Here is a 72089-nt window from a genome sequence, read left to right on the forward strand (position 1 = left end):
TAATCTACAACATCCAGCTGGAGAACAGGCTCTGCTACAGCTGATTTGCCAGTGGAAGGTGCCTGAGTCATCTTCTATTCACTCCATTCATATACCTATTTTTAATACTTGGTCATCTCCTGCAGACAATCTTTGGGTTAGAAGGGTTGTTCTGACTGTTCGTTGTTGAGTTATTCATGCACAAATATTTTCAGAAAAGCTTGGGTTCAATAGAATCAATTATTATAATTAACTGAAAAAGAAAAGAATCACAAGTGTTCTAGCACTGCAATAAGGCATATTTTAGTTGGCTATTAGGAAAGTTTTTATCTCAGGATAGAGTTTACTGTCAATAACAATAAGGAAATCAGTCTAAATATCAATATTGATTCAGACTTTAATGGATGCATTTTAATGATAAAATTTGATGCATAAAATAACCTATTAGCAGATCCTAGTCATTATTAGACAACTATTGGAATTCCCTCTATCCTGGGACAAAATTTGTCTCCCAGGGTGGATTGTTTTTTCTTTTTATTGCTGTTTGCCACATCTCTTGCATGACCTTGGATGCATCAGATATCCATTCATAAAATTGCTACTTTATGAATGCTTAATATCATTTTGGGAAAAGATTGTGAAGTACACAGATATTATGATGATGGAAGCCATATACATTCTAAAGTGGTTGTTTTTCTGTTTGACTTTCACTACTTTTTTTCTCCTGAATAATCTTGGGTTCATTTCTAAGGCATTACATTTTTGAAGTCACTGGGAGTTTTGCTCACACGGGGTCTAGATGACTGAGTAGGATCTGTGAGTGATGAGGGACTGTTTGGCAATTACTTTTGAGCCGTGTCATTATGCTGAATATCATCCAGACTCAAGGCTATGTCTGACTCATTAGATTTGTGGAACACTTTTTTGCCATGGTATAACGCAGCATTTACATTCAAGCCACAGCTCTTGCTGTCACTCTACTTTAACCACATTGCATCACGCTATGGTATTTTGAGGAAATATAGTATGATTGTTGAGATATTCAAGGTCTTGATAAGCAACGGGTTCAGTACAAACCATTAAAATGTGTACTGTATAATGGAGGGACATGACATTGGTGAATTGTTTCCTTTTAAATCATGAACTGTCCATTGGTGAGACAGTTTAATTAAAGCTTTAAAAGGCTAAGGTATTGCTAAGAACTGGTAAAGAACAACAGTTATATGAAGAGGACCTAGCAAAATATTTTCAAGGTGTATGAGGTCCAGAGAATATGCTCATCTGCTCCTTGAGTTTATCATTTTCCTCCAAAAAAAAAAAAAAAAAAAAAAAAAAAAAAAAAAAAAAAAAAAAAAAAAAAAAACAAAACCAAAAAAAAAACACACATAAAAAACCTGCTACTTGCCTGTTGTCACTGGGTGAAGAAGTATTTAGAACACAGGGGATGCTCATCTGTCCAGCTGAAACAAGTACAAGAAAGTAAATTATTTTATCAGCCTTTACTGAGCCCTAGGGACACCCATCTGGAGCTCTGGGTCAAGATCTGGGTGCCGCAGTGCGAGAGGCATGGATGTGCTGGAACAAGTCCAGAAAATCTCCACAACCTACTTAAGGGCTTGGAGCATCTGACGTAAAAGGGGAGGCTGAAAGAGTTGGGTCTTCTTAGCCTGAAGAAGAGAATGTTCAGGTAATGGCTTTCAATGTGTATAAATACCAGAAGGGAGAGTAAAGAAACTGGAGACAGGCCCAGTGGTACCCAGTGGAAGGACATGAAGTAATAAACATGAGTCAAAGCACAGGGACTTCTGTTTAAACAGAAGAAAAACAGGGGGTTTTACCATAAGAGCAGTCAAACACTGGCACAGGTTGCCCAGAGAGATTGTAGACTCTCCATCATTTAAGATACTCAAATATGACTGGACATTGTCCTGACCAACCTGCTTTAGCTATTCCTGCTCAGGAAGAGGTGTTAAACTATGTGATCTCTCAAGGTGCTCTCCAACACCAGTGGTTCTGTGATTCTTTGATTATTAATGCAAAAGAGTTTCCCAATATCTGTGCTGCAGATTCCCAGCTGCATTGCAAAAGTGTCTTCCCCATCCTCTCCTGTGTATATCTATTTAATCACTACTTATAACATTAATAAAACCTAGTGAGAACCTTGTTGATTTGCCAGAAGGTCTATGAGCTATGAATTCAGTTCCTACTCTTTAAAAGAAGTTCTGGGCAGATATCAAAAACATTTAGCACTCTGTTATCAGCAGCATAATGTGGATGTTCCCAGTGCCTGAAATGGAATATCCATTTCTGGTAAGGAGAAAGTAATGCTTCAATCCTCACTCTCCCTGCCACAGAGGAACATCAATTCACGTCAATTGTGCTGGTGTTTTTTTTTGTTACAGACACCTGTCTACTCTGTGCCAGAGAGACATCAAATCATTTTAATTAAATTTTCTCTAGGGGGAAGTTAAGCAGAGCAGGATGTAATTATCCAGATAGGAATTCTGTAAGAACGTTGAATTTAACATCCTCTGCTTTGGTTAAAATTGTCATTGGATGTTTAATGAAACAAAATGGTCAGGGACCTCTGTTTTACTTTTCATCTGAAACACAATACTTCATTCTGAGTCATAAGTATAGATTTAGTAAAGAAACTGCTAACTAATGGACCACCACCGCCGCTTCATTTAGCTTTTAGTCCCAGTGTAGCTTCTTCATGTCTCATCTGTGAGACGTGGTTCAAAGGACCAGGTCAAGCTTCATACTTTAAGGTAGCTGAACAGGAACACAGTCATGAAACTGTAAGATTTCAGGGTATTCTTGTGAGAAAACTATGTTTGTTTTTAAATAATTTTTGCTGCTCGCAGGAAATTCTTTCTCACAGGAGGATGGTTGTCTCTATTGTTAGAACTTATGAATGAAAAGTAAATCTACTTCTCCACTGAAATAGAAAATTGAGGATTTTTTCAGAATTCATTTATATGCCTATCTATAGTTAATCTGGGCTTCAGCTTGGGTTGCAAATCAACTTACTAAGAATATAATTTTGTTTATGCATCTGCAGTTGTCAAGTGGTATAAGAATTAGGCAAGTACAGGCAGAGCAATTGTGCCTCTCAATGCCGATACAAGGTGTCCTTAGAAATCAGAGAAACCATGTTCAGCAAGGATTTTAGTCTAAAACAGATCCTGCAAAATACTAGGAAATGTGCAACTGCTCATGTCTTTCTTTGCATTTTGGGAGGCTTTTTTCACTCTGAGACAGTAAATTCAATGTAAGTTTCAAAGGGCACACTCAGATTTAGCAGGCCAAAACCATATTATCAGACCTGAGATTTTTTGATAAATTTGTAAACATCACTTTTTGTTTTGTAGTACTGTCTTGCCATGGTAGATTAGTGGCACTACCCTTAAAAAGTCAGATCAGAGAAGATAGTGTCACGGCTTTGGCAGGTTGGAACCACAGAACTGAAGAAAAAAATATCTTTCTGTTAGGTTGGAACTCAGAGCAGATTGTCAGCTAAAAGCAATGCATTCAGCCCATGATCTTTGGAGAAAGGAAGAAATATATGATAATCAAGTGTTCCAGCCTGTCAAGTTTGGGCCATTAAGTTGCATACAGTCCTGAATTGGCTCCATTTAGTCCTCAAACCAGTGCAATTATTAGGGTTTGGGGCTCCCTCTCACATTCTGAAATAATGCTTCTTTGTCAAGGCTAAAAAATAAAGAAGGAAAAAACAATAATAAATTTTACCAGACTTGGAAAGAGAGGGGAATTTGGCATCTTTTTTCTTTTCATCTGTTTTTTGATAGACCTGGAAGTGAACAGATTTGAGGTTAAGGTCAGGTCAAGTGTTTCACTTGGAGTGGAGCCCCTTGTCAGCACTGCAATATAACAGAAGGAAGAGCAGAATCACCCCAGTTCTTCGACACCATTAATTTTTTTCTTTTTTTTTTCAGAAAGTAAGGTGTTTCCTTGAGAAAGTTGTTCCAGACCATTGATGAATCCCAGATATAAGACAGGAAGACCTCACCTTATTTTCTTTCTTCCAATACAATTTTCACATCCATAGAAGTGTATCTTGACCCCTGTTAATTTGATGTTAACTGATGCACAAAAAGACATAAGGGACAGGGGTATTTTTTTTGTTTCTGATCTCTCACAAGAGAACCAGAGATCCTTTATCCTTAGCATGTTCCTTAAGTGCTCGAGTTAGATGCATTACCAGAGTTAAAATTTTTCAATGTAATTTAGGCTCAGATCATAATCAATTACTATTAATTCCTATATCAACATTAGAAAGGACAAAAAAAAAACCCACATTTTTTTCTAATAATTCTTCTAACCTTAATTAGTTCTACCTGTACATGCAAATATTGAAGATTTAATGAAATTTCTGGCAGATCCCTCCGAGCTGCTAAGCAATTTAGAAGAAGAGGGGAAGAGAAAGAGAGATGTGGAAAATAAGACACCTTTCTGAGCAATAGACTTACAAAATATGTCTGGCAAAGAGATTATCAATAAACATAAGGTATTTTAATACTAACAAAACATTCAAAATATGCAGCTTATATTGCTGATAAGTTGCAGTACTTCATCTCTTTCTTCCCTTCCCATCTAACTTCTGTGCATATAGGAAATAGCTGAACTCTTCAGTCCCTTATATTCAAATGAATGTTTCCCACCAAAATATTTATTCAAATGGGAATGGTAGTGATTTTCAGATTCTCACAGGCAGAGTGGAAACAGAAAGATAAATGACTTTCTCACATTACTTCAGTGTTATTGTTATCATATACTGTGTGATGTTCCCTCATTATCTGTCAGTACACAAATCCGAGCAATGCATAATTTCTGAACCAAAAGTAAAATAGCAAAACATTTTTCAAGATGTTTTCAGCATTTCTAGATTTAGATGAAGGGAAAAATGTGTCTAACCCTGGCTGATAACAGACATCAAAATTCTGAATATATACACAGTCTTGAGGAACCTGAGCAGACAAACAGCCAAATTCTTTCTTGAGTTCTGATCCTTTTGTTCCACTAAGGTTATGTAAAATTGAAAGATCCTATATTTAAACAGCCATGGATCAGAAAAGTTGAAAATGCTGATAAAAGGGTGTGCTGTGCACTAATGATTGCCTCCCACCATACTGAAAAAAACCATAATTCTGTGAGAGGAGGGACACTGCAGCAAATGGAAGTTTCACAAACCTCTTTCCAGCTCTCCCAGTCTAGGCCACCATGGCACAGACGTAGGTTATGTAACCAACTCTCCAAGAGAGAGAACTCACCTGTTGCAGAAAGAGATTTATCCCAATACAATTCCCAAACTGAAGTTTTCCTCTCATTTTAGCATAGAAAATGTAGATTCATTCATGTGAGAAGGGATGGGTGAAGGGAATCAAAATACTATAACGTTAGGAGATTTCTGAATTAGTTTATAATTTCAATGATACTTTTAATTTCTTATACAGTAAACAAATAAAATACAAAATAGATACAAAACAAAATATGTCTGCAAAACAGAGACAATTCTTATATCTCACTTTATGTGGTTACTGAAGCACATATATGTTCTTTATCTTCCAGAATTTCAGAAATATATGCATAGTTAGATCATTACTAGCTTATAAATTTCATTTAATTTAGATTTATACCTAAATTTTAGGCCTCTAGACAGTTCCTAAAACCTTTTAACTCTTTTACAGAGTTAAAAGAGAAAATAAATGAATTTGAGGATTCCAGAAGAGGAGCCTGTTTGCCTAAATTTGAATTTAAACAAAAAGTTTGTATGGCAAACCTACCAATATTCCTCCTGCAGACTTCCATCTCAAGGAGAAAACACAAACCTAACAAAACACCACACTGGGAAATGAAGCTGAAATTACACGTTTAGGGATTCAGACGTCACGGAAGAATATTGCTGGATCTTATATAGATCAGTAGCTCCTGAACTGACTTCACTATTAATTCTTGTATTTATCATCTCTCTCCATCCTGGTCTCTAATGTGTTTTGGGTTGACTGGGAAAGACATGTTCCCAATGAAATGCTTTCTGTTTGGCTTCAAAAAGAGCTGCATACATTAAACATTAAACATTAAACATTTTTCTGTACTCTTTGGGCTTCTTTTAGCACATTCTGCTATTTTCCCCACTAAAATATGGAAATATAATAATATAATCATGTTTATTTCATTATCTTCTTACCTGCCTTTGGAGAAAATGATGTAACACGATAGGAGTCTGATTCTGATGAAACTTAAGAGTGTAGCTGTTCTAAAGCAAAGCAATGGGGAAGATCAAACTAATTAGACAGGAAGATCAGCTCTGATGAATAACCTTAACTTCAGCTCAACCCTCAAATCTGGTGCACTTGGTGAGGCCTAAGTTAGGAACCCAGTTTTCTGACTTCCTTCAGTAGAATTTAACAGGTAAATATTTCTGAACAGCCTTTTCATACATCTAAGATGGGAAATGCCTTCGTAATTACCCCCTGTAAAGACAGCCTGAGGGACCAGCCTTCTCTGTCAACTAACAATGCATAATCAATAATGCAGCTTTGGCTGAAATCCTCAGATATCCAGCTGTGACCTGTTTTGGGTTTGTTTGGGAATTTTTTTTCCTTTTTTGCTTTAATTTAACTTACGGCTTCAGCAATTTCTAATTTGTAGAAGAATTTTAACTTTCATCTATAACTTTTAAGGCACCTAAATGCTATACCTTGATAGGGACATTGGAACTTCCCAAAAAGCCATATAAAGTACTTACAACCGCAAATGTATCTTAATCTGTAAAATAATTGTTTATCTGTTTTACTTTCTTTTTTTCTCTGAAAAGCTCCAAAAGTCATGGTAGATCAAGTCCAAAATTTTACAGGAAAAAGAGTAACCATAGAAAGACAGATATTTTTCTGTTTTTACTCTGTCATGGTTTGTAATTTTAAATTTTGATTTCAGCAAATGTTTCAGGACCTAAAATAATTTTGAATGACCTTTATTTTTCCCCCAATATCCCTTTTCAAAACTATTTGATCCCCCTAAGCTAAAAGTAGTTTGCAAAAAAACCTTCCACAGTACTTTAAGTGCTTTCTATTGACCACATTGCCAGAGAAAAAAAAATCAAAAACAGCCTCTCCAAGTGTTATTCTGTATAGTGTGACTAGACTGCATAAGTGCATAAAATTCAAAACTGGAACTAAAAAATCATTCATTTGAATTATAAAAAGTTAAAATTTAGAATAGTCGAGATTTTTTGTTTTGTCATGCTTCAGGATATTGGAAGTTCACAATTAAGAGTGATGAAAAGGAAAAGTCTTTGTGGGGAGGGTGTTATAAAATATAAATTTCCTGAGGTTTCTGGCCTACAACTCTGAATTCTGCCATGAGCCTGGCAGGATCCAGATCTAATGGGCTATTGGCCCGACTTTATATGACTTTTGTTACATTCTGAAATTTCCATTTCTCACTTAAGACATCTGAAAGGAAGCTATGCTACAAATCCCTCTAAGCTGTGTGTCCCTGAGCAGGATATCCACTGTATCAGCCAGCAAAGAATATCCAAATTTCTCTCTCCCAGTGTCTCTTTTTCACAAGTAATATTTCAAGAGATAGCAGTTAATTTCTTACATCTGACAGTCTTCATGGACTTTCACTTTCCTCACAATCTTATTACTTCAGACTTTATACTTCAGACTAATTCAATTTATCTTGTCCATTTACTCAAACAACTGAAACAGATCTATGGTAAATTAATGTGGCTATAGATAATTTGGAATGCAGTGTGAGAATTCAATGCACACCAGCAGTATTTATTACCTAAGGATATAAGATTTTAATTTAAAAAGTTAAAGGTCCATAAATCACACTCTATCTACACTTGTCAACATTTCTGACAACCTATTTTAACATCTAGAATTATTTCTTTCTTTATCACGTAAGAGATTTTAGTTTAACTCACTTTACCGTAGTAGAAAAGGAATAGGGGAGCCTAAAGTGATCAGAAAAAGGAGGAGAATGTTGAAGAACAGTAAAAAAAAGCCCCAGGTACTCACTGAACACATTCTTGAAATGTGGGGGTACTCTTAAAGTGGATGAGAAATGAGCAAATAACATTTTTGTGGTGTTTTTATTTCCTAGCTTATGCAGATAAGGCCAGGATGTGAGATATAAGACTGAGAACAGACGTGCTACATGGCAGAAGATAGATGGGTGACAGCACCCCTGACAACCTGAGTTCAAGAAATCCTGCTTAATATTCCCAGAGCTTGGGGGCAAAGTGATGACCTCATTCCAACTTGGGTCTGTAAACAGCAATTACAAGTGACTAGCAGCAGGAAAATATACGAAGAGACAAATTAACATCTATTCTGTCTCCAATCTGGAAGGTAGTCAAGGTTTATTATGTTGTCCTCCTTTCTATCTCAAGGGCACACCTTTAAAGCCTATAGCACACTTTGTGTTTGCCATGGATCTCTCTCCTAACAGCTGTAGAAAGCAGGTAGTTCAAAGCCACCTCACAGATGTCTCTCCAATGCATGAGAGTCAAACACAGCCTTAATGTAAACACAATCTAACACCCCTGCTACAAAGGGTCGAGCAAAATAATAGATAAGGTGTGGAAATTTCAGGTGGGGATTTTTTTTTTTTCTTAACTATTTAAGGCTAGATTCTCAGGAAATGAAAAGATGAAGGAAAAACCTTCTCAATTATGCTCCATGATACCAACAAGAGTTCCATACTTCAGTGTCTTTTACACTTTGATTCATTTGCTTACTAAAATAAGCTCAAATGTAGAACCAGAATTGTAAGAAACCTTTCATGACACCCAAGAGGTTTCACAACAATGCTCTCATCTCTTCTGGTTCTCATCCATACTGTCTCAGCATACCCTCCCTGAGATCCTATGCATTTTCCCAGCAGCCCAATGTCACGACTTCCTCCCACGAGCACGTGCCAGATGTAGTGGACTCAGTGAATTTCTTTTAGTACATGCCCCACTTGGGAGGAATGTGTTTATCCCAAGCAAGAGGTAAAAATGTCTTCCAGTTCATAACCAATCTGTTTCCCTTTTGTTTTAAACACTCCAGCTGTGAACTGTTTAGAGTCCTGTGTCTCCCAAAGGCAAGCATTCCTGTGCCGCTCACCTGGGTTTACTTCTTGATATTGTCCCCAGCTTTGGAAAACAAGCAAAGTATCTGCTTCTGTCATTTCACACTCCTGCTTTCCCCCATTTGGTATCGTCTCTCAGAGGATATTTTTTGTAGGCATGTGCCTCTTGTACAACTCTTTCTGGAATTTTGGAAACTAGAAAGTGGGAGGAGGGACAAAAATGTCAGAAAGGTAGAGGTACTACTCTATGGGAGGTCTCCCAAGTATTAATGTCTCCAGCTGAGAAACTGCAATAAAGTGGCCAATGACCAGAGATGCAAATTCAATGCAGATAATAGATCAACATTTAAACAACACATACATCAAAATGATCACCAAAGGAAATAACAATAAATTAACCATGTTTTTAATTTACCATTTATGTGAACCACTGCTCATTACAATTTGAAAAGTAAAGTATAATTACAGCAAGTGCATGATGGTAAGTGCTTTTTTCACAGAGCATACACTTTCTCATGGATTATTTTCCACTGAATTCTTTTATAATGGGATTTATCCCACTTTATTAGAGCATGTTGGAACTGGGCAGCTAATTTTAGCCAGCTGAAGAGGAGATACTTTCAGCAAGCAATTTTTTCCACCTATTTGGGTTGCCATGAATTGTGCCATTACACTGCTAAAATATCTTCAAAGGTGCTGAATGGAGGGAAAATAAAGTATATAATGTCAAATATAATGCATCAAAATCTTTAAAATTGCTACAACCTTTTTTTTTCATTCCTTTTGGGCAGAGGGTAGAAGTTGATATCAGCCTCACTGTGGCTGTAGATCTGATTCCATGTAATCTTGTTGAAGCAAGGGTTTTTCACTAAAGTAGAAAGAAATATTGTATTTTCTTCCTCAGCACTCAAGCTCATATCAAATGAACATTTTTCTTCATAAATTAAAACTTCTAATCAATACTGGTTTTTTTCCTTCCTGATCTTCATGGTTTAAATGTGTTTAAATTAAAAGCTGAAGTTACAGTTACAAACCATTGATTCCAACATTAAAACTCTTCAGTATCTGGTATTTCATTCTTAGAAGAACATACACAGTGTGATCAAACCAGCTCTCATCATTCTGTGGATTATTGTAATAGCCTGAGCATTTTAGCAGTTCTGTAACTTTGATTCTCCAGGCTCCTGAATCTTTTATAGAGTCCTTTTCAGAATTTTCTTCAATTTTAGTACTGTGTTCAAAACATAAACATCAATAATGACACAGTTCCTTACTTTTGCTGCAATAATGTCTTCTACATAAAGAGTTATGAAATTGTATATATTCTAGACCACAACCTTGGTCAATGAAAATCTAGCCTTACATAATTTTTTCTAATGCAGATGATTTTTTTCTGCTTGGGTTCTACCCCCTCCTTTAATTTCATGTTTACCAAGCATATTGTGTATTATTAGTCTGTGTATTCACTTTCTTTTCTGCTTTTACCTCTTCCCTTCCATGATCATCTCTCACTCTGAAGAGCAAAATTTCCATCAACAGTTAATTTTTTTTTTTTTTTCCATCAGTTTTGGTACTGTTACCAATAATAATTTACTCTCTTAGTCAGGCCAGGTACTTCACATGTCCAAAAATATGTGTACTTTGAATTTGGTGAAAATGGAAGTTTTGTGATGTTGAGGCTTTCACCCAATATCCTCCTGTGCAACAATACAGAAAATTCAGATGTGATAGTTTCTGTTCTAACAATATATATTTAGCATACTCTCTATCATGGGTCTGTTGCAGTCTGGCCTGTTTGCTGTGCTCCTAGATGTTGACTCCTTGACTCCTGGTAATCTGATCTCATTTTAGCTCTGTGTGTGTATGTGTGTGTGTGTGTATGTGTGCATGTGTGTGTGTTAACTACTAGATTTGGTATTTGATCCCTGGGTTGGTCACAGGATTACGTGGTTCTTTGGTTTGGATTATTTGGGGAGGTTTCTTGGGGGGTTTTCAGTTGATTGGTTTTTGGTTTGTTTTGGGTGGTTTTTTTGTTGTTGTTTGTTTGGGGGTTTTGGGGTGTTGGGTGTTTTTGTTTGTATGGTTTGGGGTTTTTTTTTTCACTTTTTTTTGTTGGTGTTGTTGTTGTGGGGTTGTTTTTGTTTTTGTTTTGTTTGTTTGTTTTTGGTTTTTTGTTTGTTTGTTTTTTTGCTTCTTACTATCTTACTTTCTGGCAGACAGGATGAAAAGAATACAAAGGATAATGGATATTATACCCAGGTCAGAATATTGTCAAAAGTGATGATGACCACCTGCTCAGAACACAGGAAGTCACTTAATCTTCATCCAACTTTGTGGAATAATGTGTCCTGCAATATGATGCAATAAATGGTACTATAATTCATGCATCCATGACCCATGTCAGAATGAAAGTCTCACTGAAGAGCAGTTGAGTGTTCCCCTGTAGCCATTTATGCTCTTGCTACAGTACTCGACGACAAAGAGAACAGCATAACAATTAATGTAATTCAGATCACCTTCCTTACATGCCTGCTTCAAAAGGGAACGTATAATGGTCCAAGACATCTGTCTTGTCTCTAAAAAAGCCCCATTGATCACCTTGCCCTGGGTATCCATCTTTTTAAATTGCTGACTCCAGCCCTGCTAACTAAGATTCAAAGTTGTAGACTTCAACTAAGATTTCTACTTAGCAAATGATCCACATATTTCCTTCCTGAAAATATTTTATCTCATTCTGAAGCAGACAGAAGTTTTTGGAAGATTTTTCCTGTTAAGCTAATTAATGCAATTACATTTCCCATCCTGACTACTGACATCAAGGCCCAGCGTCAAATACACTGCAGAGCAGTTCTCTGAGATGCAATAACCAGTCTTTTCTCATCTATTCAGCATCAGTGAGCACCTTTACTTTGGGCTGTGCCATCAGTGGTCAGAAATCATGTGGTTAAAAAAAGTGATCTTATTCATAATCCTAAAGAAAACTAAGATAAATAAGCAGTCTCTTCTCTGAATTGGTCTCAGGTTGTAGTCAGCCTAAAGAAATTACAATAAATTATGTGTATGCAAAAGAGTTGTTCATATTCCAAACTCAGTTAACTGTTAATCATCTCAGCAAACCTGTTGGCTTGCTTTGCATTCTGGTACAATTAGATGTGTTAGAATTCCCCTAGGCATGCTGTCTTCACAGGCTAATTTATTTTTATGAACATCCCAGGGACACTGAAGACATTTTGCTGAACTTTGTTAACACAACTTGCTGTCAACCTGGTGCATTAATGAAAATAGTTCCACCTTTCCGATATGCTACCGACATTTCATTTTAAAAGCACGATTAATATATGCAATGTTATTGTGTGTCTCCCTCTTTTGTAAGCCAGTAAACATTAACCTGGGATTTATTAACTGCTAAAAGCTGTAGACATTCAATCAATACAGTATACTTCTGGCATGTGAATGTGGCAAGAGCATAATCAATCTTTTGGGGGGAAAAGTAAAACTTAAATCCCAGCCATCTGAGAGGTTTAATATCTGAGTATTCTGTTTTGTTGTTTGAATTATCTTGGGATTTGTTATTTGTTTGTGGCTTTTTTGTTGTTGTTTGTTCTGTTTGTTTGTTTGTTTGTTTGTTGGGTTTTTATTTAGGCTTTCTTTTTGTTTGGGTTTGGGGTTGTTTTTGTTTGTTTGTGGATTGGTTGGATTTTTGGGAGTTATTTTTGGTTTGGGTAGATATTCATAAAAGAAAGAATCAGCTAAGGCAAATATATTGGTTAAATTTTAGATGGCAAACTACCATAATCAGATCACAAATGCCATGACCACTACAAAATACAGTGGCCATAACAAAATACCATGGCCATATTACCTAGGATCTACTTGAACCCACGGCCTCCTTTCATGTGGAAGAGATTAAAATCTTTCTTAGCTGCAGCATGTCAGAAATTTACCAGAAAACAATCATATATAGTGGATTGTTATCAGACAGCATTTGGGTGGCCTCAACACTCTATCCTCCACAAGTCAATAGAACATAAACACTAGCCAGTAGATTATATTGTGTCAAGCCCAATTTGGAAATCTATTTTCATCCTAAATTCATACTGTGTTTCCAGCATCAGTATCTCCATGATTTTCTCTTGGAAATCTAGCCTTGTCATTGGGCTTTAAATAACATAAAATTAATTTTTAATAAAATAAGTTAAATAAATATGACATTTTGTTATAAGCATAAAGCATTTCTTCCTGTGTTTTGATTATCATGTTGAAAATGATACTTCAAAAAACCCATAAATGATCTATATTAAATATGTTAGTGGTTCATTTTCTGGAAGAAAATATTTTATTGCATATGATTAATTCTAAAGTTTGGGTTGTTTGGTTTTTTTATCTGCACACTGAATGACGGCCATGAACACTGAATCCTTTGTCTATAAAGGCATGAGATTAGATTTCTTCTTTTTCTAAAAAAAAGCTCAACACACAGAAACAAACCCTAGGTCTTGAAAGTCATATCAGTCAGTCTAATGCAATTTCTGATGTTTTGGGGTGTTTTTTTTTAATTTAAACTTAAAATATAGAACAGGAGATAACATTCCAATAATATTCCTAAAATTCAGCTGATTAGAACTGAATATGAGAACATCTAACTTTCAAATGAAAAATATATCCTGTTGGGTTTCCTATGTCATGCTACTTAATATTTGGCAGCATCCAGGTAATAATGCTGGCCAATAAGAGACTCCTGCTCAAATGTCTCACTGGCTTGAAGTTTGTTGTTTATTATGAAAGTAAAGTAAACCTGGTTTTTTGTTGTTGTTGTTGTTTTTTATGCAAAACCAGGCTTTTGACCTAACAGCATGCTTAATCATTTGTGATAAGCATCTACTTCCCTGCTGCATTTAATTATTTCATTGGGAAGTTAAAAGCTTTGGTCTAGACTATCTGATCAGAATAAGTGTCCCACATGCACCACAGCTGCAGTATTTTATACATCCCACTCAGGGCCCTACAGAATCAACAAGAGTTTCACTCCAGTGAAGAGTTTAACAAGATGCAGGCATATCACTGTTTCAGCAGTACCTATGTTTTTCCTGAGTATGCTTTACTGATGAAGGTTGAAGGGTTTTTTTATCCTTTTTCTTAAATAATAATTGCCTTCTATTCTTTACATAAAATGAGCTTTGCAGGAAAAAGCACTGCTGGTCTGCTGGCACAAGCTGTTGAGAACCAGACATGTCTCCTCTTCATGAGCATAATGCCATCTGCTACAGGCAGGAAGAAGGAGATAAAAACTAAGGAAGAAGGAAGAAGTCTCTTCCAACAAGAAACATGTTCATTAAGTCTCTGGTGATATCCATTCAGTATTCTCTAGTTCTAGTCAGAAAAACAGTCAGACTGTTCAAAATAAAATGTATTCCAAGAAAAAGAAGTGCATTAATTTTCTTTCCCCTTTGTATTACAATTGATCCATGTGGACTTTTGAAGACTAAGAAGCTCTGAGGCTATTGCAGAAAAAACCCCGCACTAAATAACACTTTTGAGACAAGGAACGCTAAGATGTTTTTGTTTCAAATATTTGAAGGCATTAAGGAAATGTCATTCAGGGCAAGGAGAATACCAAGAAAAACTCAAAATAAACTATGTAAAAGTCCTCTTACATGTCTATTAAGAAAATTACAGACTGACTCTTTATTTCTGGATTACCTGCCTGAATCCAAAATAATAAACCAAGAAACACAAGATATGTTTGGTAATGAACATATAAGATAGTGAATACCACAAAAATATGAAAATTACTTTGATCTTTTTGCATTAAAGTTACACTTACAGGCTTTAACTGGAACAGTTCCTCATGGAGCCAAAGCATTGCAGAAACAGTCAGAATAGAACCAGTCCCTTAAAATTTACATCATGCAGAGAGAAATTAGATCATGAGTAAATAAAATGTCATAATTTTTTCTTTTCAGACTTTGTGGATTCATGCAGAGAAGCAGAATGAAGTAAAAGGACTTCCAGTCTTTCCTTACAATTGCTCATTTTTAAAACCAGAGTATAAATGAACATTCTCACTGATACTCTAATATATAAAAAAACCTCCCCTTGAGCTCTGAGAACAGGGTCACTACATCCAGAAGAACCGGGCTATAAACCCAAATGGAGTAACATCCATCTTTTCAAGAAGGGATTATCCATCTAGCAAATTAATGCTTACCCAAACCAGTATTTCTTTGGGAAGCAACTTGCTAAAGGATACCACTCTGGCATGTTCACTTCTCCATATACGCTGTACAGGGAGCCAAAAAACCTACCATGGGATGCTGGACTCCCTCTGGGAACCTAGAACATAACTGCTGATACAGCCATGGTGATGGCATGGCAGTACAAGTATGGTTCCAGGTAACACTTGCATGGCCACATAAGAGAACTGCAGCACATTTAGGCAAAATCATGCCCTGTGTCATCTCTGTGAATTAACCCTTCAGTGACCCTGACCATATAATTGATTATCTCTTTCTAAATACACGCCCTGTCGTTACTGAGGAAGCTGCTACCTCCTTGTGCCATATCTAAAGGAACATAAAAACACAAACTACAACATGAGCAAGGAGAAAAAGCTAAACTGAGGAGATATCATATCATCAATACTGAGAGTGGAAAGTCATATAGTAATATATCTTTCAATACTGGAATACTCCCAGGAGCATGATTCCTTGTGCTTTTTCCACACTATCCTAGGGCATGTTTGAGCAGATTCCACTCGCTGAAAGGTAGGCTTAATACTCAGCTTGAAGATACCTCTCCTTTTCTCCACACCATTGTACTTAATTTCTATTAAGATACTTTAAATGAGGCTCTGCTAACACTGAGCGGACGAGATTCTGCTCAGGCTGTGGACTGCACTTCAGTAAAGAGGCAGAAAAACACTGAGTGCAAAATACTGAATTATGTCAGACTTACTCTTTGTCCATATATTCCATACAGGTTCTTAGACCCACTCTGTAGACTTTGTCATTTTAGTTTTGTCTCCCAGAATTCATTTTTATTCATTTTCTTATTCTTTAAATACTAGCTATATGGTTTCTGTTTTTTCAGCCTGAAGACTCTCAAACCAATGAGAGAAAAAGAACAGAATTCTTTTTGTCTTCCTTCTCTTCTTTTCCTTTCTTTCTTTCTTTTCTTTCTTCTTTATTCTTTCATTCTTCTTTCTCTTTCTTTCTTTCTGTTCTTTTATTTCTTTCTTTCTATTTCTTTCTTTCTTTCGTTCTCTTTCTCTCTCTCTTTCTTCTTTCTCTTCTTTCTTTCTCTTTTCCACTGACAGAATTTACTTATTCTCTTCAAATATATTGGCCAACACATTTGCTACTCTATGACACTCAAGATGAAATAGAAAATCTCTCCATGTCCAGCTCCATGGAAGTTCTGATACTGACTTTTCTGTAGCCAGGATATCAGATGTACTCCAAGGCTTCCAGTTTTCTAACCAGCACTACGTATATGTGAGGTGAATATTTTTCATCTATGCATAATACAACAATATTCAGTGGACATTTAAGAGCAAGCCTGCAGATTAAACCCAGGTGCATACTTACATCAGGTTAGTTACTAATTTGTAAGGCCATAGGAAAAATTTTATCCCCTAGCCAAGGTGATATTATTCAGTATAGCTCATCTGGGGCTAATATATCTCAAAAATAATTTATTCCTATAGCTTGACTCTTTCTCGTACTCCTATGTCACATTTCCCTCCTAAATCATTAATGTCATTGACATTTCTTGTTTATTGCTGAAAAGTAAGAAAACACACATAATACATAACCTCTATCTTACCTTTAAATGTCTAAATGCCTTTAAAAATGTAGCCTTAACTGATTTATGTGCATTCAAAACTGAGAATGAGCACCTTAAAAGGTTGTTTAATATTCATAGCCATGTACTTGTCAATTGTTTTTAATGAAAAAATAGCAGAAAAATGCTGGGAAAGACTCTAGTGGTTATTGTGGGCAGATTTTTCTAAATGTATGTCTTCTGAGCTATGCGTCCAGGTTCTATCTAGCATCACTAAAGAAAAATTGACATTTGGGAACTGTGATTAACCATTCCTAAAACTGCCACCTAGTAAGATTGAGTGGATCATATCTTAAAACAACTGACTCTCCATTAATTTTAAGACAAACTTGCAGCAAGTTCTGAAGTCGAACTATCTGTGTTTTAAATATCAATATTATATGACCTGATTCACAAACAACGTCAGTGGGGCAGAGGAAGCACTTATGCATGTGTGGATTCGTGAGTGTTACCCTATACTTTCAGTGGAAAGTTATTGGTGACATAATGGGGTATGGATTCCATTTACTGTTCGACACTCTGAAATATATATGTATTTTTTTAAATAATTCCTTAGTCCCAATTTTCCTCATAGAATGTGGGGCAATAATTACCCTTCTAAATCAGATTGTTCTAAGGGACCTGGTAATAAAATCTTGCATGTGGCCAGAATGGAATAAGCTACATGAAGATTTATCAAGTCCGAGGGCTGGCCTGCAACTTCTCAGGGTGGCTTAATATTAGTGAGACAACTTCTCTGGACCTGCTTTGTAAAAGAAAAGATTTTAATAATGACAAAAATAATAAACGTCATAGACTTAAACTAGACAGTGGAGAGAATACTGACACCGGTTAAGGCAGTCCAAAAAAAAAAGCAATTGAGCTCTTTCTGCAGTCCCTTTGGTACTCAATGGTCCAGGTGGGCCACCTGGCACCCTGCCCAATGAAATTGGCAACAGGCTTTGAGGTACATTTCTAAAGCCCAACAGGTGCTCTCATGCTGGCACTGGGCCAATACTGATGGCAGAGAACTTTCTAGTTTGGCTTCCTTATAAGTTTAAAGGTAAGCTGAAACTCTTTTCCTTATATAGAATCACCTGCTTGGATGTGGAAAGGCATTACTACAAGCTGGTCCATAATCTGTGCAAAATACTTCCGGGATTTCACATGGATAATTTGGAAAATGTAGTATTAACTTGTATTTTCCCTTTCCTTCTAATTCAAATGTGTCTACCAAACAGCTTAAAAACCATTTTTAAAAAGAATCGAACTTTCATTGAAGTGAATTAATCCTGGACTTTGAGTGGTAACAATATCTACAGAATGTATTGTTTTGGATAAGTCTGAGTCTAAAGAAAGACATATTAATGAAAATAAAACAACTTTTCACATTTGCTGAACAACAAAATATGCAGTAGACTCTCCTTTGTGTTTGATTATAAACTTTTTGAGAAGATAAAGCCTTCTGGCAATGCATCAAACCTTCCTGCTTGGTTTCAGTCTAACAACTCCAAACTGAGTACTTCTTTAAAACTTCCCTCCACAGTGCTCTTTAGAATGTCCTTAGGTTTTCCTCCAGGCTATGGCAACAATAGTATGTGCTGAAGGATTTGTCAGTACAGATATTAATACACCATCAAATAGAGAAATTCTTTTCAACTCCATGTCAAATGCAAAATTATCATCACTAATACAAGAACTTAGCAGTGTTCTGTATTTCTTTTCTTAATCTAATGCATTTTCATTAAAGTAGCTTTCTAATCAAACTTTGGGGATACTGTAACAGGCAAACTGTGATGACCTTGGACTGATTCAGCACTGAGCTTTTTAATTTGAATATATAATATTGTCTGGGAATACATATTCCAAAAAGGACAAAATGGACCCCAGGAATTGCTTTTCATTTTACTCAATGAGCTTGTAATTTATAACTAGTATACTAATTCCAAAATTAATTCTAGGTCTCTAAATAATGTTTTATCTGCACGTATTTAGAGAATTATTAAGATGCACAAAATATTTCAACCAGGGTTGAAATTACAGAATTACAGACAGTACCAGAATATTACTCTAAAACTACTATTCTCTCTATTAAGTTTTTTCTCTAAATCTACACAGATGAGATATTACTTAAATTAGTATATTTAATTTGCATGAAGATCTTCGAGTATTTCAAAAATAGATTTTAATTATTCCCTTCCTTGCCTTGGTGAAAATAAAATGTTACTGTATTCATTTCTACATTAGTAGGGTAAAACAAAGATATTTGAAGGATTTAGTTTTTCTATAATGTGGGCAAATCAGAAACTAACTAATGGACAGTCATTTCTTAGCCCAAACATGTTACAACTTCTGTCATAGCTTAAGAGTATTTTCTTGGGTTTTTACATTACCATGATAATTTTTATTATTATTTATAACATGTGAGTTTAGTCTTGCTTCTGATATGCAGCAATGTATCAGGTTTCTGCTTTTTTTTTTTTTTTTTTTTCCTTAGATGTGCTTCCCTCTCTCAACACTTCGTTCTCAAGCAAGAAGTAACAGCTTAGAAAAAAGACTTTTCAGCTTTAAGCCTGGAGACTGGGAACAGGACAGGGTCAGGCTTTAGGCTCCTTTTCTCCCTGTTAGGACTGAAAAAGGTTCCCATCCTTACAGAACCTACAGCCTGTCCACTTCACATGTTTATAAGCTTCCAAATTTCTGTTCCTGCACTAAGTTGTGTGTTTTGTAGTGGAGAGATGGCCAAGTGCTGTGCAGTGCCTGCCAGCACAGCTTAGAAAGTCTCAGATCATATTTCCTCCAAAGGCTCTGCCCCTTGACCCAAAGGTGATTTTGGGCAAATTATTCTGTCTCATTTTCCATAAGACAGAGATTGATCTTCCGATACAAAGAACTTTGTTACCTATGGTCACAAAGCCTGCCACAAGAGTTAATAACATTAATAGAATTATTCAAAATTGAGTTTATCAAAGTTCTTGGTCTGAATTACAACTACTACCATGGAAAAATCTCCCCAGATACACCCCTGACCTTCCCACGTGCACAGCTGTAAACCACCCTTCAGAGTTTGGGCATCCTGTGATGTACACAAATTGAGGGATGTACTGGCTCACCAACTTGATTGTTCATGGGAGTCTGCTATAATTAAGTTTGGCAAAGAAAGTACTAGAAACCCATCTCTTCAGAAACTTAGAAATTCCTCTATTATCTTACTTCTAGTTTGAAATGGACCTTATTAGTGAATGAGTCTGGAAAGTAAGACTAAAATCCTCTTAACTGCTTTGAAGTTCTGGGGAATTTAATGTAAGATTTTTTTTTCCTCTTAAAATAAATTTGAAAATTACTAAACAAAAGGCTTTAGGCACAGTTTTGAGGGAAAAATATTCTTAGAATTTTGAAACTTGGATAAGTTCTGCATAGATTTAAACTTGAGATTTGTAAAGTAAAAATATGATCACTCTTGCATAAAAATTGGAGACTAATTCCAAGTTGCTTGTCTGGGGTTTTTTTACCAAGTGTAATGAACCTTCCTGTAGTCAGTCAGTACAAAAAGAACTTATATTGCATCCCAGTTAACATCTTGCACAGAAATCTCATAGGGTTTAGGTAAAGAATAAATAATACATTTCAGATACTGAACTGGTCAACAACAAAAATATTCTCTTTAAAAGAGCTTCCAAGTTATTTTTATGTAATATTTTTTAAGGAGCTCTGTTGTGATTGTGTAAATTTTCTTGTTTCATGTTTCTTGTTTCTGTCCACCAGGTTTGTTACTGTAATTCTTAAGCCAAACCCCATTTTCCCAGCTGACATTTATTACTTCAATCAATTTAATTTTAACAAATAATATTAGGAAAATAAAATAATTTTGTTGAAAAATTACTATTTTACTCATAAGCCTAAATGACAAGGCCCGAATATTATTTGTCCATTTTAAAAACTGGGTGATTACTTTGGTTTCTAATAGATTTTGTGTACTTTCTGTTGTTTTTTAACTTCAGCAAATATATCTTCTTTTCCTTTTCCATTAAGTAATGAGTAATCTTAGAAGTTCTGCACAGTAGGAAGCAACCTTACAGAAAATGAAATAAACCTCGCAGCAAGTACATAGAATTATTTGAAATAAAATATAGCATGGTTTGATGAATAGAGATTTGGTCTAGATTGGGCTTTAAGAACAGTGTTTCACTCTTACTGTGGTAGCTGACCTTCTAAGTAATCTTAATCAAGCTTTATCACTTCTGCTTTCTTTTTTTGGAGTTTTTCTTCTACTTTTGTCTTAAGGTCAGGAGCCCAGACTCACCCTACATCTCTACAATATTTAGCACAGTAAGGCTTTAATCACAAATAGTTTGCAAAAACATCTATATTTATCTTTACAATCAAATGATTTATTTATGTTTGGTCTAGACAAATTGTACAGTTACTCCTGCATGATGAACGGATATAAAATATAGGAGTTCTTCAGATTCATTATTCTCAGGATAGTCTGTAATTGTGTGCTTATCACTCGCAAGAATTAATATTTTATAGTTGCAAGAACTTAAAGTGCACCCTTTCACTTGCTAAAATACAGTGGTTCACATGAACTCAGCTGATACCAAAACAGGGATACTAAGGTATGCTGCACAAGGATCCCAATGTCTATGGAATTTATTTAATTTGTGATGTTAAATTTTCTGCATTTGTAAATCTTACAAGGTATCTCTTCTTAACATATAAGGAAAGAGACAAAGGATCTTTGCATTAATGCAAGGAGCAGCTTGTTGGATAAGACCCTGAAGAATGAGTGTTCAAACACTGTTGAGATGGGCAGCAGTTTTAAATCCCACAGTGTGAGCACGGAGTTAGCAGAAATGTCAATATGAGCTCCATAATGCAGAATGCCACCAGTGTTCTCATTGAAGGATAGGAAAGGGGAAATGAGATTTTGAAAATAGTCATAAATAATAAAAAATGGTTGGCCTATAGCATTTTTCTTAAATTAACAAGAAGAACTTGAACCCAGTATAAAATGCCTCAAAGAAAACCTGTCCAGTCTTGAGGGATGGGGGTTTTGATCAGGACAGATCAAGTGTGTGAACAATTTTCAGATTCGTAATTTATTTCCTGTTTTGAAAGAAATTGCTTAGCTTTGAAAGGTTTGTCAGGAACATTATCAAGTTTTTTAAGAGTGTTTAGGGAGTTCAGCAGGAAGAAAGCAATACATTCCCAGCAGATATCTTCCAAACTAAAATACAATTTCATAAAATATTCAGCATCTTTGTGGGCTTATAGTTATACTTATAGGAACTCATTCTCCTAGGATAAGAAACTGAATCTGTTGCATATGTAATGAAGCCATAGGTAATCATGGTCATATCAGAGGGCAGAATCCATCCTTCCTTGCATGAAGCTCTTGTGGAGAACAAAAACACAAGGAGCTCTGCAGCATGCCAGAGTTATTATTCAAATTTATGAGCCGGTCACCAAACCGCACTGCAGCTCCCACACTGGCTAGAAAAACATTCATGGCACCTCTAAAAGCAAGACCTTGGAGTCACAGAGGTTTTGGGTTTGTTTTTGAATTTTGCCACAGCTCTTATTCCCCGTCGTTTTGTGATGAACTGTCCGGGAACACTGCACTAGTCCCACGTCCCTACCCAAGGCGGCCCAGAAAGCCTTAAATAGTCTGATCACACTCTGCCCAGAGAAGGGAGGGAATCTTCAAAAGAAGAAGTTAAATCACTGGGAAAAACAAAACAACAACAAAAAGAAAAAAGAAAAAAGAAAAAAAAATTTAAAAAAAAAGGGAAATCTGTGAGAGTTAAAAAAGGAGAGAATGTCTGGTGCTTGGTAAATATGAGCAGCAATGTCTGTGTCACCTTACCTGCTGTGCTCCACTGTTCAGGTCTTGGGCTTTATGACCTGAGTAGGAACAGGCATCCAGCATCACCCCCCTCTGCTGGGGGATTTCCTCTTGAGGGAACCAGTTTGCATCAAACCAGAGGCAGACAAGCAAGAGTCGTACAGACTGTGGTGATGTACAGACTGTTGGTGTGAGGACAAGTCCAAACTAATGTGAGAAGATGAACACTCATCCTCAGGTACCAGAGTGGCCAGTGAAAGTGATGGAGGCCCTCAAAGACTTCCAAGACAACCAGAGAGATTCTTGCTTATAATAATGAATGAACAGCTCAGGTGAGAGGGCCTTGAAAGGTCATCTGATCCAAATTTTCATGGCAAAGGGACCCCATATTATCTAGCACTCCATCCAATCACATGTTGGATACTTCATCAATGGGGTCTCTATCCCACCCCTGGGGAGGTTGCTCTAGTTTTCATCTTAATTCCTACTGCCTGTCTGAGGTAGTCAGGTATTTTTTTTACTGCCTCACTATATGCTTAAAATGTACATCTCTCTGGGGTGTCCAAGTCTGGATCCAACTATTGTCAAGTCTTCAGAGTAAATATTGTTTCTCAGCATGAATCTGTGTTAATAAAATAGAGTTCTGGTTTCATCTAGATCCCATAGCTGTTTCCGTAATACAAATAATCACAGATACAAGATTGAGATTCTCAGAAGGGGTTGGAAAAATAGGTTTAAGGCAGTAAAAATAATGTAAATAATGTCAAATAAGGCAGACTGGAAATCAGTGAGAAAAATGGTGAAGAATGAGGTAAGTAATGGTGGTAGAATGTTATAAGAAGGGGAAAAAAAAAAAAAAAAGCAAACAGATATTTTTACAAGAGAATGACATTTGAAGACAGAAATCTTTACACACATTTCTCCCTGACAGATCCGTTCTGATGAAGAATAGAAATCAGAAAGGTCTGATATTGCTTTGTCAGTAACTCAACCAGAAAAATATCATTTTAGAAAAAGAATTATAGAGAGGAGGGATAGAATAAACCTTAGGGTATGGTCACATGGAAAAAGAGATTTGTTTTGGAAAGAAATAGTAAATGGCATATAGAGTAACATGCAGTGAAATATTTAGCTACAGCATGCTATTTTTGAAAACTGTGTGTAAAGTAAAGTAAAGTATAAAATAAAAACAAAAAAATTTGTCATAATAATTTATTGATAGTGTAAGAAACTTATTTTCAATCTACCCATGGTTGTGTGAAAGTGGGTTCATCTTTCCAGTTAGTAATGAGAATTGCTAATAATTCAAAGGAAGATAGATGTAAAAGAGACACATGAGAAGAAACCTAGAAATTCTTTAGTTTATAGTTATTATTCATCCATACACTGAAAACTTTATAAATTGTTCTATACAGTTCTCTGTATAATGTAAACATGACAATCTGCCAGAAATAGCCTGCTTTTCCCAAAAATCTATGTATCAGCTTAAGATGTAAGAGAAACAACATGTTAATAAGAAAAATGTGAGAGAAATTCTATATATGTGTGAGTGTAAGTACATACACAGATCTAGACATGGTTTGTTTCTGGTTTTTTTTAATATTTGCTTTCATACAGGCATTACTTACACAAAATTGTGTTATGTGTCTTCTGAACCTTTAGAAAGTGCATATCCAGGTAGGGCACAAGGGGATCAAGAGAGATATGTAGGAAGTAAAATAGCAGAAAAGAGACAGACGTCATTAATCCATCGATCTGGCTGCCTGGGTCTGCCTTTCTCTGCATTGCTGACTCCCTGGCAGGCTCGAGCCAGGTAGCGTAGGAAGGGCTAATGCAATCTGACTCAAGATCAATACTAACATGGTCTTAGATGCACTGTTTGTGCTTGCCAGGGTACTAGTTTGGAGACGTTAGTGGATTATGTTTTACACCTTTTAGCATCTAACAAGCATTCTGGGCCTCTAACAGAAACCAAACACAATTATCAGAAGGCAGAGAAAGGCTGGAGGGCTTGGGGATCTTGTGATAACGGAGTGAACCTTTGACCTCTCAGTTAATAGTCTAAACCTTGCTTAAATTAGTCATGACAGAGGGCTAAAACCCACACTGACTTTTAGAGTCTCATGAAAACAAACAGTCTTGCAGGGAATTCAGGCATTTCTAAAACGCGGTTTTCTAACTGAAAAGCAATTAGAAATGAACGGGGATTCTAAACCCTGTTCCTGTGATCAGTTTAGGCACACAGGCACACAGCAAGTGGTGTCAGTCATGTTTGCAAGCAAACTCCACAGGGATGCTGGGACTTCAGACTCCATCTTCCCTATCCTCAAAGAGACCTACCCAGCTGGTGGCACAAGCTGTTGGAAGGCAGAGTGGGATGGTACTGCTGCCATCCATCCTCTGTGTGAGCTGTGGATAAAGGCTTCCTACCCTCGAAAGTAAAGCCAGGTCTCTCCAAAAGCACCGAATGCATCTGACAAACAGAAGAGTCTGAACCAACCTAGAATCATTTAGTGGCTGTAATATCTGTTCACTGCAGAGATTCAGAGTTACAGCTCCCATTTCAGCTACAGGATGCCACGTAGGCATTATGGTATGCAATAATTTCAGATAGCATATTTATACAGAGCCATTTGAGCCTCCCAAAACATTTCATATGTGAGACATAGGCAAGCATTACTTCATTCACTGGCAAAATGAAGTCACTCATTCATCTGAAACAGTCTTCTGCGCTTCAAGGGTGTTAAGCTCTAAGCAAAAGTAAAACAAAACCAGGGAAACCTTTGGAAAAAAGGGCACAAAATGTGTAATCCACAGAAGATCAAGATAACAGACTTGTTTACTTCCAAGTGCTTTCTGATAGTACGGGAAAAATTCATCTCTAAAGAAAAATTCTTTCAAAATTTATGTTCTTTCTGACAATCTGACAAGATTGTCCACTTTACTTATGCGTATTTCCCAGTCCTCTTTCTGATTTTTAAATTATTCAAAGTAGGATACTTTCATCAGTTTAGACACTTAAGAAAAACCTGTGCTGTTCAGGTTTTTTTTAGTTTATTTGGAGATCAAATGGTCAAAGTGCATGGGCAGAAGTCCTCCTCCAGATTCATCCAGAATGTCTCCATCCCCACAGAGATTCTGGTAAAATTTGCCATCCCCATTGACTCAAACAGATCAGAGCGATACATGAAATTAGCTGCTAAGACTGCTTTGTGCTATGGGAAGAAGTCTTTGTTTGCCATGCTGCAAGAAAAATAGAACTCAATTCAAAGGAATCCTGTCAAGGACACAGAACTATTATGCCGTGTGCTGTGACCTAATACACAAAGGTTATTACCCAGTGTCCTGGGTTTGTCTTAATTGAATTTTTGGTAAGGAAAAAGGTCAACCATGGAAGTGACCATCTCCGTAGAAATATTACAACTTCCTTTGTGCCTGATAGAACAAATTAGAGAAGCTGGACACGCCTCTATAAACCATATTTAAGAAAGGATAAAACCGAAGAAAGTTCTCCTTTTACTTCCTGTTTTTTGCGGTGAATGGGGCCCCTCTGTCCTCCCGTCCTCTCAGTGGGAGGTCAGGCCGGGCCCACATGGCCTGGCCGCTGGGATGAGCGGGTGAAGGAACCTGGGCCGGCTCTGCTGGGCTCTGGGCCGAGCCGGGCTGGGCTGAGGGGCGACTGCTGAAAAATGCACCACCATTGAGCCCAGTACAGCCCCAGCACAGTGCCAGGCAGAGCCCCCGCCGGGCCCCGCTCCAGCTGGGATCTACCAAACCATCCTGCCGGTGCCACAGGAAATCACGTGGCTAAACCCAGAAGCAGCTCTGCAGCCTGTGCAGAAAAACAGCTCCGTGGCTGGGATTTGTATAAGTGTATATTATAAAGTGGGTTTTTGCAAGATGTGTGCTATATGATTAATAACTTTGTTGTAAGGATATAAGTTTTTTATTTGTGATATTAGTAAAAATTAGGCATAGTGGTAATAGTTGATATAGTATGCTTAAACGTCTGTTTGGTCAGGATAACATCTGGTGAACATGTGAAGAAAACCCTGCAATTGATATACCAACTATCAGCATCTACCACCAGAAGAAAGTACAGACCAAGGACCAAATTGGAGGTTATAATGAGGACACAGCCAAGGAACATGCACGCTCTAAAAAGATGGACACAAGGAGGCACCATGCAAAACAGCTCCTGGAATATAGAAACTAGTATATGGAAAAATATGAATATGCAACAGACTGATGCAATAGAAAAGGTGTTTAAAGAATATCTCTGAAATAGCAGGTTGTGGACTTGGCTGAATGCCAAGTCACCTGGCCAGCTGTAATTTTGCTTAATCTGTCTCCTAATTGTCTTGTTTTTTATTTTATTAAACTTATTTCTTAAAATTTACCAGGAAAGTTAACCTCATTTTTCACAAATTGAAGGTGGCAGGGGCTGGAAAAACAGCATGCAGCCAGAGTGGCTGTCGCCATTCTGGCCCAGCCCCTGAGTGGCAGGAGCTGAAATCAACACCATGAACATCTCCACAGCCGCTGCCCGGCAGAGATCATGCACCCAACAGCGAAAGGCCATTTCCTATAGTGCAAGGCCTGGGTAAGATTAACTCTTTCAATGATGTAAATTCCATTTAAAAGCAGATAAACCTGCAGGCACGATTTCTCCCAAATCAGAGAAAAGGAAAGATGAAGGCACATGAAGAAAACAACACAGAGACACCAGCATAAGTGAAGAAAGAGCCAAAGCCCAGATGGGGAGGAGAATGAGGAGATGCCTTAGTCTTGGGCTGAAAATTTCTTGTAAAGCTATATGGTGAAGATATAGTTGATACATCAGACTCTTCCCCGGTAAGTCATGGAATGCATTGGAGGGGTGTTGTGTAGTAACCACAGCCATGAGCAGAGGCATCACTGCTAAAGCAAGCAGATGTTAAAGTAGCTGTGCTTCCATGAGAAGCTTGAATAAAGGGAGATGAGCGAAATGAGGAACCTTGCCCCAGGGATAGAAGAAAACCTCTGTTCCTAGAGGTGGATGAAGAGAATTTTTGTTTCTGTGCCAGAAACATATGCTATATGTTTCTATGTTTCTATGCTCATCCTTAAAATTGCACCGGAATAACCTGAGATGACCCATATTTGGTAGTTGTGGGAAGACTGACAAACATGTGAGGGACTTCACAATTGCAGATTTCTGGGCAGCTGCTATTAGTGAAAATTAAAGCCACGTGAGAACTGTTTATTGTGGAAAGGTCTCCATAGCATGGCAGGAGAAATCCCCTAAGTGAACTGAAGATCACTTTAGAGGTGGTAAACTGACTGAAAATACCAGGTTTTGTCTCTTTACATTGTCAGTGGAAAAAGAAAGAGGAGTTGGGGGGAAGTGTTCTGACAGTTTATTCTGATTCCTTATTATTTTACTTTTAGTTCTGTTAATAAAGATTTCTTTATACCCTTTAAGGTTTTGAGCCTGATTTGCCCTCCTCCTAATCTTTATCTCATAGCAGAAAATGAGTAAATAATTTTAGTGGGTGCACAGACATTTCGCCAGCGCTCATCCCACTACATGAATTGGTGTCATGACTCAGACATGGACAAAAAAAAAAAAAAAAAAATCAGTTAAAATTGTTGTCCATTGACTGAATCTACACAATTGTTTACACGTCTTGTTCCTTCCCCTATTGTGGCTGACTTCAACATCAGCATTTCTGAATTCTTTCCTATCTAATAAATTGTTACTAGAGATGCAAAGAAACGAGCATGTAGCACTGATGAGTCTGATATAACATGGAGTATCTATCCTGCTGCTTTCCTTAAACAAAAGATGTGTTTGATTTAAAGAATATTAATTTTTAATGAGAAGAATAAAATGCTGTACATATTCTACACAGTTCAGGAGTTTACAGACGCCAAGTTTGCCCAGCACAAGCAAGACAGCTTTGTTTCTCTTTAGAGCTCAGGAAGGCGAAGGTCAGACAAATCAGAATATGGAACATTTGGTTCCTCATTGTCCTCCCTGGTGCTTTTTCCTCTCAGTGCATTTCATTTTCTTGGCAAATGTCTATGACATATCAGTAAGTCATTTTAACTCTTCTTCATGCCCTACTATTTCTGTTTCAAGATCATTAATAAAACAGCAGCTTGGAAGGTGGCACAACAGGCATTCTAGTATGTGAGCAGGTAGGGTGGCTGTCTGATGGGGTTTTTTTCCATACTATTAGTGTAGTCAGAATTCAGCCTCATAAATAGGTAGAATATAGTCTATAGAGAGTTTTATATATATATATACATATATAAGAAAAAAGCACAGTATGCTTCTCACTGACTATCCATGTGCTATTGAATCATCTATTAGAGAAACTTTACCCTGGAAATTCAGGTCTTATAATTTTAAAATTTTAAAATGAAACCCCCTCAGGCTAACCCAGCATAAACAATTAGTTGTTCCCTGTTAAACTCCATATCCATAACAGTCCACTTTGAATGTTTCATGAGGTACACTAAGGGACATCATTAGTATGTGAATTTCTTTCACAAAGATCACAATGAGGACTTTAGGAAGAGAATGCATATATCCAGGGAAGACTGGCAGACGGAACGTCACAAGCTGCTCGTGCTGAGTTAATTCAGAAGAAAGGGAAAGCATTTGAGCCATTTAACTCTACTTCTTTTCATCCTCAAATCTCTGCCTTCACATAATCTTATAAGTACAGATTTCTAAACCCAATTTAATATCTTATCTTGATATTCCCTACTGGGTTTTCGGATTATTTCTTTAACTGTTTTTTCTTCTTTTCTATTTTCCTTTTTAAACTTTCAAGGGCTATTTTTCTGTGAGTGTGTGTGTGTGTTATTCTAATATGAAAGCATTTGACTTTTTTGCTTTTTTAATTTATTTGCTTCTGCCATAGTTCAAGGGTATCCACCATACAGTTTATTTCCTCATCTATCATTATAGGCAAGTCTAATACTGCTTCATTGACTGCTGCATCCATGAGGTTTTACTTGAAACAGCATGAAATGCACACCTCGTCCTCACTGATTCCTAGCTCAGAACCGAATTCCAAAACTTGAAATCTAAGAATATTTACCCCACACACACCCTTTACTCACATAAAGAGATTCTTCGGACCTTAACAGAAATCTTTACCTGCTGATAAATCTTGAACTTACAGTAATCAATAGTTGGAATTCCAATAATTAATCAAAAATAAGATCTGTTGAGGAAAAAATAAATTCAACCCTTTTGGAAGTTAGGTTGAATTAATGCCATAGCAGGACAAATAATTAACTTTAGCTTTGTTCTTAAATAGCAAGGATCATATTTGAAACAGCAGAAAAATTCAAATACTAAAGCTTATCCAGGTACCCTAAAATCATATACTTAATTGACATGAGAAAAAGCAGCTAATAATTCTTCAAAGGACAGAACTGTATGGTCATCATAAAACATTTTCTGTCTTACTCTGCATGAGCTCAGGTAATTGTGAAATCCATGTAATATTTGAGAGTCACAAATTAGGAACTTTATATCAGGTATTCTACTCAAATGCTGTGGCAAGTTCTTTAACAATGCATTTGCCCCAAAAGAAATAAAATAGTTATTTTTCAGAAACAATTCATACTTTTTCAAATAAATCAGTGTAGTAAAATCTGATCCAGTTTATTGTGGAGCTTTCCACAGATGGAAAGTTCCAATGAGGAACAGAGAAATGCAACCCATGATGCCTCTGTCAGCTGTGTTCTTTTGTGCATTTCATCACTATTACCCAATTTTAATGACTTTGGATTTATCTATTACATGAGTAGAACTACAATAACAATCTCAATAGTAAATCACAACTTTTCTTATTTTAGGTAAAAGTTTTCTATGGACACATTTCAAAATAAGAGTGCTTTTATGTAAATTTTATAAATTGTATGGGAATCAGATTTAAATTATACACAAATAGATCACTTAGGCTGAAATAATAGTGCCAGCACACTAACCCAAAACAAAATGATGAAGGGATTGAATAATAGCTGATATATTTATTTGCTTTCTATTCAACACGTAGTGTTCTATAGCAGAATCATGCATCCAATGCCTGCCTTGATCGTAGGAAATCAAAAATAGGGAAAAAGGCACAATAGTAGGAACTGGGAAAGGGAGATTCCTAATGTGCAGCACAAGAGTCACAGCACAAATTAGTGTCAAGAATATGAGTTATTTTTTAGACACTCTGTTCCTTCTAAGATTGCTCTACCCTTTTTGCAAAGTGCATATTTATAGATAGATATAGATATAGATTAGATATAGATATAGATGATGTAGATATAGATATATGATATGGATATATATTCATAGTTCTGAGTCTATCCCAAAGGATTCAATATGAAACAAGACTTTAGTTCAGTTATACACAGCAGGATTACTCTCTTGCTTGTGTAGTTTTGTCTATGACTATGATTTGCAGAATCATAGAAATACCCTGATTACACATATGGAAGAAGAGCTAAGATCAGGCAGGCTTGGTTTACGTATTGATCTTTTTGATCTTTATTTTCTTGAAATTTCAATTGATTTTTTTTATTTCCCTAACATTTCAGAATTTTTTTTAGTTTCTAGTTGCTGAAAGCAAGGGCCTTACAGATTTTCTATTAATTATTTTCAATGTATTCAACAAAATACAACTTTGTTATATTGGATCACATTACATACATTATGTCACACACCCTATTACAGAAAATTCTGGGAACATCAAATTGCATATTTTCATTATTCTGTATGCATAAATAAAACCTGACATTTCCTGGGGTAATTCTTCAGCCAGGGATACTACCACATTAAATGAAGTCACAGATTCCCAAGTTATTTAAAGCAAATATTTCAGCATCCAATATCAATCTGTGACACTAAAACACAAAGTTGTCTTTTAGTCAGTAAAGAGAAAGCTAATGAAACCCAGGAATTATTGTTTTGCATTTATTGTTGCTTTGCCAAGTTTCATCATTATTTTCTTTTAAAAGCAAATGTACCTAAATTATTAAGTTAGCAAAAAATGCTGATTTCAATCTCAACTAGTACAGCATTTAAAAAGTTCAGCCCCGTGTAAGTGAGTCACATGCTTTATTTTACAAATATAAAAATTGACAATGAAGGTGTGCATTCTTTGTTGGTTCAGTTTTTGTTGATTTTTTAAATTATGTGCAATTGTTGTGCTATGTGTGTTTCCAAATGATTATACTTCAGGGGAAAAAAAAAAAAAAAAAAGTTTATTGAGAGCAATTTCTTGTTTCATTAGTGTCCTGAGGAGACTTTGGTATGGGAAGAACATTTAAAATATCTTTTTGGAAACAATCTAATTTAAGTTAATTTTATAGCTGTTGAGAACAGGTAAAACTAGCTCTCAGTACCAGAAATTAGGCAGAGAGGAAAAAAAAAACCCAAGAGTGCCGCTGTCCACCTATATGTAGAAGTCTGGCCAAACCCAGGAAAAAAATTATATACAACAGAATGTTCTCAGTGCTAAAATTCAGATTAAATACTATGCACATGCTGTAGGGCTGTATGGTTCCAAATCTTTCCAGCTCTGAAAGTAAAATATATTTGAGAAGAACTTCCCATAGAACTGCTTTTTGACTTTCTGCTAGTTTAAGGAAAAAGAGAACAGGAAAAGTGAGGGGAAAACACTCAAATATTGCTAATTGTCACTTCTAAAATTAATGGCTGCTTTCCCTCTAAAAGAATTTCCTAGGAACAAAATCTCCTACTATGTAAGGTATTATACTACACACAGAGGCAGTAGCTGCTGCAAAGCAACAAATCACTGGAATATTGATAAGTAGGGTGTGAGAGAAGAAAGAATGATACTGAAAAAATGAAATCTGCTTGAAAGCCGTTTGCAAGAAATGGAGAACTAATATAGTGCCTTGGAAAACTGAAACCTAGAACTGGAAAAAATCACCCAGATCATTGAAACTGGTTCTTTGCAGTCATGTTCATTCATTGCTTCATCCAACTTTGACCAGTTCATCACTGCAGCTCTAAACTAAGTGATTTGTCTATGGGCAGCTACTAAAATGCAGTGAGGAAGCAGCCTGAAATAAAAAGAATCTTGGAGTTCCAAGTTCATAGAGCCAGAACCCCAAACACATCCTCATCCACTGAACGAAATCACAGCAACTTACAGATAAATCCAGGACATAAGGAAGGAAATGAAAGCAGTACAAAGGTCAGACAGCCAGTGACACAAAAAGAAAAGGAGGTAGCAAGAATAGTATTCATACCCATATTCCTGAAATAACCAATAATTTCCCATGATAAAATCCCAACTGGCTATAGGAATACAGAATACACTAACAACATTAGCTACTGCTCAGTTCTTGTATCTCAGTGTTCAAAGCATTTTAATAATGCCTGAAATAGAGGAAAAGCTAGTGCTGATTCTCACATATGATACAGTAAACATCTATATATTCAATAAAGAGAAATCTAAGTACACTAAATAGAAATGTATAAAGCAAAGCATATGACAGAGTGAATAAAATTATAATTTTTATTCTGTTAGCTGTGGGAAAACCTCAATATAAAAAGAGGAAGAAGGAGAACAATAAGGAGAATATTAAACTTGACAAGTGGGGTCTTTTTTACAAGCGTAACCAGGTAAAAGTAAGTAAAACAAGAATGACTTTCCTGGACAAATTCCATTGTAACTGTACTTAAGACTTTATGTTCCTTTTCGCATGAAAAAAATAACAAGGTGAAGACCAGAAATTCTTAGTGAAACAAAAATTTCAATGTGAAATATTTTATTATCAGGTGTGTTGTTTTCTCTGAGCTAGTTCATGATTAAACATCATCACCCACGACTGCAGAACTTGCTGGAGGCTGTGGTTCAAGAACCTTTTAGCCCAGCTCTTGGCTGTAACCTGTGTCACCCTGCTCTGCTGTGAGTGAGACAGCACTGGAGGTTTCCTGTTTGAAATGCTTGTCTCTCTATATTGTTGCCTATATCTCTATATATGACAGTTTTAAACCATATCAGTATGTTCTATCTAAATGAAAATAAGGTATCCACAAGAGACTTACCACAAATGAAAAATTATTTATGTGTTATCAGCCAAACAAATCTATCAGTTTTAGATTGCAATTTAATCTGTTTCATATTCTTAAGCAAAATTTCTCTGAAGTCAGAGAAAACCTGAAAATAAACCTGAATTGTCTGAGATATCGCATTCTTAGATTCTTACAACAGCTTATATGGTCTTTCAAATTCTGTGGCTTTTTGTTATCCTCTGAGTTACCATTATATTTAAAATGCCATTAAATCCAGGCAGCACTTCTCAGTTAAGCCTTTTCTCTGTCACAATTGTCCTCACTTCAAAAATTAAGTTAATATCTTTCAATTTATTAACACTGTCAATATTTTCCTTTTTGGACTAAAAGTATTTTAATTTAAAAATTAGTAAAACTGTTATCAAAACTTTCTGCTTCTTCCCTACTTGGTTCATAATAAAAAGAAATGTGAAAAACCAACTTGATCCATTAACACTTCAAAAGGCTAAAGAGTGCCAACACTATATGTCACTCAGTCATTTCCCATTTATTAATTACAATGACAAAACCTCAACAGAGGATCAAAAAGAAGAAAATTCTGATTAATTGTTAAACAAAGACCTTTTAAAGGTCTTTATTTCTTAATATTTTAGTCTCTAACTTTAATGCGAGCCAATCTAATTTCTCATTTTACTGAAAACAAAAAAAATACAAATTTTTCAATGTAGCAACCCACAGTCATCATTACAGACAGACTAGTAGGCACAAAGACAATGCTAAGTAAATCAGCTGTTTATGCTTAACTCTGCTGGGTGTGGCTGACGTGAGTTAATTTTCTTCATAGCATCTTGCATAGTTCTGTCGTCTGGATTTTTGGCTACAGTGGTGATGGTGATACAGGGAGTTTGGCACAGGTTGGAGGGGTGAGCAAATGGTTGCTTTCATTTGGGGTCAACACAATTTGTCGATGAATCCAACCCACCAATTCATCTTTCATTATTTTAAGGGGGTTTTCTTTAAATTGTTTTTTAGGATTTTTTAATGGACAATCTTCCATATGAAATATCTACAAAATGCAATTTAAATTAAAGTCCTGCTCTGTTAGAGAATAGGCAAATGTGAACAAAAGGCAGAAATACAAGGAAAGCTAGTTCATACCATCAGAAACACACATCCCAAGTTTTCAGTCAGAAGGATACATTTTCTGCATTACTAAAAGCGTCCCAAAAGTTAGGGTATGTCACAGCAATCCAGATTACAGTAGCAAAGTTATGGATAGGAATGGCAGACTTCATACAGAAGAGGAAAGATCACAAACTAAGCCACCCACAGATAACAGATCTTTTGTGGTATTTGCAATATCCTGGGCCTTTTATTTAACCTTATTTCTTCATACTCTTTTTTTTTTTTTTTTATGCAAACATATTTGAATGTGTACATGTTGTTAGTTTTAATACTTTCTGCAGTTTGAAGTTTCTTTTGTATTTGCAACTCTGCTGTTTCATGAAAATTTTCCTGTCTTTCCAAACACATACTGACCTAGTTTTAGTGTCTGAATGTCAGTAGTAACAATCAGGAATTACACTGCTCAACTCCACAACACTAGGGTATAGTAAAATGCCCTTCCTCTTTCTTTCCATTTGAAGTGTTAAATTCACTTTTTAAATGTTATTTTAAAATGTTATTTTATTTTGTTTTAGCTTACTACAGTATTCTACTTACATATAGGGTGTACTGAGACCTCCTTGAATAATGATGACACTCCGAAAACATACCTTTTATTTAGCAGATCTACTACAGAAATATTTTCAGTGTCTATAACTATGTGGAGGCATTCTGCATGCAGGCAGATTTTTGTTCTTATTCATCTCTTCTTCTGCTCTCTCACAATCTAAAACAATGTTAAGCAAGCAGTTTATTACCTCCACATTTCTGCAGCCTTCCTTATCTCTTAACACTTCTCTAACAATCAGCAGACAACTTCCACTTGTTACTTGAACTATTAGGAGCCAACACATTCCATTTGCTTAGTTTAAGAGCTAGAATACAAAATACTTTATTTATTTGCCTGGTTTAAGGCATTTCACATAAATATCAGACTTGGCACTTAGTCAGACTCCGGGGACCATGCCTAAAAATTAAATAGCCAAGACAGGCCCTTAACTGGGATTTGTCTTATTGAGATGAAATGTGGCCATTGACAATAGTCCAAATTCCTCGCACTTTGCAATATTCGTTAAAGAACAAACAAACAAACAAACAAAAAACAAACCACCAAACAAGAACCAAACAAAACACAGTTTAGCTGGCTTTTAGCACATATGGAGAGAGCTCCAAAACAACAAGAACAAGCCGTTGCTTTGGAATAGATTTTCTGGTTCCACTAGGATTTGACTTTACTGTAAATGTAACTCTAGAAAATGTCCTTAAGGAACCTAAGGGAAAAGAATGTTTACAGTTAAACTTTTATATTTCTTTACCGTCATTTTTAAATGCTGCATTTGTCAGACAGTGTACTGCTTCTTCCTCGGTAATTTTGAAAAGGCAGTAATGATTCATAAAACAAACTGCTACTAATGCTCTGGAGGGCATAGACATGTTTTTGTATTAGTTTTATAATTTCTTCTAGATGAGGTAGATAAGCCCTTAGTTTCTATAGATACAAAATCAGATATTAAATATTAAAATTGCCAATAATTTTGTAGCCTACTGTGGGCAGTTAAACTGTAGTGCAGGTTTTAAAGACTCTCTATCTTGATTTACTTACAGATGATAATTCTGGTAGATGAAAATAAATTAGGAAAAAAATATTCCTTGGAATGAAAAAGTAGAAGTAGATTTCTATGTTTAACTTTTTGTAAACCAGAGAGATTTCAAAATGGTATTAGGCTAAATCTCTTAAAATTGGTCAGCATAAATTCTAGTATTTTGGGGCATAAAGGTGGGGGGGGGGTGATTCTTTTTCATTTGTTTTTCCTTAATCACTAAACATTTCCAATTTGAGTTACCACAGGGACTTTGTGAATGCTGTAATTTAGATGTGTCATATCCTTTTTCTCTTTCAGTCTAGCCTAGATTTTTTATATGTATTGTATTTTTTGATGTCTAGAAAGTTGCCTTCCTGTCTGAAAAGGGAAGGGGTAGGAAGGGAAGGCGCAGGAAGGGAAGGGCAGAGGGAAGGGGGAAGGGGGAAGAGAGAAGACGTTTTCTACTCCATTGGTTAGATTTCAGGCCATTCAACTTAGAAAATAGAAAATGTTTAATTTTTTTCAGCAACATGTAACAATGACTTTTTATTTACTATTTCATCAATACTTTAGAATAATATTATTGACAAATAATTTTATATGTTGACCTTGAGCTCTAGTCCAGGACAAAAGGAAATTTCAATATAAGGATTTTTTTATATCATATATACAAACATCATTATTATATAGTCAAATGTACATGAATATCTAGGATGTAAGAAGTCTTTTTCTTGAGCAAAAAAACCCTTTTTCTAAGATTTTCACAAGTATTTTATGATACTGAGAGGATAGATTCTACCTAGCAGGGAACACAATGTACGTGCAGGTCATCTCTTACCTTTTCGTATGGTTCTGCCATCTGTTATAACATGAGGCACTTTTGCAATGATATAATGATACCCATAAAGGGAGTGGTTCCCTTCTAACTACATAATTAAGAAAAGTACCACAGCTAACCAATATCATTATATTAACACACTACCAATGAGTGGGCAGGGTCTATTGAAGCATGAGTCTTCATGTAGATGTGATTTTGAACATAGTCGAATCAAGATAAGAGAAAAATGTTCCCATCTTTTCCTCCACTATTCCTTACTTCCTCCACAAAGACAGTCACCCATGGAATCTTTGGAAAGGAAGCCTCGTGTCTGACTACCCCCTATTAAAATGTTGTAAGTAAAAACCCAGTGACACTCTGACTAATATCAACAGTGATGGCTTTTTTGTATTTTGACATAAGCACAGATTAGCAGGCAACTCTAAGTGAGCAGTTATTCCCCACAGAGTGCGGAGTGATGTTCAGATTGTTACACCTCCATCCAGCTCAGGTGTAACCTCTGCAGCATGTCTGGCCTTGGCTGGACTGTGTGCTCATCCTCCAGCTGCTGATAAAGAGGAAATTTCTGAAGAATAATTTAGCTTCCTTCCAATTAGACAGCTAAGATCCCAGTAGTAGTGGTTCCTTAGTAACTGGGAATTAAAATTGCAAGTATGGGATGAGTGGGAATTATATTTCTTGTGGGCAACTATCAAAACAGTCCCCAAAAGAAATTACTTTATACCACCTTCTGCATCTTTTGACTGTGCCCAAACTGCAAGACTTATAAAAGTAGCTGCTCTAGAAACTGTGTGCTCTTCTGTTTGGATTTTTTTTTCTCTTCATTATTGATCTTTTCTTTCAGGTTTCTCTGCATGTTTGTTGGTCTTTTGCTTTATATATTCTCTTTGACAAACTGCAGTACTTTTTTTTTTTTTCAGTGCATTTATTTAGTTTGTTTTCTTCTGCCTTTCTGTTCGCTCTTAATCTCCAGTCTCCTTCTCTCCATAAGAGACTGATCACAGGAAAGTTTGACTCAAATTTTCCAATGTGCAACGGGTGAGGAGGTCCAAAATCAGGAAAAACTTACCTTCCCATTGCTATTTAGAAGAGAATATGAAGCAGTTTAAGCAGACATCTTCAGAAGAAAATCTTCTTAAAGTATCCTTGACTTAGATTGATAGATATGACAAGTCTAAGTGTGTACAATGTTGATAAAATTAAACTGCATTAGGCTCTTCTGCTCCATAAATCCAACTCACACTCCCTTGATGTGGGCTGACTTTAAAAAACCAAAAATACTCTTCACATGTTCTAAGCATTCATTACTTCGTAAACCTGGCTTCTCTTTGTAAAGCTTTCTTCTCCTGGTGTTTTCTATGCTTTTGTAAAGGTTTCATTAAAAGAAATAAGCATACACACATTAAAACCTCCAAACCCTTCTATTCATTTCCTTATTATAGCATTCAAGCTCTTTGTGGCATTGTGCCTAGTTTGTATTACCAAGACTAGGTTTTTGCAAATGAAACTCTTTCAATTAGTGTTTCAGGAAGCAATTAAATTGTCTAAAATATATTAATGAATACATTGAAATCTGGAAGAGTACCCTTTTTCTAATACTTCCATTATTAATGCACCATCTGTTTTGTTTTGTTCCCTCACTAGTGTATCATTTCAGTAAACTCATGTCCACAGAAGACACTATTCTCAAAAAGCAAAGCCAAGAAATTTAAGCAGTTAAGCAGTCTTAATTATGTACTATAGATTCAAAATAATTTTACAGATACAATAATCAAGGATGAGTTTTTTCCTCTCTTTTTTGAATGTTCTGTGCGGCAAAGTTCTCTGAATGTTTGATCTCTGTTTTCTTGCAACAATAAAGACAATTAAATATTTGGCTTCAGCATCTGGGGTTATTTCTATAGCAGTCAAAGAAGCTAAGTTTTGCACAAGGACACTTACGATAATGAGGAGTAGGGGCATTTGAGCTTTCATTAGAGAAAAGACTACAGACATCAGATGTATTTTGGGCATTATTTGTGTAGAATACTTGAAAGAATTTGAGCTAATCGAGGTAGGGCCATGTGTATCACCATCTGTAGAGAGCATCCATAAAATATCCTGAGGTGATGACTTAAAAAGACACATGAAAAATATTAATTCATTCAGTGCCAGAAGTATTTCTTTCTGTTTTAATGGTAGGAATAATCTAATTTGACCTCAAACCAAGCTAAAGTATCAGACGGTTTTAAATCTGTTCTAAAAGGCACAGAATGCTCCCTTATACACTAGTGGCTCTTTTGTGGGGTGAAACGAGGTGCAGGGTGAGACGATGCACTGGATGCCCTTACAGTGAGGGGCAGAGCAGTCATCACCCTTTCACTTCAGTATTGAACAAGTAATTTCTCCTAAGGATCAGAAGCAACTTTAATGTTTCCAGTCTCACAGTAGTTAATCCTGAATATGCATTTAACTGTGGAGATCCTGAGATGCAGTGCTTCACCTTTCCTGGTTGTATTAGGAATACAATTGTTTATAAAACTAGAAGTTTGCAAAATCTCTCTGATAACAAATTTTTGTGGGCCCCCCTCCCCGCGGCAGTCTCTGTAAAGAGAATATCTTTTGTTCAAGATGAAGGCTCTTTCCATTAAAAGATGAAGCCAGTTAATGGTAGAGGGAATGGGCTGGGATTTCTCTCAAAAGAGCTAGACCTCAGACATGAAAGAGACAAAATATGTGCCATTTCAGTGTGCATTGCAAACCCAAGCTTTCAGAAAGGCCAGAGATGATGTGCATCAGGAATGACTGGCAGTGAGGGGTGTCATTTCAATTGGCATCTCTGGTTTCTTGGGTTTAATGCCAAGGACGGAGTCTCTTATAATTTGCTGGTTTATCTGCCAGCTGAAAGCCCCCCACCCTTCCCAGAAATAATGCAAGAAACATGTAGATTATGTGTGAGGGGATAAAAGGAGGCCATTGTCAGTATGAGGGTATGTTTTTACCACAGATTTGTGACTGAAACAGCACAGCCAACTACAGAGTACAAACCCTAAGTTCTCAGGTCCTGCAGGCTACACTCTATTTGTTACCATTTTGTCATTTAAAATTTAGCTTGGGTTCATCCACCTGAGCTACATTTAGGTGCGAACCCTCTGAGAAACCTCTGCTCTGTCAATTTGTAAGAGCTTGAACAGAAAAAAAAAATTGCATTTTGTTCACTTTAAGGAGGCTTTTTATTAATCAAGCAGTGTGAAGGGATCTAGTATAAAAGAGACTTAGTCCTTAAATTTTAAACATTATATAAAAATTTAAATTAGTCTCTATTCTTCAAATTTTGTCATTATGGAAAGGTCAGAGATGATGAATTGTTTGTTGCTGCTGCAGATATAATGTACTGTACAGTTCTATTATTTGCTGTTGAAGAAAACATGATTTATTGTATAGTGTCAGAAAATATTTGCTCCAGGCCTGCAGGATATGAAATATATAGCCTGCTTTCAGCTGTGTTCCTTAAGGCAACTGCTATACAATCCTCTGAGGCTAAAAAGGAGATCTTTCTAGTAGTCTAAATGATTATTTAGTGCTTTAGCAGAAACACTATGTCTTCAAAATAGTTTTTAAAACTACACATCAAATAGTCTAATTAATAGGAAAAAAAGCAATAAAAAAAACATGCTATAAGTGGCATTTCAAAAGCTACTGACCTTCGCAGTTGTTTGAGGAGACATTCTATATGCTGCAGCCACAGCCACATGATGGGACCTGTCAGAAAGTCAACAAAAAATCTGTGGCTTTTAATCACAGGTAGAATCAAGATTAAACACTAATATTTATTTTTTAAAAATCTATGTAGAAACAGTTTATTCATCTTAGTTTTGCTTTTATCTTCTTCCTTTCCCAAATCAGTATGGAAAAGTAGGAGTAAAAAAAAATAAAAAAAATAAAATAAAAAAAAAATCTAAATTGTAATCTTTACTTTGATTGACTTAGTTTTAATAACTTTTAAAGTACTGCATTTAACTCAAAGTGAAAATCCAGAAAGTGAATTGAAATCACAAACTTGGAGATTTTGAAAGAACATGGAAGGTTTTTTAAAGGAATTAAGTCTAACCACTTTTCTGCAAATGTACTCTGTCCCAGAACATCAGCCCTTTCTGGCAAATAAAGGTTGTCGAAAACTTTCTAACCTGCTTCAGTTGTTTTCTGATTTGTAATACCATAATTTCATTTCAAATCATCATTATTTTAGCAATGAACATTTTGAAAAATAGCGTTGTAGTCCAGCCTGTGCCACAATACCTATTTTGAGCAACAGGACACACAGACATTTTAAAAATGGACAATTTTTCATGAGGGTCTCTGAAATAGGTTTCAAGTCTTTCAGTCTCTACTGCTAAATTCACCTTCGCATATGAAAAACAAGAACAGAGTTATAATTTCCTCAAGGCACTTATTTTCAAAGATTATCCGGTGCATTATATCTGCTCAACAGGAGAGTCTCAAAGAGTGTGTGGAGACAGTGTGAAAAGAAATGTAAGGAACACAAGAAGCTGGGAAAACTGGCATGTGCATGAGCACATGCTGAGAAAGGCAAAGAGACATCTTTCCTGAGTATCTTTCGAGAATTATGACATCAAATTCTAAAGCACTTTAGAAAAATGTGGCAAATTCATCTCAGCTGGTAGCTCTGTTAATGTCAGTGGAGTTACAGTGGGAATGAATTTGTTCCAATGAGAGCATCACAAGGAGTACACTACTGTTAGACTGTTACATTGGTTATTATCTCGCATTCCTCTCAGTGCTAAAGAGCATAGATGGAGCTTCATGGATCTATTTTTAAACTATGTAAAGTATTTGCTGCACAGATCAAAGAAATATGAAACCAAACTTACCATGGCACAGACTGGTGTAAAAATGGGCCAGACTGAAAGAAATGTCTTTGAAATATTCTATGGACCCAGCATGAAGCCTGGTTAAAGTTGCATAGCTTTCCATTTGAAAGGTCATGTTCAGAATTGGCTTATAACTTTGTGAAAGGGTTGCTTTTCAATTGTTCATAGTTATTCTCAGTGAGACAATTTTTTTAAGATAATGAGCAAAAAAGGGGAAGTGATTTTTAAATTTTACTTTTGATTAATTGCCTTCAGTGCATATGAGAGCAGAGACTGAGCAGCTGGTATGTATCAAGAAGGTGAAAAATGTGGTTCAAGCAGATGAGAAACCTGTCTCCCTGAGTGCAGAGAATGACTTGGGAAGCTCTAAATACATTAGAGACAGTACTGGGACTGAAGAAGGGAAGAATGGTGATTAAACCTATGTATTTCTTTCTAAATTTTGGGGTTTTCCCCCACCCCCCAAATGTCCTTGGCATCCCAGTATCAGTCTTTCCAGAGTGGATTTTCACACTTGGAGATATCTGAGCAATAATCTTTGGTATGCAGTAAGCAGGAAAAGTGGTCCCAGGCTAAATGGGGCAAAAAAAAGCCCATTTACACTCTGTGTGTTCTCAAGATCAGACTTGCACAAAATAGCCCCTCATGTCTACGCATAGAGAAGGGTCACCTTGGTCCTGCTTCGGTAGTTCTGTTTCTGATATGTCAGTGGTAAATTTCGGGCACAGCCCCGGCTAAGAGTGCTGAGTGAATACATGAGGTAAAAACTACCCCGATGTCTGCCTCCCCTGAAGACAGTGCTTTTCCAAGGTGGGCTCTAGATCAGGTATGTGGTGGAAATCACAGCTAGTGAGGCTCACACAGCCTGTGCCCGATACTGAGGTGCCATTCATGCAGGGATGCATTTGGCTAGAAATTAATTGAGGGAAAGGACCTTCTCCCCTAGGTCCAGGAAGGTTATCTGATGGACAGTCTTGAGGAGAAAGCTGAGGCTGTCCTAGCTACAGTCAGGATCTCAGCCATGATTTGTGTGCTGACATGACAGAGGTGCTTTGTCAGCAGCTTTAGCACAAACTGAGAAAAGATAACAATGCTGTATCAGATACTGTCCTGGCCCTCCATCATTCCAGAGGTTTGTCCTCCTTCCCTCTATGACTTCCCCCTTCCCTGACCCTGGAGACACAGCATGCACCTTTGCTGCTCCCACAGTTGCCCTCTCTGTTACTCATCCCTCATGCTGCTCCTGCAACAGATGGAAACACCACTTGCTCGTCTCCAGGCAGAGGAGCAGAAGATTATTGATTGGACAGGTGCCTCTTTCATGGCTTTACTTTGGATGGACTACCTTTTTCGTCTACCAATGCAGACACAATCTCAGGCTCACTTCTCTCCTTCCTCTCCTGTTTAGCTCTGTCTTGAATTAGCTGAAAAAGGGCCCTGATTTCTGCTCCATCCACCTGAGAGGAGAGACAATCAACCATAGGTGCCTCCTCAGCATTGACCATTTCTGGAACCCGGCCCCACTCCTTGCTGTAGCCTTTTTGTGTGCAATAAGGTGCAGCAGTAAACGAAGAATAAGTTTTGTCTGTTCAAACACGCTAATGACCAACAAGTCAATACTACCCTATTCATTTATTAGCAACTGAGAAAATGCCTGTTACCTTTTTAGACCCAGCTACTGTGGGTGGTGGGATTATTTGTTCAGTATATAAGAAGCTATCGATCAGAATATTTAGGCAAAAGTTAGAAGGCTTATTGTGAAGCGTTGCTGAAATGTGTGGTTTTACTTGGCTAATCTAAAGCAAAAATTATTAAAGTCAGGTCAATAATATGGATTGCTCCCTTCTTTAACATCTTGCTCAAAGAAATAAAAATGAATTTATTTATACCCATTTGTAACATAGATTTCTGCATCCATCTCCAATATACTAATATTTATTCTTGTAGAAGGTCAACTCGTAGGTTTTGCCTTATATTTATTGTCATTAAAATTGTTGAATAATTTTGATACATAATTTTGTGTGAATATCCTGTGAAGTAACTTAATAAAATCAGTGTTTAAGGTTCTTCCAAAGCTTTGAAAAACATTTAGAAGGATGATACATTACAGGGTTTTGACTCACTAAGCTTGGGAAATATATTTTCATGTTTCTCATCAATATTCCTCCTTTCGCTATATATCAGATTTCCTCCCCTATAGATTTCCAGTTTCCTTTGTAAGTGTTTGTCTGCATTAGACCTTCACACTCTGTAAATCATACCCTACTTATACACTGTGTTTTGTTTGTGACTACAGTCAAAGTAGCCCTGCGCTTCCTTTCTCCAAGTGAAATAATCTGTACTTTGGTAATTTTATTGACTCAGTGTATGCAATTTTTGTTCAAATAAGCCTATGGCAACTTGCATTTATATTACTGCTCAGTTATAAAACACTCCAAATGTATTATGAAAACTTGGAAGGTACAGAAATGAAAGATCATTTGCAAAGAGAACATATACAAAAGGTCACATTTGATACCTAGATAGGATTGATGCTTCCCTGCATCCCAGCTGCTCCTCTTCTGAGCCATGGAGATGTATTGATAAGACACACTTATCTTTCTTGATGGTAAAAATGTCCTGGTTTCTAGAATCAGTCAAGTACTACAAAACCCAGTGGGGTATCCCTAGGGGCATGTCCTCATGTCTAGTTGTTCATATTTGTGTTTTTCAGCTGTCTCACACAAGCATAGCATCCACATTCAGGCACATTCATCACTTCAGCATTAGAAGGCTTATCACTTGCTGTCATAAGGTGATCCACTGACAGATGCTTTGGCATTTTCATCACCCTCAATACTGTTTCCATTATATCTTGTATAGGTTCTCTGAAGGGAGATGGCAAGCACATGTGGAGGTGAATTCTTTGAAACACCAAGTAAATCCCACTCTTTCTTTCCAAGGACTATTGAATGTTTCTAGTTTATATGAAAATGTGTTGTGCTTTCTGAAGAATCTGAGTTAATTTTGGGAGGGGGTAGATTGTAGTGGTGGTGAAAGTTCTTATCCATATGTATAAAGTAATTATGCTCATTTCAGAGAATTTTAATTCATCACACTATATTTATTTATGACTCACCAATCTCAAGATACTCTTAAACATATGCAATTAATTTCACACATACATCTGGTTTTTATGTATTTAAAACACATCACAGAAAGCTGAAGGATGATGTGTCCAAAGTCCTACCAAAAACTGGAAAGCCTCTTTCAGGAGACAAATTGTACTTCATATGATATTGCTAATAAATTTATTCTTTTTATTCCTCAGAGCACTGACAACCAGTCTAGAGTGGTTTGAAGGGGCAAACTCTGCAAAGTAGTAACATGGTTTTAGAAAGGCTAATTCTGCCTATCTTCTTTGTAATAACTTTTCATGTTCAAAACTAGCTGAAGAAAAAATACTTGTACTGTTATTTGCCTTTATTTTTTTTTAGTAGCCTGAACTATTTGCAGCATCTCTGTTATTTTCCTCTTCTGAAAGGAGGGTATAGAAAAGCGTATTTATTGTACTTTCTGTCCTAAGTTAACTGCAGGGTTTGAGATTTAATATCTCAGCACTTCACAAGTCTCATGTTTACATCTGCAAGCTAGTGAAGTTGTAGATGGTTTTATATGATTTTTTTTCAAGGCTGAAAGGGTTTAGCAATTCCTTGAAATTCTACAGCATACCTTCCAATGCAGAGAAATCCTTCCATCATGAACAAGAGTTCCATCAATTATCTCTGTGGAAATACTCACTGAAAATCAGAATATAACCTATTATGTATATGCTTCTGTAAGAGTGAATCTGGTACCTGATTTGCCCATAAATAGCCATAACCATCCCACAATCCTCCATGGTGTTGAAAAGGAGGTTGTTTTAATGCTCATGCATTGCTCTTGCCCCTCAGTGTGAGGATGTTTGGTGATCATCTTCAGGCAGCATAGAACAACAATATCAACACCTGTGTGCCAAGCTAGAGCATGAAAAAGTGCAGACAGAACAATATTCACAAGCTGTGAACAGGAAAGCAGCTATTTGGGTGGAGGTATAAACCCTGTCTTTTCTAATTAGGTTAGAGTCAAACGGTTTGCAAAGGCCCCAAGACTCCTTTTCCACTTATAGCTGGTCACTGACATTGTGTATGGGATGTCTGGTTTTAGTTCAGGCTGAGTATGTGTCAGTAGTTTCTGCAGAGGAGAAATTTTGTGGATATTGTTTCAGACTTTGAACATGGAAAAACTAAGGTCCTGGGATAAGAGCTGAAAATAATTCTTTGTCCATTTCCTATTTAAAAACCTGAGTATTTTAACATATGCTGTGTATATACAGAGGTATTTTTATCTAATTTTTTGGGCAGGGGAGGGTTGTTTACTTTCATCTGGGTTCTGGCTTTATGGGTTTTCATGCTATTGTTGTTCATTATTTTGAAGAATGGTGAAAATACACACTTTTAGACAACTCATAGACATCATAAGCAAGGCTTCTGTATGTTTCTTCCCCATTGCCTTTCTGAAAGACTCCACAGGATAGGCAAGAACCCAGCTTCTGAAATTTAGATTTATCACCAAGATGCCTGGTCAATATATCCTTGATCTCAGCAGGACTCTCCCACTAGGAACTGAACTAGGTGCAGATTTATTTAGAACAAAGCAGCCAGCGTGCAGCTGTTCCCAGATGACTTTCTGAGCACTGCACATTTGTGGGCATTAGCTTACGTGCTACCTGGTTCAACAGATCTCTTTCCCCATTGTTATTTCAATAGATCAAGGCAGTCCAGATATGTCAGATTATATATTCTCTTCTCATTGTATTGTCTTGTTTTTCTAGTACCTTTTCTGTTGCTAGTTGCATTTGTTCATCTGTTTGGCCTTATGTATGTTTGTTCTAACATTTGAATTGACCCAGAAATACACACCTATTCAAAAGAGTGCTTTGTGAGTAAGAATGTTAACCTGAATAAAATCCATTAAATATTCCTGTCAAAATTTACCCTTTTTAATTATAGCCTCTCGGGTAGGCCTGTAAGGTGTATATAAATTTTTTATGTTCACAACAATGAGAAGCTTGTTCATGAATTCTATTAGTACTCTTGCTCTATTGTACTCAGAAAAAAATGCAGATTCCACTCTTTAGCATAACCAAATTATACAAGTCTAGTGAGCAGTGATATAAAAAACCAGCACTGATGTCTTCAAGCATCAACAGATGTCTGCTAGACTTGACAGGTTCTAGTAATTGGAGAGCCTGTGATTGACTTAGCAGTGCCTGTGCTGCTGCATATTGCTGTAGAAAGAAGCTTTCTCTGTGTCTGTGGAGAGGGGTAGGAGAGTCTAACAAAAAAGAAAATCAGAATTTATTTTAATTTATTAATCTCAAATGTCAGAACCACTGAGACTTTAATCATTGCTCTTTTTAGGGTCCATTTATTATTACTGATTTTTCTTTCCATGTTTCCCAAAATTTAAAATTAAATTTAAAAAAGATTATTTGTTTTCTACTGATAGTTGCTTCTCTGCCCATTGTTCAATAACTGATGGGTACTTTTGGAGCTGTGGTGCTCTATTGGACCCAAAAATTTACACAGCACGTGGATAACTGCTACGATGCTTTTGCATCACTAGAGAAATTTTTCTGTAAACCTTCAGAATTGCTATACAGCCATGGTTCAGAATGTTTGTCACAAAGCAGCATTAAAAGGACTAATTTGACTTTATAATGTCTAATTTGTGCATGTTTTTATTAGAAGGAGAGGGTTTGAAATGAGCACAAGGGCAAAATAAGACATAAATTAGGACAGTGACTACTCATAATACTCCAAAATTCCCCTTACTCTTCCATATTTTTCTGACACATCATCTCTCCCAGATGTGGCGAGAATGAAGCACCAGCTATGTGTGTCAGCCACAGTGTCTTAAAATCCTGTTAAATGTTCTGAAATAGGAAACTTTTTGTGTTTTTAGCTGGCAGAGCAGGGGAGGAGAGCCGTGTGACCCGCTTCTGTCTGCTGCTCCTCTGATACTAATTTCAACCTGCTGACTGATTGGCAAGTGGCAAACCTGTTAGCAAGAGCTCTTTAGCTGTGGGATCTGAGACAAGGCTGTCTAATAGTGGTGAACTCTAAAAATGTACTTCAACCTTCTGGAAGGATTTGCCTTGAATATTCATTTCAGTCCTTTATATTGGTGGAGGTTTTCAGAAATAGATTACGCACAAATATACAGGGAATGGTAAATCACAGTATCAAAGAAACACAGACTCACAGAATTGTTTGGGTTGGAAGGGACGGTCAAATAGTTCAACTCCTTTGCCATGCATCCAGACAGCTTCAATCTGACCAGGTTGGCCAAATTCTCCTCTCAAGGCTGAACAGCCCCAATTCTCTCAGACTGTCTCCGTAGGAGAGGCACTCTGGCCCTATGATCATGTTCATGGCCTCCTTTGGACACTCCCCAAAAGGTGTATCTCCTTCTTAGGTTGTGGGCTCCAGAGCTGGATGCAGCACTCCAGGTGGGGTTTCATGAGAGCAGAGCAGAGGAGCAGAGTCATCTCTCTCAACCTGTTGGCCACACAGCTTTTGATGCAGCCCAGGACACAGATGGCTTTCTGGGCTGCAAGTGGACATTGCCAGGTCATGTTGACCATCAACACCCAAATTCTTTTCCTTAGGGCTGCTCTCAATCCATTCACTGCCCAGCCTGTATTTGTGCTTGGCATTGCCCTGACCCAGGTGCAGGACCTTGTGCTTGACCTTTCTGAACTTCCTGAGGTTCCCGCAGTCCCACCTCTCATGCCTGTCCAGGCCGCTCAGGATGGCATCTCTTCCCTCCAGCGTGTCACCTGCACCGCACAGATCAGTGTCACAGCAAACCTGCCTCAGTCCCTCTCTCCCTGTCACTGACAAAGATGTTGAACAGTGCTGGTCCCAGTACAGATCCCTGAGGATGACGCTCCTCACTGGTCCCCACTTGGACATTGAGCCACTGACCACAACTCTTCGGGGGCCACCAACGAGTCAATTCTTCATTCACCGTGTGGTCCATCTGTAAAATCCAACTTTCTTCAGTTTAGAGACAAGGATCAAGTGGGTCAGTGTCACATGCTTTGCACCGGTTCAGGTACACGGTGTCAAGTTCTTCCCTTATCCATCAGCACTGTAATCCCCTCACAGAAGGCTGCCATATTAGTCAGGCACGATTCATCCTCAGTGAGGCCCTGTTAGTTGTCATCAGTTACTGCCTTATTTCACATGTGCCTTAGCAAGGTTACCAGGAGGATGTGTTCCATGTTCCTGCTCCATGATCTTTCTGGGTGTGGAGGTGAGATCATCCAGACTGTATTTCCAGGATTTCCGTAAGTATAGCAAAACCTGTTTCTGAGAACAGAGTTGTTGATGTCTACATGTGCCATCCACACTTATTTTAGTTTATCATCAGGTTTGTGATGATACACAGAGCTAAACCACAAGTTTCTGTAAAAAGTAATGGGATAAAGGGTAGAGAATAAATCAGTTCTTATGGTCCCTTCCTATGGTGTAAAATCAGGTTTTTTAAATAATATCCCTACTAGTGGATAGAAGCCTTTCATCTGGGCTTGCTGGATCTAGATAAAACATGCTCCTTCTTTTTAACGCCTTAACCTATTGGGAAAAAAAAAAAAAAAAAAATCAGTGCCCATGCTTGTTAATGTCTAGATTTCTGGTATCTTTATCTCTTGGTGTGTTAAAAGCAGCCAAAAATTGTCTTTTTACAGATTCACTTCTGAATTAACATTTTCACAATACAGGAGACTAAAACATTTTGTCCAGGGTCTCTTGCTGCTTTAGCTGCTTCTCACACTATAAATTTCGGCTGGAGAGGCTCACATTCAATTTTACATATGACTCAATAACTATATCTTCTCCCAGGAACGGCCACTACAATGGCATTTATATGCCCAGAGCTCAGGTTTTGTATTTGCAGAGCACAACGCAGTATTATAATTACTTTCTTTTCTTTGTGTTTTGGGGGATTGTTTGTTTGTTTGTTTGTTTTTTGTTTTAGGGGTTTTTTTCTTTGTTTTTGTTTCTTTTGGGGGTTTTTTTTGGAGGGGGTTGTTGTTGTTGTTGTTTTTCCTAATAAACCATGTAATAGGTTCCTGAACACTTTGTACATCTAATGTTTTCTCAACAGTAGATTATGATGAACTGGAGACAACAAGAGAGAAGACTCTTCTTCATAGGATTTTACTGACTTATTTTTAAAGACCATGGTAGAATGACCATCTACCATGCCAACAGATGCTTTAGAGAGAAGTATAATAATAAAAATCACTGTTAACACAATTCAGCAATATCTCATTATTGTGAGCACTAAAAAGAAGAGGCTACCAAAAAAAAGCTGGGTTATATTGATTTATGGCTGTCCCCATTCAACAGAACTCTCCTTTGAGAAAGCACTCAGGCAAAATTAAATTGCTTAAGTATTTATGCGAAAGAAGAAATACCTGAAAGAGATAAAGCAGTTGTTTTCGGTGTGTCTTTTTCTACTACAGTTTTTGAGTGATTACCCTAATTGGAACTGTTAACAGTAGAATGAGATGCCAGCTGTTGGAGAAGGGGATAATGGAAAAGGCATTGTAAAAGAAGTCTGCAAGATCAAACCTTTTGAGGGAAAAATTATAATTTATCTGATGAGTCTCCAGTTTGGCTGAACTAAAAATACAAAGACATGAATGTACTGGATTGGTTTTTTTAGCTGTTGTTGCTGTTGTTGGGTGTGTTTCTTTCTTCCTATAATTCATTTGTAATACATTTTGACTTGCAGGAAAAACGAACCTGTTTTTTTGCAAAACAGGAGCTCCATGGGGGACACTGCAAGGAGTGACTCACGGAGTGTGATATGTTTGTCCATCCTGAAGGTGAACATTCAAATACCTGCTCCCACACCAGCCAGAGGAATAGCAAGGATGCCTGTCTGTGGCCCCTTTTCTGTCAGCACAGGACAAAACTATTTCAGGAAACTCTCATCAGGTGTAAACATTTTTTTCACATTTTCCTTGCCTTCTTGCTGTGAATGTGAATGCTGTATGTCCTCCCTTAAGCTTCCTGAAGGCATGATGAGTGTAGCAGTCCATTTTATTTCCTTGTTCTGTTTGCAGTGTGTGATGCCACCCAGCCAGATGAAGGAAGAGTGGGGTGAGAAAACCTAAGGAATATCAGTAAAAGGAAGAAGCAATTTATAAAGCAAATAAAAAGCCAGATAAAATCTGTGCAGACACAATTAGTCTTCCCACAGTATTGCTCATGCTCCAGCATACCCAAGGATGATACAGGAACTGCTGAAAGATTAAGAGAAATCTGTTTGTTATTCTTTCCAAAGCATCTTTCAGGAACAAGTGGCTTGATACTGTGCCTCTTTCACTCACCTCAGTTGCAACAGCATTCTCTGTCTAAGAGCAGAAGACTAAAATTTTACAGACATCCCTATTGTGGTTAGTGCAGTAACACTGTTGAAACTATGAGGTCCAGTTACACCTGAAAGTGCTGAAGGTGAAAGAAGTCCCCTCCCTGGAATCTTTATTTCTGAGATACACTGTGGGACTCTGACAACTTCTTTATGGACTACCCTTTGTACAAACATAATCATAAATATATTGAAAAATATAGAATATTTATAAATTGCACTTTGAATTAACAGCCCCTTTTGGTAGCTGGTTACTGGTTAGGGTCATGCTAATTCTTGAAAAAAAAAAGATACAAGAGATATTAAGAGATAACTGAATGCACTTTCTGTGTGTTTTATTTCTATTTAAAATATTTGGCAGGATCATCTAACAGCATTTTAGGGACTCTTGGAAAGCCATTTGGGGCTGGTATATATACTTTTTTTTTTTTTCTTTTTTTTTTTTTTTTTCTTAACAAATATATATACTGCATAGTCTGCATGAAACATGTGTCTTCTGGAGACAGCTAGAGATACCACAGGACATTAGAAATGGTTGTAGTTGTCCACTGTCACACTCAACATCCTTGTCACTAAAGAGAGGGACATGGATTGACAGATGCACCCCTCAGTGGATAAGGAATAGGTTGGATCAACACACTCAAAAGAGTTGAAGCCTTTTTGGAAATCCTTTTTTGTTCCCTGGCCTTCAGCTACCTTCCAGAAACATTCAGCTCTCCTTCAGTACCTGTTTTGTCACTACCATCTCTAGGTATAAGACTCAGAGCTACTGGCTTCAAAAAAAAAAATTAAGAGCCACATGTGGCTCTTTGCATTTGGTGCTTTGGCTTCAAACTGAGCTCCTGAGTTTAATGGTGTCAAGTTTAATGGCAAATACGGGCTCCTGAAGATAGGTTTCTACACCTTACAGGCTATTTCATACACCTATGGATATTTGAAAGGTATGCATGTAAAGGGAATGAGACTAGATGTTCCTGAAGCAGGGAGAAGACTTTCAGGTAGCCATTAGCTCATGGTTGCTCTTTCCTATTATTTTAAATTGAAAGATTCAGGTGTAAACTTGGTGTGTGCAAAAACTATGCAATACAGTTGCATATGGAATATTCAGTTTAATTTTATAGAGATTTTTTACTAAATTTAGATTTGGTTTTGGCAAATCAGATTTAATGTGTATTTTTCACGCCCATTGTGCAGATTTCGTGTCTAGCTTACCTTAAGAACAAAACAAATGGCTACATAGGACCCACATTAAATGTGTGTCAAAGAAATCATCTTCTTACCTAATAGTATGGACTCACAGGAAAAGCTCCCAGGTATCAGAAATGCTGCCTATTCAGCCGAGGCAAAGCAGATGGTGAGATTTGCAGCACACTAAGTGTAAAAGGGCTTACCAATGATGCCAGGCATATCAATTTTCTTAACAAAGAATCCATTGCTTTCAAGGGATTTAAAACATGCTTCTAACAATCCATTTTGCACAGTACAACTCAGCAAGTAGGTCTAAAGCAGAGAGCATGTGTTTTTTTAATTTCCCTGTATTGTGATCAGAGCAAGTAATTTTGATCCCCATCTGATGCAAAGTGGATAGGGATATGTAATGTTTTTTTTATTCTATCAATTGCAGATTATTTTTTTAATTATTATTTTAAGGTGTTCAACCTCACTAGCTTATAATCTTTTATATTAAATATCTGTGAAAATATTTCAGTCAGGATACTTCCCACTATGCTAAATGCCAGATAAAGGTTATGGCTATTGTCTCCAAAGAGCCTTACAGGTTTAGGCACAAGTAATACAGAATTTCTGCACACACCAAGTTATAAACAGGACTGCTGACAATGGCTATTAGTAAGGTAGTTCAGCAGTTTCCATCTAAAGATTTTGTTTACAGAGTCTGGCTGAAAACTTTGCCAAAATTTAACTAGTTTAAATGAAGTTAATATATTTAATTGCCAAAACTTCACTACTTTAAGTGGAATTAATGTATTTAGTTTCTCTGGAAATAAGCCAGAATAAGAGTAGATATGAGATATGGGGTTTTTGCTTATCTGTAAAAAAAGTTTGTGACAATTTTAGTTATTTAAAAACAAAAAACAAAAACAAACAAACAAAAACAAACAAAAAAAAACACAAAAAAAAAAAAAAAAAAAAAAAAAAAACACTCTGCTAGTGTTGTTTTCTGTCCAGCACTTCCTCTTTTTGCAGTGATTGTGAGAAAAGAGCTGCATCTTCTACCACCAAAACAGAAATCCACTAGTCAGCAATCAGCCTGGGGGAAAAAATGAGTGTTCACCACAGACATACAGAAGCTTCCTACAAATAACTCTGATGGCTCTGTGCACATTGAGGGAGTGAAAGATTCACTGAAATTATGGCAATTTGCCCTCTAAAGTCATCCAGAAGAAATGGCTTCAGGGTTATTGTGTCTTATGAGTCTTCAATGATTCATCAGTTGCACAAACTAGAAAACACTAAGGACAGCAGCAAAACAGCAGAAGTACAATGAGGCAAGGACAGTAGACTGAGACAAAGAATCAGTCTGGGGACACTATGATTAGAGGATTCAGCCTTGATAAGAGGAAGACAGATATAGCAACAGTGGAGATAACAGACAAGACCAGAGAATGTGATATAAAAGAAAGGATAAAGAGAGATTGGAGTTGAGTTGAAAGAGAAAAATACGAAACTGGCCAGGGCAACAAGACAGAAAACTTGGTATGTGGGGAGAGGTCTGGATGTTGCTGGGTTGTAGCTTAAAAACAAATATGTCCAGAAGAAGGTGACAAAGTACCATTGCAGAACTAATCACTCAAAAGTTAGGGATGATAGCATTAATTTTTCTTAACTGAAACAGTAAAATGCAAAATTTATTGAAAATAAATCAGTTGGGACTTTTTAAAATGGCTTTCAAAAACTTATTCAGTGCTGCATCTTCCTGACTGACAGTAGAATAAGGATAATACCATCTCTTCCCCCATAGGAATATCAAGAACAGTTAACATTTTCAGAGTTCTTAAATACTACAGGGGCATGTGTAAAAGATAAATGAAGAAATTGTTCATTCTGTCCCTAGAGATCAGATTTCATGTTCCATATTTTTTTTATTGGATTCAGAACCCTTGATGTTCCTGAAAATCTCACATGATGATATCTTTAGGAGTATAAATACCATGGAATTTTCTAGATAGATCTTTGTACCATCTTCAGTGCAAACACCTAAACTCATATTTGGCTTTCTTTAACAAGGCAACCAGCTGCTGCACCTCAGCACAAAACAAAGTGAGCAGTGGGAACTCGTATGAGAATAAATGATGGCACCAAAAAGGCAACAGGAATTCACTCTCAGTACCACACATAAGGGAGACCTTACAGCTTCTTATGCTGCTGTGGTGATGAACATAGGCTGAGGCACCTAAATAAAAAATCTTGTGAGTAAGATAAACATTTTAGGGGGATGTAACATAATTTCCCACTAGCATCACTGAATAAGAAATTAACAGTCTGAGAACAGAGACAAAGCTGCATATTTCATCTGCTAATGGAGATTCTCTTTCTGCACTTGTTAACACAGCTGAATGACACATAGAGGATTCCATCATCAATCAATTGTTTGTGAATAATCTTCATACTCACTCTACAATTTGCTGAAGAATTACTTTGAAAGAAAAGAATTGAATTACTATTATTAATGAAAGTTCAGTTACCAAAAAAAAAAAAAAAAAAAAATCAATGCCTCACTGTAGTAGACGTAAAGAACTAGCATGAAGGCAGTATTTATCCAGAGACTCACAAATCTGAGAGTTGGATAATGTGCAACAGGTGAATAAACAAAGAAAAAGGTACAGAAGGGGCAATAAGAAGGGTTTGAAGGAATGTTAAAAAATACAGATGTGACTGTGTAGTACTCAAATAACTGCAAACAACAAACACCTTTGAGAATTCTGCTATTTCCTCATTATTAATGGAAACAGGGAGGAGGGAAGCGATATAAAGATTATCCAAGACAATCCTACTTGCCATTTTCTGGTGAGAAAAAAATAATTGACTTGCAGTGAACACAGCTGAATTCATGTCATACTCTTCTTATTTTGGCACAATTTGTGGCACCTAGTGCCAGAAGAGATCAGCAGGCCATTGAGTTTAATCTCCAGCCGACCACATGCCAGCTAACTTCCCTCAGTTACCCTTGTACTGAGTTCAAATTCTTGCTTTTGTCAAATTATAACTTCAGGAAAGCATCCTGCCTTAACTTGAAAACTTCAAGGAGCACAGACTTCATCAACTCCCTTGATGATTTTTCACATTATTTAATAACAGAGGTCTACCACCTAACATCTAAACTGAAACTGTGAATTCTTTGCTTTCACCTTGCCCATTCTTCCATTTTTAAGTTTACTTTGAAGTACAGGGTATTTTCTATCTATTGAAAATATTTCTACTCTGTAATTACATCCATCTTTGGTCATGGTTATGATAAAATAAATAAATTTTTTAAAAATTTCTTTGGTATATTCTCTAACTCAAAAATAGTCAGCTGTTTTTGCCATCTCTGCAATTTTTCAATATCCCTTTTAAAGTTTATCTCCAGCTAAATATACATGACTTGACTCATTTTTACAAATATCTGTCACTATTTGTGATACCCACAGGCATCCAAGACATAACACACTGCAGGAAGAGGACTTTCAAAAGACGTGTGGCCCTTCTGACAGGAAATTAGTCCAGGTACGCTATCCTAGAGCATCATAAATGTCAATAGACATTAAAGTTAAGGCAAAGGAATCATCCCACAAGTTCCAGACTTATTCAATTTAATTTCATGATCTCACATGCACATGTAAAACACATCTTACATGTGCACACGTATTTCACATGCATTTTTAAACTCCCTTTAAAATCAAAAACAATCTGGTCAAGGTAGTCAGCACCACTTAGAGAAAAAGTTAATTGAAAACAGGTGAGATGAATCACTGCTTAGATTAATGACTGTGGAATAGGGTCTCAAATTAATAGCTCACTGATATTTAGTGCCACTTAAGACATCCTAGGGTATTTTCCTTGGCCTCCAGCTGCCATCCCAGACAGGCAAGAGACCACTACCACCCTGCATCAGCTGTGTTTGGATCTCTTGGATATCCTCAGGTATCTCAAGCGGTACAAAACAAATATGTTTCATCAACAGTTTGAGGCCTTTTCTCAGAGTACCAAACCAGAGCTATACTCCAGCCCTGGTAAGGTTTGTACTAGGTACATCTCTGAGCACATCCCTTATGGAATTGTTCCTATTCATACGCTAGAAATTACTGGGGATCTTTGTGTCGCAGCATTCCACTGAGATAAAAATGCCTATTTCCTGTAGCCCTAAAAACCTTTCAGGATATGGACGGAAACCGCCTCAACTTTCCTATGGCCCAGGTTCCCTTTGTAGCCAGTGGTGAGAGATTAGCATTTCTACAGCATGAGTCATCTGGGATGTTCGAGGTCCACCTTGAGATGAGATGAATTTTAGCAAAGAAGTGCTTGTTTCTTCAAAGGCACAAGAAAGAGAAACTAGATTGTTATCTCAAATCTAAATAACTAAGCTGTAGAGATCTAATATTTTTTTATTACTAATATGACCTTTACTGTCCAAGGTATAGTCCTACCTTACAGAATTAAACATGTATCTATGAAACTGTTAAGTCAGTGTTATACTTCTCCACAACTCTAATTATTCTAATAATAGAATAATTAAGGTAATAATTAAGGTAAAGGTCTCTAATTCCTTTACGGGCTGTATTATCATTTAACAATGAACAACAATGTATTGGATGAAAATTACCCAAATACTACCGGAGAGGAATTCAGGATGCCAGATATCCCAGAGGACCAGGAAGAGGGAAAGAAACCTCTGTTCGTACCACACAAAAGCAGCTGGTTTTCCTCCATGCTGCAAGCATGTATCTGACCCTAAAGAGTGAATGTTCCAAAGTCTGGCAATCATATCTGCAGTCCTGAAAAATCCCAAAGAATTTCCAACATGGGAAGCACCTGGAATTTTCCTTTTACTTAAAAATTTTACTCCCAGCACTCTGATGTGGATTGCTTAGGTTAAAAGCAGAACTGAACAGCAGCATTGTTCTCTGACACTTGAAAGGCTGTTCTGCCTTCAACACACATCTGTAATCCTCATTAACATCAGTGGAAATCATGGATGCAAAACTGGACATTTTGGAAGGCACCACTGGGGCTAGTTTTCAAAAGGATGAGGTGTGGGAAGACAAGAGTCTCTCACAGAGACAGGAGAAACTTCAGGAGACAAACAATAATTGCCCATTATATGCCTATTTTCATGTTGATCTGCATTTCCTGAGCATAAACCTGTGAAATATAAGGCTGTTTAATATCAGAGTGCTGAGAGCACTCAGCAGCTTTCAGAATTGAACCATCTGATTTTTCTGTCTGCGGCATAGCATATGACTGGACTTGTTTGGTTTTTAGAAACCATGTGTATGGAAAATAATTGTAAAGTTCTTTTTCCCTCTCTTAAGACTAATTTGCTGTTTCAACCTGGCACATATCATTATTCCATAGTCTAACATGCAAGCACATATGTAACATTTATAAAAACAATGCTTGAAAATATCCACTCTCACCGGAGGTTTGCCCCCAGACATCTTTAGCACATTCCAAAATGTAAATAGTCTGGCAAGTATACATTGTGTCAGTCGTAAATCAAGCAGGTAAACACACTTGCAGGTTTAGAAAACAGCTTTTCTTTCTCTTCTGTCAGTGAGGCTCTTCCTGATGCCACCTCACTGCTGCTGGCATTGCTATTGGTGCTTCTGCTGTTACTGCTTCCACTATGCCCTGTGTTACTGTCCCTGGCCTGCAGAGGTCAAACAGTGCAAGTTATCCTTTCATTAGTTAATCTAATATGCATTTTCTAACTTCTGAGAGGTTAATTTTCTTTTATTATTTCAAAATATCACTTTATAATCAGATTAACATGGTTCCTAGACAGACAAATATGAAAATTACATTTTGTTCGTGAAGGCAGAGTTCCCAGCTCATAGTTATTGTAACTGTACCTATGTGGTCACATCTGTGGTACTTAAATTTTTTGCTCAGCAAGAAAGCTGAAATATAACAGAGTGTAATCTCATGCAAACTGGAAATCAGGTAATGAAAAATCTAATTTTTGGACTCAAGGTATTATTAGCAGACCTGTGGTCTTTCCTGTTTCTCTCTCTAAATTTTTATATAACTGGAATTCAAGTAATTTGGATTATATTTCCTCCAGGATTTCCTGACATCTGTCAGTTTGGTTGCAGCACGAGCTCCAGAAATGTGCAGGCTCTCACAGCCTGTCTTGTGCATGCACACTGCAAATTTAGAGAACAGATGAAGAGAGGGGGCCTTTGGCCTCCCTGCTCCTGAGTTCTGCTCCTAAATTCTGCTCCTAAAATTCAACAAATCTGACATTTTAAGAACCTGTCAGACTAGCAACATCTGCAAGATGGTCAGTTCAGTGAGAGTGTAGAGTGCAAGCCCTCAGTTTATTTCAAATGTGCATATCTATGCTTGGTAAATCCCATGCAAAAAATTGACACCATTTGATCAGGGAACTGATTGTAAAACCTGTTGGTGGTCATACCTGAAATCCTGACATTTATATTGGTCTCTTTTGCACTTCTACCACAGCAGAGACAATAAAGATAGGACACTATTGTCTTGCCTGTCCATAAAAGATCTGGAGGGAATCCCAATTCATACAAGACAGAAGAGCAAAGCAATAGATAGGTTTGGTTGGTTTGTTTGTTTGCTTTTTCTTTCATGGGAATGCCAGAGTATACTGAGCAATGCTTCTTTTCCAACTCAAAATCAATTAATTGAGCAGTTACTGAAGACCTCTAGTTGAATTAACAAGCCCTGTGAGCAGGCAAGATTGCCAGCTCAGGTTCAGCACAGCATGAAGGTGGCTCAATCCTACTGTAGATAGAAGTCCAATGATTAAAAAAGTGTGGTTTCATCAGTTCTAGTCATAGACTTTGAAGACAAAAACCAAAATGCACAGCTTTCCTTCTCCTGGTTGTTACCTTTACCTGTGCATTTACAAGCAAGGACAGCCTGCACACTGTCAGCCAGAGTTACCTTGGCTGCTCTGCTGTCTGACACAGTTTGTTACTCCAGGTGGTCACTCTTGCTACCTCCAGCTGGATTTTTCTGTCCAAAGGGGCTGTATAGCACTTCGTGATCAAAACAGAATGTTTGACACGTCAACAGCCTTTAGCAATGTCTGCAGTTATTTGTGGAGCTGAGACCCCTGAGCAGGAAGCTCTTAACACCCTTCAACAGAATATTTTTTCTATTTGCACAAAAGAGGTCACATCAATTTACAGTGATTCCAACAAAGAAAGAGGGCTCTACCACAATAGGATGGCCACAAGGGATGAAGCACCTCTCCTATGAAGACACGCTTTCTCAGCCTGGAAAAGAGAAGTTTTGGGAAGATTTCATTGCAGCCTTTCAGTACCTTATAGGGCCTTATAAAAAGGAGGGAGAGGGATGTTTTTACAGGCAGACAGTGACAGGACAAGGGTTAAGGGTTTTAAACTGAAAAAGTTTAGATGTTGGCAAGAAACTCCTCACTGTGAGGATGGTGAGGCCCTGAGGCATCCCAGCTGTGGATGCCCCATCCCTGGAAGTCTTCAATGCCAGATTGGGTGAAGATCAGAACTTGGTGGAACTTGGTCCACTAAATGTTCTCCTTATCCATGGCAGAGTAGTTGGAGGTAAATGATCTTTTAAATTCCCTTCCAACCCAAATCATTCTATAAGAGCCTTAATTGTTTGCAGGTGCTATTTTTGAGGAGGAATAACGGTATTGGCATAGATGCAGAACATTAGAAACAAATTTGGTCACTAGAAAGTTAATTCAGTACCTCACAGGGCGATTCCTTCATGCCAGGAGGGTACAAGGTTTCCCATAAGTCCTGTGTGATACCTGCCAACCCTGTTGTAATGCCTGACAAAGTCCAATTTATTACAAACTACACAGGACTCATAAGCATGGACAGAAGATGCATGAAAATATCTTCAAAACTGTGCACAGATTTTAAAATGTACTTGCAATAAGTGCCTATTCCTTGCAGATCTAAACACAGAAACCACATGTTGCAGTGGTAATGTTAAGATAATATTTCTCAGGCCCTCCTGTCCTGCTTCCTTCTCAAGGATTTAGTGTTGTTTGCACTATCTCAGATGCAACAATCACGGTGATAAAACACCTCCATGAACTGTCTCAAAGCTCTCTTTTGATAGGATTTAGTTTTCCCAGTCTCAATGGATCAGCTTCCAAATTCTCCACAAGGAATGCCAGCTTCTTGAAGCAGAGAAAAAAAAAAGTAGCTGAACAATTTCCCTTTAATCTGCAGTTAGCTGAATCCTCTTTTCCTCCTGTTCTCTTCCAATTGGGCAGGGGCACCTGCTGTCAGAAACCCATAAATCAGCCTAGTCCCTAGAAAACAACCTTTACAATTGGTCTCTGTGCTCATAAGAACTTCAGTATGGCTGCAGAGGCTATTTATACACTGCGAGTCATCTCCCACTGGTTCTCAAATAGACTCTGAAATGTCCTGCCATGTCACTTTACCACCACAGAAATCACCTCTGCAGCTAACAATAATTAATGAAACCACACAAGGTAAGATTCATCTCAGCTATTTTTGGTCATCTAAAGATTAGGCTTCTCTTTTAAGAAAAAAAACCCTGTCCCTGCAGCCCTCATATTCATTTTTTAAGAAAATTCATGTCACCTAACATCAATATAGACTGACATGCCCTCTGGACAAACTTATCTTTCTCCTCTTACTGTCTAAGAGAAAAACTTAGATGCTAAACTTTTAAAAAGTATAAGATGAAATAAATGAGTCATACAAGGTTTGAAAATTTTTGAATTTTTGGCCCAGTTGACCAAGTTTGTCACTCAACTGAACTCCCAAAAAGAAAGGTAGAATTATAATGTGATTTATTTCATCTCACTTTAGATATCTAATTGTCAAAGCAGTTCAGATCCTCTTACCATCAGAGATAAAAGAAATCCCAAGGGCTGATGGCTGATTTTCTTGTGTGTATTAACCAAGGAAAGCATCAGGCAACATAGTTACATTTCTACCTTTTAGTTATATGGAACAGAGCAAACAAGTCCTCCCTCTTGTGACCTCCCTGCTGTGTCTTATCTTATGTACACTATAAATTTCCACAATGTATGTTTACAGATAAACTAATATCTTGTTAGCACTGTTACAATTTTTTTCCCAGTGCATTTTCTCTTGTTAGGAACAAGTTCACTATTTGACAGCAAAAAGTCCACTGCTGATCTGCTGTACTTCCTTTGTTTTTACCAGCTTGCTTTTAACAAAAAAATGCTCTAAATACTAGAATCAGTATGTTTATTCTTGATAGATCATGTGAAAATAATACAGATATTAATTAACAGAGTAATTTATTTGTGTTGAATTTATAATTTTAATTTTCCCTAGCAGCTGCATCGTATGGTTGAATGTTGGGGTATTCTAGGACTTGACATGACCAAAGACTGACCAATCTGCAGTTTCTAAACCTTTTTACATGTTAGAAAGCATATATCCCTACAGGGAAAAGCAATATCTTCCGAATAAACGAGCAAGATGGAAAGTACAGTCATGTCATTTCTAAGTGATACATTGCTCACTGTCACAGTTTCAGGAACAACAAGCCTGATTTGAAAGTGAATGTCCTCTATCCCTCCTCAGTGAAAGAAAATCAATTTGTCTGTGTCCACTCCTAATTAATTGTTCTCAGGAGGATCTGGAACATAATCCACTTTGAGGCTTGGTTTTCTTTCCCTTCCTTCCTTACATTTTCCCAACTTGTTCTTATTTTCCCCACTCGTTCTTCATTGTAGGACCACAATGGGCAAAATACATCAGCGCCGCTATTAACCAGCAATGCCATTGTTTAGCAACTTTTTAACATCTTCCAGCACATTAGGAATAAAACTCCAGCCCTTACCATCCCTGGTGCATTTTGTCCATATGTCAGATTCTTTCTGCATTTCAACTCATGGGGGATTTCTTACCATAACCAGCCACTGTTGCCAGCACTGAAGCACTTGGGCACAAATATAATGCACTTGGACTGTAAAGAAATATGCAAGAGACAGATGGCAGGAGATGAGATTATATTACTGTGATGTTTCTCTTTCTAGATTAAATCCCAGAATACATACTGTTGAAATTACCCTGCCTTTTGTGGTTAAAGAGAAGGAACAACCACTAGACAGCACATTGAAGGAGATAGTTTTTACATGGCAAAACACATGGTACTTCCACATATTGTTGCATGAAATGCATAAAATTGGTTTAAATCAGACAAATCAAAAGTTCAAGTATGTTAGAGCGAGAAAGACTAGAAGACGACCAGGCTAACATACCCTGTTACAGAGCAACCTGGAAAGGCAGACGCTGTCACTAGTTTTGATTTTCATTCTCTCCACAAACCAGGACTACAGAAATGCACACTGCTGTTTATACAGAATGTGTCAGCAGAGAAAGGAGGGAGAGCACAATGTGGGAACATCTGTTCCAAGAAACAGGTTGAAAATAGCCATGTAATTGCATGACAGAAACATCTGCGCAGTATGCGCACTACCATGAGAAGAGCATCAGGAGGGACAAGGATGCAAACAAGTCCACAAGCAGTAGGTCAGGAAGAGGCTCACTTGTCAGGCAGGAAATGCTTCACTAATCCTTTGCAGCCCCATTATTATTTGAAAGGTAAGAGTACAGAAGGAGACGGAACTTCCTGTGATAAGGGCAGATGTTACAAGAAGGACTCTGTTGCATATCTGATGACCCAAGAATTGTTAAGGAAATGTGCTGAACAGTAATCATAATTAAAAGACAAGCAGCAAGCTAAATATATTAGTCAGAGATTCTGTGCCATGGAATCTAATGGCACAAAAAACTAATACTGGTTTTTTCTCCTTTAGATAAGAATAATGGATTATACCATATCTGTTCAAATAGTAATGTACTGTTGAAATTCTGTCTCTGATCTAGTGAGGACATGGAATAGATTTATCCAGTTTTTTCTTAGACATTCTAACATATATGTAACCCACCTGCCAAAAAAATTGGACAAGTCTTCAAGCAACAAGTTTTCCCGGTGCAATCTTCACTTCAGCCATCAGCAAGCAGAACTCTTGACCTTCAGGCTTCAGTCATGGTTTGCCTTTACCATCACAAATATCCAATTTGCCTAAAAAAAGAAAGAAGGAAGGCATCTAGTTCACCATACTTTGAAATGGTCCTGCAACAAAAACATCTATACCTGCATTTACACATAGGTGGAGAAGGCAATGTGAACACATTTCTGAAGTGCAGAAATACTTTTAAACTATTCTTTAACAGCACATGCATCACCCTCCTTAGAAATATGTAGATATCATCTATGCAAATTCAGTGCATTTCTGCACATATCTTTAGCACAGCCCACTCATTTCTCAAGTCTTAGACAATATGAGGATCTGTGTAAAATTCAGTATCATTCTGGTAGTTTTCCCAAGTATGTCAAACCAGTGGGAATTCCAGAATCTGTGCTGTAGATGTGAAATGAGATTCAATAGGCTTCCCTCCTTCATTAGTGATACTTTCGCTAATTGTTTGCTCTAACGTAAAATAGTTCTGTAAAGTATAAAGCCAACACTTTACAATCTCATTGCTGAAAAAAGGTGATGGATCAATAAGAGGAGAAAAATAGCATTGTCCTGGACCTACAAAGAAAAGTAATGCTTGTTTCATACTGACAGTTGGAGTTGATGGAGCTACCTTTGGTGAAGGGAAGATGTCATGACATGGAAAAAGCATTGCATACCACAGTCATTCAAAGTGGTTGATGACACTTTATAACAAAGTTATCACCCACTGCTGAAGACACAATAAAAGAATGACTACTTTAAGAATCATTTCTGACTGCATGTTCTCCAAAATTCTTTAACTTTCTTGCAAGGTTAAACTGACCTAAAATGATGCTGCAGCCAATAGGCAGCATCGCCAGCAATGTGTCTGGGATGACTAGCAAAAAGGAAACATTTCTGTGTGCACTCACATGAGAATGCTAATAAAAAAAAATCACTGTGAAAAAGCTGAAAAACTCTGGGTGTGAAGGAACTGGTGACCAGAAGCTGTGCCAGCAAGATTGCTATCATTTCCTCACACTTCCTTTCATACAGATAAAAATCTTCCTCCTTCACCTCCTCTCCTTCATGACAGAAACTCTTGGCTTCCAGATTTACCTTCAGGGAAAGAAAAAGGATCAAATTTCTGAAGAAATCCCAAGTGTTCTGATCAATCATTAAGAAAAACAAAAGTTTTTTTGCCTAGACACTGAGCTTTTACAAATTCTTGTCACCAACCAAGAAAAATTAAATTATCATGGCTCAATCTGGTTTTGATTGTTGAGAGGTTTTTCCCTAATAGTCAGAAATTAACCAAATTCTTCAATTAGCAAATAAAACAAACAGATCCAGAGAATTCATAGCTAAATGAATGGAAGGAAAAACTGCAAATATAAAGGTAGATATAGCAGTAAGGTAGAGAGAAAGAAATGAGTAACAGGCAGTATCCCTCAGGTATTTTTATTCAGCCTTACTTTTTTCCATTGTACGTTGAATACAATGCTAAGAGAAAGAAATTAGGACTTTTAAAATATAGGTTGATTGGAACAAAAAAGAAGGTGGGAGAAACAGACTCATCTATGAGATGGATGAATGGAGCAATAAAAACAAATATCATAAATATATAAATAATAAATAATAAATAATAAATAATAAATAATAAATAATAAATAATAAATAATAAATAATAAATAATAAATAATAAATAAATAGGATCTATTGGAGCATGGAAGCAACTGAAGAACAGACAAATACGTAAAAGATCCAGAAGAATTAATTAATTAAGTTAAATACAGACTACTGTTAACTTAGTCTGTGTTAAGCTAACTGTTAAAAAGAGTTGTTGACTGATACTGGGTTGACTAGTTTTGCTTGCTGGAGCAGAAGATGGTTTCAGGCAACAAGGCACACCTGAGGATGCTTCAAGTGTGAAGGAAAACCGAAAAGGGCCTGAAGATGGATAAACAACTGAAGGAAATTAATGTAGCTTTATTGGAGTCAGACAAAATCAGATGGGAAATGTGGCATTAATTTTAAGCATATGGTATAAATGATAAACCACTGGAATAAACTATAGCCTCACCATCTGCTGATACTATCAAAAATAAGATTGTCTATATTTCTGGAAAATAAATATTTTACACAACCACATGTTACTCAGCTCAAAACAGAAGCAGCTGCAGGAAATATAAAGTCTGTGAAAATATACATCATCAGAAGGGTTGTACTAATGGTTTCTTTATCTTAGAAATCTGTAAAGCTTTCACAAGGTCATATTTGGAGTAGGGAAGGGATGTCAAATGGCGCAAGAAAAACAAGTCATTGATACCAATATGCACAATGATACTAAGCAAACCATAATACTTAAAATTTCCTTTATATGTGTGTACATGCATGTTTAAATGAGATTTTAAAATTAAAGACATATTTGTGAGTCTCTATAAACTTAAAAAAAAAAAAAAAAAGTCAATGTTGTCATGATCTCTGTGGCAAAATGAGTCATAGTGCCAAACAGTGATACTGAAAACTACTAGCAAAATATTAAAATTACATAGCATAATACATCTGAAACATATTACCATATATTCTTGCTTGGGTTAGGATTTCATTTCTGCTAGCTTGTATTCTTTGTTAATTAAAATCAAATATCTACAGATGGAAGCTACTTTGCACAATTGACCTGTGTTACATTAGTTGAAATCAACACTAACCCATGGCAGAAACAAAGCTGAAATCTGTTTTCCCTTCACCACCAAATGCTGCAACTTCTGTAGCCACCCATGACAGCAAACTGTCATCCTTCAAAAATAATACAGGCTTTTCTCATTAGTCACTAAATCTTATGAAAAGTGTAATTCCAGAAAGCCAAAATAGTTGACAAAACCAATACAAAAACTAGAGTTATTTCCAGTTTTGTTTGCTCAGCATTTCTCAAAGCTGCCACAGTCTCAACAGGCAGGAGCAGTGTTATCAAAGGCATCTGCATTAGAAATGTTTCTGTCTGCGCTGGTCTACTCAGCTCCTCATAGAGAGAGCAGAAAGAAACAAACACTTTAAGGATGAGATTCTTCCTGGTTTGTAGTTTTTCTCCATAATAGGGCAGATGAAAGTGTCTGTTTCATTTAGGGGAAGACAAGAACGCAAAATACAGCATGGATTTCTAATATTAGGAGGGATGTATACTGCCTCTGCCCTTCTCTGGAACTGAAGATTTGTGAGCATTTTAGGAGTTTTCTGACCATTTTGTATAAATGGAGATATGACACAAGGTCACTTGGATTAAAATATTGACAAAAATCTTCAGTATTTTAACTCCAGTAAGTAGCTCAAGTTGCAGCCTAGAAACTTTTGGCACATTGCAGCAGCTTAAGTGAAGGACCATTTTAGATACCTTGGGATATTTGAGACAGATGTAGGTGTATGGGAGATCCAAGACAATGTCTACAGGATCCTTCCAGCTAAAGGTCAAGAACAATCCATGGAGTCCAGAGTAGCTGTGATCTGAGTGCTGCCATCTTGTTACTACCTCATCTTCAATCACTTTGCTTTAAGGAACCCAAATTGACACTATAATTTCATTTCCTGTATAGACCAAGCTGAGTTATCAATAGCAAGCCAAGCCGGAGCTAGAGGCAGTGATCTTTGCAGTTCCCTTCCAAATCAGGTTATTTGAGGATTCCATGACTCAAGCAGGTTGCCTCCCAGTGCTGGTAGGTAAGGTTGATTCCCCCAGTCCGTTCTGAAAATAATGTTGCACGTCTTCCAAAAATATTTCACTATCAGCTTTCTCTTTACTTGCAAACTTAGCTACATAAGTATCACTGAATTTCTCATAATTTTTAAAAATTAAAATAGATTTTTTATTAAAATACATTTTTAAACATAGGTGAGTCCCATCTACTTCAAAGGATAGAAAAAAGATTTCAAGGTAAATCAGCCATAATTCTTCATATATTTTATATATAAAAAATTTTTGTTTTCCCATTAAAAATTCTGACTTAGAATTGTCTTATTTAATTTGGTCTAATATGCAAAAGAGTATTTCACATTATACCGGTCTTTTATTCTCTTTTATCTTAAAATCTTAACATTTAAAAACATATTGTATTGAACATTTATTTTATACTAAATTTAATTAATAGAAACTATTCACAGTCATTTGAAATGCATTCCACGTTGATTGAAGTAATTAGTGTAGGGCTACTCAATATTTACTTTAGATATGAATCTAGAGGGATTTGATAAAATTAATTAGCAGGAACTAATTATAGTTAGGATATGAGTTATGGTATAATAAATATAATTACAGAATAAAAATTATGGATTCTTAATTAATAGATACTAGTTGCCAAACATTGAAAAGAGATTATCATATTGCTGTGCAGGACATGCTGTTCAGCACACCTTCAGTTCCAGAGGAAATAGTGACATTTAAAGTGTTTAGGGAAGGGTCTGAGAGGGAGTAAAAAGCAGATAAACTAATTTGTTCCTATTTTGCAGTGGAGGTATCAGATCAATTCATGAAATCTGCCTTCTGTACAGGAATGCCTTCCTGCTAGTGGTGTGTTGGCAAGTGGCACAGTGGCTACACAACAGAATTCTAGAGGTATTTAGGCATTTTATGATGACAGGAGGCTCCCGATGGGATTTTGGTATTATGTAACTCTTTCTAAACATTCAACTTGACACCTGACCTTTTCTTATATGTGCCTAACTCTTTCTAACTGCTTAGCTCTCTTCATTTTGTCTAGCTATCCTACCTAAAAAATGGAGATAATGTTTTCTGTCTTAAAAAAATATTTTGGTTATAACTTCTTCCAAGGCAGTGAAGTAATTAACTAGTGGAGTGTTAGAGGCTCTATAAATATTATGATAAATTGATGGAAGAATTGCTGTCTATTTTGAAGCAGAAACATGGCCATGTTTTAAATTAACTTTCTGCATTTGGAATCTTCCTCCCACAAGGGTTCATTGCACTCTAGGGCTTTTTGACATGTGTTTGCATAACAGTCCAGACATGCAATTGCTGTATCAGAGACTGGTGTTTGACCTGCGTGATAGAACACCAGAGGAGGGATGGGAGTGAGTGGACACTTATCTTATTCTTTCAAAACGTGAAGGGCAGGTTCATGAATTGCAATTACTGACCAACGGTAGAAGAGGGGAAGAAGCTAATTATTATTTGGAGTAGAAGAAGGCTGGACTGCAATATCCTGTATGTTTTCTTACCCTAAGTCCTAAAAAATTATTTAAACAACACTCAGCAGTTCATCCTGAATCACATACCATCTTTACTCACAAGAACTGAATTTTGTCCTTGCATAACTTCAAGACTTTCTGAGTAAGTGTTAAATTTTCTCAGTAAGTCATGAAATTAGTTAAGGACAAAAAAAAAAAAAAAAAAAAAACAAAAGGGGGGGGAAGATATTTTACTATGAACAGCTATTCTGTCAAGAACTGAAATTTCTGTGCATTGTCTTTTTAAGAATTCATGGGGAAACTGAATTATACATGGGGTGTTTTTCCCTGGCACATTTTCTCCATTCATCTCACTTGAAAAGTCTTCAAGTTACTCTAAAACAAGTAGACTGGACCAGGTGCTCCAAAGAGGCCCTTTCCAACATGAATGATGCTGTGAGTCTGTGACCAACAACTCCTAGAATCAAGAACAGCAGCCATCTCTTTCTGGGACATCAATGAGCATTACATTTCCAGCAATATTAGGCAATATTTCTTTTCCAGTTTGCCCCTTTCAAAACACAACTAAGTGCCCTGATTGTTAGAGCTACTAGCTACTTGCTGCTCACACACACTTTGTGCCTGGGTATTAATCTGGAAAGCCTTATGGTTTAACTGCACAGGTAATTTCTTAGCTTCTAGCAAGGCTCCCAGCTTCTCACACAAATGTTCAGACACAAGAGGCCTTGAATATCATATTTTTGCCATTGTAAAAAAATTCTAGCAGTTTGCTATTATTTTGCTGACATCAGCTGCATATCCAGCTGGTGCAAAAGTACAACTCCTTCACAGCAGCTCACTGAACCGGTTGATCTGTTTGCCAAGTATCCCATAGTGAGAGTCAGATGAGAAAAGCACGAGATCAAGCCAAAAAAGGGAAGTTATTGAATCATAATATCACCCACACGTAGTTTACCAGTCAACTCACCTCACACCTGCTGTTTAATGTTTATTTAGCATTAAATAATAGCTAGATTTAATTTTCTCCATTCTTTTATGTATGACTGTAAAATACAAAGACTTAACATTCATTCAGTCCAAAACCCTCAAGTTTTCTTCTAAATTCAATGTATAATAAGAAAACTTACTCAATAAACACTCAACATTTTATACCTGCTATAAGCATTAAACTGTACTAAATTTATTAAATTAATTAAAATATTTTAATTCTATTAAATTATTTTATATGTCATTTGAACAATAAAAAGAATGCAAAATATGTCTTTCCATTTACTAGTGTCTTTATGAAATACTACTAAGCTCCTACTGGACAAAACAACAAAATTCCCCGAAGTGCTCCAAAGGCTAGATGGCAGCACACACTGATGAGCAAAAGAGCAAGAGGTAATGACCAAAGATTATTTCTTCTTTCCAGCCCCCATCTGAATCAAACTGACAAATTACATGATCCCTAATCCCCTGTGGCCTTCCTGGAGAACTATGGAGCGTCTCCTCCAGCCATAACAGGGGGATCAGGAATCAGGAGAGCCTTGGCCACTGTGTCCCAATTTAAACACCAGAGATTACCTCTTTCAGAGCTACAGTATAGACAGAAACTCTTAAGGCGGTAAAAATTAGGTTTATGTATAAAGCTTCTCTCTTTTGTACATAGACGGACATCTCTCCTGAAGGGCTGCAATTTGTAGCTTCACATGATCAAACTTTTTAAGGAACTCAAAGGGGTGTATTCATTATTGACAGTGATGGAAACAGATGGAAGAAGGGCAGGGATAATGAGTAAAGAGAAAGGAGCAAGTCGTCAACAGGAATGTAGTCCAAGTTTACAGACTGATTCCTCCATTTTTCTCTTAATAAAAATTTTAAAAATGTGTGAGATCACACAGCTTTTTAAATGGATACAGAGCAGAATACATAATTTATTCTTTTTTTTTCTTTGCCCCCTTAAAGGAGCTGTCACAGTGGCAAGGCAGAGTGATCCTTCATATGCTTGCAGTAAAATGAATTTTAAATACGTAAAGACAGAATGGGAATAGAAGCCAAACTGTGGCTGTAAACTGCAGCTCTTTCTTTGCATTCTTCTACAGCCTACCTAGAAAGCAACAGTAATAGACTCTTATGCAATTTCCATCTTGCTTCTTCATTGCTAAGCAATGCTGACAGACACATCACTGCAAGTTTGTCTCTTTATCCACCAGTAGTACACACCTTAAAGGAGACCTCTAAAGTCTGAAGAGTGAAAGTCTCCTCCACCTACTCTTCTTTCTCCTGTCATTATCACACCATAGTTGACTGCTTTTCAGAATTGCTTCTCTCCATCTCTTCCTCACAAGCTGATCTCACACAAAAGTGTATAGCAGAAGGATACTGGCACTATGGGAAAACTTGTCAAATGCTCCCTCTATGTTTCCTCTTTGTGGGCGAAATCTTGGCAATGAGCAGATAGTGATCCTCTCTGTGCATAATATGCATCTTCTACAAAATTCACCGCACATTCAAGACAAATGCTGAAATACTCAGCTGAAAACAAGGTCAGATAAACATCCAGGTATGGAAAAACATGTGTGACTCAATGATTAATAAGAACCATAGGGACAAAACTTTGCAACTTTTCCTTTTGGTTCACTTATGACATGTTTATAACCACTAGCTAAGAAATTAACTGCTCCTTCCTCCTTTATCTGTAGAAATGAATTTATGTGTTATATGCAGATGCAGCATTTCCAGAAAAACAGATCTGTCTTCAAACTCAACAGAGACAGTTCCAGTTTTAACCAGGATTCATTCTACGGTGTAATCTCTGTTCAGTGGCAGAGGAGACGTCTGCTGGGACAAAGCAAGAGCTGTTTGTCACCGCTTCCCTTCTACTGAAAGTCAGCCTCTTTCAGTCAGCAAGGATCAGCAAGGATCTGTGAAGTCCTGGAAGTAGGAGATTCAGTCATTCAGTAAAAGGGTTTCAAAATGACCCCTCTC

Source organism: Hirundo rustica, chromosome 3 (genome assembly GCF_015227805.2).
Source record: "Hirundo rustica isolate bHirRus1 chromosome 3, bHirRus1.pri.v3, whole genome shotgun sequence".
NCBI classification, from domain to species: domain Eukaryota; kingdom Metazoa; phylum Chordata; class Aves; order Passeriformes; family Hirundinidae; genus Hirundo; species Hirundo rustica.